This window comes from Tamandua tetradactyla, chromosome X (assembly GCF_023851605.1).
Source record: "Tamandua tetradactyla isolate mTamTet1 chromosome X, mTamTet1.pri, whole genome shotgun sequence".
In the NCBI taxonomy this organism is placed as follows: Eukaryota; Metazoa; Chordata; class Mammalia; order Pilosa; family Myrmecophagidae; genus Tamandua; species Tamandua tetradactyla.
The window spans coordinates 72131365-72191564 of record NC_135353.1 but is presented as its reverse complement, the minus strand read 5'-3'; the positions used below and the strand labels follow the sequence as shown (position 1 = coordinate 72191564).

The following is a 60200-nucleotide window of genomic DNA, read 5'->3' as shown; positions in this document are numbered from 1 at the left end:
GAAAGATAGATGATAAAGATTGAGATGGTATTATCTAGGAATGCCTAGAGTGTATAATGATAGTGACTAAATGAACAAATTTAAAAAATGTTTTTGCATGAGGAAGAACAAAGGAATGTCATTATTGCAGGGTGCTGAAAATAGATGGTAAGTAATATTTTAAAATTTCAACTTATGTGTGAGACTAAAGCAAAAAATGTTGATTTGGTACTAAATTTATATTTTGACTAGTGCATTTCCTAATATAACCCATGTAGATAGCTTAATTGAACACCATGAGTACTGGAACCTTGAGTAGGACATAAGATTTCGTTGGTTTGTCCAGAGTGAAGCCCCAATAAATCCCAGAGTGATTTGATCAGTGAATAAAATAGTATTTGCAAAGTCCCCTTTGGGGAATTGTGTGAGCATGGTAAAATTCAACTTCCCCAAGTTGAATTCTTGATATTCTCACAAGCAGTGTGGACAACCAAAGCTATAGGCTGAGCCCCCAGTCTTGGGGTTTATTCATATGAAACTTAACCCCACAAAAGATAGGTCAAGCCTACTTAAAATTTAGGCCTAAGAGTCACCCCCAAGAGAACCTCTTTTGTTACTCAGATGTGGCCTCTCTCTTCAGCCAACACAACAAGCAAACTCATCACCCTCCTTGTCTACGTGGACATGACTCCCAGGGGTGTGGACCTTCCTGGCAATGTGGGACAGAAATCCTAGAATGAGCTGAGACTCAGCATCAAGGGATTGAGAAAAACCCTAGAATGAGCTGAGACTCAGCATTAAGGGATTGAGAAAACCTTGTCAACCAAAAGGGGGAAGAGTGAAATGAGACAAAGTGTCAATGGCTGAGAGATTACAAACAGAATCGAGAGGTTATCCTGGAGGTTATTCTTACACATTAAGTAGATATCACCTTGTTATTGAAGATGTAATGAAGAGGCTGGAGGAAACTGTCTGAAAATGTAGAGCTGTGTTCCAATAGCCATGTTTCTTGATGATGATTGTATAATGATATAGCTTTCACAATGTGACTGTGTGATTGTAAAAACCTTGTGTCTGATGCTCATTTTATCTGACTTGTCAACAGACGAGTAGAGCATATGGAATAAAAATAAATAATAGGAGAAAACAAAACAAAACAATAAATAAATAATAGGGGGAACAAATGTTAAAATGAGTTTCAAATGCTAGTGATCAATGAAAGGGAGGGGTAAGGGGTATGGTATGTATAATTTTTTTTTCTGTTTTCGTTTTATTTCTTTTTCTGTTGTCTTTTTATTTCTTTTTCTGAATTAATGCAAATGTTCTAAGAAATGATCATGATGATGAATATGCAACTATGTGATGATATTGTGAATTACTGATTATATATGTAGAACGGAATGGTCATATGTTAAGAATGTTTGTGTTTCTTTCTTGTCATATTTAAAAAAATTTTTTTTAATTAATTAAAAATTTTTTTTAAAAGCAGTGAATTAGATTATCTTGCATATCCAGACACGGGGACCCAATCCAAAAAGACCCAGGGCAGAACACATGCTGCTGAGGGTGCTGAACACAGAAAAACTCCAAGAGGAGCTTCCAAAACGGGAGATTAGGGAGTGTTTTCATTTGTTAATGCTGCCAGAATGCAATACACCAGAAATGGACTGGCTTTTTATAAAGGGGATTTATTTAGTTACAGATTTCAAGTGCTTCAGAGGAAAGACCACTGGTTTCCCTCTGCCTTTCTCTTTCACATGGGAAGGCACACAGTGACATCTGCTGGCCTTCTCTGCCAGCTTCTGCGTTTGAATGTCTTTCCCCAGGGTGATTCCTTCCAGCATCTCCAGATGTCTATCTAAGCCAGCTCTAAGAGCTAAATTGAGAGGTGGGTGGGGCTGCTGAGAGCTCTTCTTACCTCTCTCTTTTAAGCCTCCAACTAATTAAATTAAACATCATTCATTGTGGAAGGCACTCCTCTTGGCCGACTACAGATATAATCAGGCATAGATGAATTTCATATGGTGATGAATTAAGTCCACAGCACAGAACACCATCACCTATCCAAGTTGATGCCTAAACCTAACTACTACAGGGAGGAAGTGGCAGAACCTTCTTCTCTCCCAAAGCAGTGAGCAGCCAGACAAAAAAAAACTGTCTGAATCAACTATTTGGGGGATCTGGGTATTAGGGGACTTCAGTACAACATCCATAGTAATGCAGGACGAAGAGACTGAGAACCTGTTCCAGAGATTGTGAGTAATTCCCTCAATGGCTCCTGGCACCACTCTTGGGGGAAGGAGCAGTGGGTGGCCCAATCCTTGCCTGAGGGATGGTTGTGGACTGGGACAGCTTCAGGTGTCCTCCGCCCCAAGCAGAGAGGAGGACAAAACCCCAATACTGAACTGCATATTGACCGGTGAAGTGAGAACACGGGATCCCTGCAGTTTCAACCCCTCTTGGTCAGATGCTAATGGGCACCACTGTTTCAAATGCTTCCAAGGTGGTTTTGGAAAAAAAAAAAATTTTAAGCTGCCTTTGTAGGGCTGAGGAATACGTAGTCAAAAAGTGCCATCTGTTGGGCAGGCTGGAAAGTGCAGGGGTAAAAAGGGCTTCTTGGGGCCAATTGCTGACCCCAAGTTTCCAACCTGCGGTGCCGGGTTGGGGCGCTCTGGCTCCCTCCTCACCTCCGAGATGATGATTGGCCAGGAGATCCTCTACTTCTCCCGGAAGCTCGATAGGAAGTCAAGCGCCTGCGGCCCCGAGCCCGCTGACCAGGGAATTGGCTTGACGGCAGCTGCAGCTGAGGAGAGCTGGAAGCAGCCGCTGTTACCGCGAAGAAGGCCCGGACCCGGCAGGGCGAGCCCGGCACAGCGCCCGGCTCGCCGCTGAGCCCCTAGCTGTTGGTCGGATCTAGAGGAACAAGGCGTCGCATCCCAGTTGAGACTTCCAGCGCGCAATGTGCCGGTGGGATTTGGTGAGAATTGGAAGAAGCAATACAGCGGAGCGGAGAGTTCGGGAAACGTTATTTCATAAAGCTAATGTGATTTGTTGCAAAAGAAAGAAAACATCATACTGTTTATCCACCCCCACACCAGGACTTCACGTGGACCCAGATGTGTGACATAAGAGATGTGAAGGTTGTCATCCTTGGACAGTATCCATATCATGGAACCAATCAAGCTCATGGACTCTGCTTTGGCATTCAAAGACCTGTTCCACCTCCACCCAGTTTGGAAACCATTTATAAAGAGTTGTCTACAGACATAGATGGTTTCGCTCATAGATGAACCAGGATGGGCCAAACAAAGTATTCTCCTACTCAGTGCTGTCCTCACAGTTTTAGCACATCAAGCCAATTCTCATAAGAAAAAAGGTCGGGAGCAATTTACCAATGCAACCGTATCCTGTTTAAATGAGAACTGGATTTGTCTTCTTACTCTGGGGCTCTTGTGCTCAGAAGAAGGGCATTGCCATTGATAGGAAGTGGCACCACCTGCTGCAGACAGCGCATCCTTCCCCATTGTGGGTGTACAGAGGATTCTTTGGATGTACACATTTTTCTAAAACCAAGGAGCCTGCTGCAGAAGTCTGGCAAGAAGCCCATCAACTGAAAGGAGCTGTGATCCTAAACTAAGAAGGATGGTCTCCATCAATGTTTTTTTTTTTTTAACTTTTTAAATTGTGTAGTAGAACATATATACAAAGCAAAGAAATAGTTTTCAAAGCATTCTTCAACAAGTAGTTACAGGACAGATCCCACAGTTTGTCATGAGCTACCATACGATCCCTCATAGTTTTCCTTCTAACTCCTCCAGAACATAGGAGGCGAGAGGGCTTATATTTTTTTAATCATCACAATCGACTTTTTTCCCCCTTTTTTTGTGAAAAATAACATACATAAAGAAAGTTATAAATTTCAAAGCACAGCACCACAATTAATTGTACAACATATTTCAGAGTTTGACATGCGTTACAATTTCACAATTTTAGGTTTTTACTTCTAGCTGCTCTAAAATACTGGAGACTAAAAGAGATATCAACGTAATGATTCAGCATTCATATTCATTTGTTAAATCCTATCTTCTCTGTATAACACCACCATCACCTTTGATCTTTCCATCCCTCTCTTTAGGGGTGTTTGGGCTATAGCAATTCTAAATTTTTCATATTGGAAGTGTCTGTCACTGTTATGGGGTAAGGACATGGAACTACCTGATATTCTGGAGAGGCTGGGCTAGGTTTCAGAACTTATCTGGACCAGGGAACCATCTGGAGGTTGTAGGTTTCTGGAAAGTTACTCTAGTGCATGGGACCCTTGTGGAATCTTATATATTGCCCTAGGTGTTCTTTAGGATTGGCGGGAACGGTCCTGGTTGGGGGTGGGCAGATTATAATAAGTAGCAAGGTCTAATTGAAGTTTGCATAGGAGCAACCTCCAGAGTAGCCTCTTGAATCTATTTGAACTCTCTCTGCCACTGATACTTTATTAATTAAACTTCATTTCCCCCTTTTGGTCAGGATAGAATTGTCAATCCCACAGTGTCAGGTCTGGATTCATCCCTGGGAGTCATCTCCCACATCAGCAGGGAGACTTTCACCCCTGGATGTCATATCCCACGTAGGGGGTAGGGCAATGATTTCACTTGCAGAGTTGGGCTTAGAGAGACTAAGGCCACATGTGAGCAACAAAAGAGGTCCTCCAGAAGTAACTCTTAGGCATGCCTATACGTAGGCTAAGCTTCTGTGCTACCTACGTAAGCTTCACAAGAGGGCATGCTCGAGGGCATGACCTATTAATTTGGGTGTCCCTGAAGTTCGACACAGTATCAGGGGATTTCCTGATGGTAAGGTTTAATACTTTCATATTTTTCTCCCATCCCTGCTTTGCCAATACTTTTTGATTATCTGCTTAATATACTCTAGGATGTATCCAAGCATTACAATACTCTATACAGGATTAAAGGAACTCTTCTTTTTCTGTGCTCCCTATGTTTCAGTTGTTCAGCCTATACAGATAGGTTGAATTAGGTTATGTGCCACAGAAAATTTCACTTCTAGTCTAAATAATCCTTTCTTCCATTGATCTCAAAGAGTATGTGCGGTTCTAAAATATAGACACAGTCTTCCTTTCCCCTGTGTTCTGAGTTACTTTAATCCCAACCTGTTTGGATTCATTTTTATCTCTAAATATATATAAAACAGCCTCTCAAAATCCAGAAATAATAATCACCACACCGGACTTAATGTGTCTGCTCTAAAAGCTTATAATCTAGGCCCCTGTTTTCTTATAAGCATTTTCTAAAGGTGATCGTACCATTCTTGTTAATTTTATTTCTGGCTTATTTTGTCTCACCAAATGTCCCACATGTTCATTCACATTGTTGCGTGCCTCACGACTTTGTTCCTTTTTATAGCCACACAACCTTTGTTCATAAGTATACATCATTGTTTGCCAATCTACTTCTCCCTCAGTGCATTCTTCAGCCACCTGCACTCATTGGGCATCATTAGAGGTCCCAAAGTCCACAGTGTATCAACATTCTCAATTTTAGATAATTTCATTGTTCTGAAGACGAAGAAAACCAGTGTGCTGGTTTGAGATGCTTTATGTACCCTAGAAAAGCCATGTTTTAATCCCAATCCCATTTTGTTAAGGCAGCCTTTTCTTCTAATCCCTATTCAGCATTGTATGCTTGAAACTATAATCAGATCATTTCCCTGGAGATGTGATTTAATCAAGAGTGGTTGTTAAAATGGATTAGGTGGAGATATGTCTTCACCCATTTCGGTGGGTCTTGATTAGTTTCTGAAGTCCTATAAAAGAGGAAACATTATGGAGAATGAGGGAGATTTGGAGAGAACAGAGAATGCTGCAGCACCACGAAGCAGAGTCCACGAGCCAGCAACCTTTGGAGATGAAGAAGGAAAACACCTCCCGGGGAGCTTCATGAAACCAGAAACCAGGAGAGAAAGCTAGCAGATGATGCTGTGTTTGCAATGTGCCCTTTCAGATGAGAGAGAAGCCCTGACTAGGTTCACTATATGCCTTCTCACTTGAGAGAGAAACCTTGAACTTCATTGGCCTTCTTGAACCAAGGTATCTTTCTCTGGATGCCTTTGATAGGACATTTCTATAGACTTGCTTTTATTGGGACATTGTCTTGTCCTTAGAACTGTAACTTATTAAGTTCCCCACTTTTTAAAATTTTTATTTATTTATTTATTTAATTTTTTTAATACAAAAAAAACAAACGCAAACATTCCTATTTTGATCATTCCGTTCTACATATATAATCAGTAATTCATAATTTCGTCACGTAGTGGCATATTCATCATCATGACCATTTCCTGGAACATTTACATCTATTCAGAAAAAGAAATAAAAAGACAACAGAAAAGAAATTATACATACCATACCCCTTACCCCTCCATTTCATTGATCACTAGCATTTGAAACTCATTTTAACATTTGTTCTCCCTATTATTTACTTTTATTCCATATGTTCTACTCATCTGTTGACAAGGTAGATAAAAGGAGCATCAGACACAAGGTTTTCACAATCACACAGTCACATTGTGAATGCTATATCATTATACAATCATCTTCAAGAAACATGGCTACAGGAACACAGCTCTACATTTTCAGGAAGTTCTCTTCAGCCTCACCATTACATCTTGAATAACTAGGTGATATCTACTTAATGCATAAGAATAACCTCCAGGATAACCTTTCGACTCTGTTTGGAATCTCTCAGTCATTGACACTTTATTTTGTCTCATTTCCCTTTTCCCCCTTTTGGTCGAGAAGGTTTTCTCAATCCCTTGATGCTAAGTCTCAGCTCATTCTAGGGTTTTTCTCAATCCTTGATGCTGAGTCTCAGCTTACTCTAGGATTTCTGTCCCACATTGCCAGGAAGGTCCACACCCCTGGGAGTCATGTCCCACGTAGACAGTGGGAGGGTGATGAGTTTGCTTGTTGTGTTGGCTGGAGAGAGAGGCCACATCTGAGCAACAAAAGAGGCTCTCCTGGGGGTGACTCTTAGGCCTAATTGTAAGTAGGCTTGACCTATCCTCTGTGGGGTTAAGTTTCATATGAACAAACCCCAAGACTAGAAGCTCAGCCTATAGCTTTGGTTGTCCACACTGCTTGTGAGAATATCAAGAATTCAACTTGGGGAAGTTGAATTTCTCCCTGTTCTCACCATTCCCCGAACGGGGCTTTGCAAATACTTTTCCATTCAATGACTGAATCACTCTGGGATTCATCGAGGCATCACTCTGGACAAACCAACAAAATCTCATGTCCTACTCAAGGTTCCATGTACTTATGGTGTTCAATTAAGCTGTCTACATAAGTTATATTAGGAAATACACCAGTCAAAATATAAATTTAGTACCAAGTAAACATTTTTTGCTTTAGTCTCACACATAAGTTGAAATTTTAAAATATTACTTACCATCTATTTTCAGCACCCTGCAATAATGGCATTCCTTTGTTCTTCCTCATGCAAAAACATTTTTAAAATTTGTACATTTAGTCACTATTATTATACACTCTAGGTATTCCTAGATTATACCATCTCAATCTTTATCGTCTATCTTTCTTTCTGATTTCATTTATGTCCCCAGCCCTCCTCCCTCTATCATTCTCACATGCAGCTTCATTCAGTGTTTTAACATAATTGTATTACAGTTAGGGAGTATTGTGCTGTCCATTTCTGAGTTTTTGTATTCAGTCCTGTTGCACCGTCTGTATCCCTTCAGCTCCAATTACCCAATATCTTACCCTATTTCTATCTCCTGATGGTCTCTGTTACCAATGACATATTCCAAGTTTATTCACTAATGTCAGTTCATATCAGTGAGACCATACAGTATTTGTCCTTTTGTTTTTGGCTAGTCTCACTCAGCATAATGTTCTCAAGGTCCATCCATGTTGTTACATGCTTCATAAGTTTATTCTGTCTTAGAGCTGCATAATATTCCATCGTATGTATATACCACAGTTTGTTTAGCCACTCGTCTGTTGATGAACATTTTGGCTGTTTCCATCTCTTTGCAATTGTAAATAATGCTGCTATAAACATTGGTGTGCAAATGTCCCAGCAATACCATTGCTAGGTATCTACTCAAAGGACATAAGGGCAAGGACACAAATGGACATTTGGAATGGCTTTTTAAATGGATAAGGGGAAGATTCTGGAAGAGTTATGAGGAGCTTGATTGAGAAGGCCTAGAATGCTTTGAAAAGACTATTGGTAGAAATGTGGACTCTAAAGATACCTCTGATAAGGCCATAGACAGAAATGAGATGTGTGTTTTTGCAAACTGGAAGGAAGGTGATCCTTGTTTTAAAGTGGCAAAGACTCTGGCAAAATTGACAGCTTTGATGGAAGGCAGATTTTAAAAGCCATGAATTTGGATATTTAGCAGAAGAGATTTCCAAAACTAAATGTGGAAATTGTGGCCTGGTTTCTCCTTGCAGCTTATAGTGAAATGTGACAGGAAAGAGATAAGTTGAAAACTGAACTGTTGGGTACAAAGAAACCAGAAATTGTTAGTCTGGGAAATTCTGGGCTTCCAGAAAGGGAGACCCCAGAGAAGAGTGCCCCATGTGAGGATTTTACCAAACATGGAACCAGTCAGTCATTCCAGAAAAAGCCAGGATTGGAGATGAAGTATCCAGGAATGATTTGTGGAAATTCCTTCTGTCTGATGGGCATGATCCCAGCATACTGCATAGGAAACCAATTAATAGTGTTGTGGGATATGTATAAATGGAAACATTACCACTATGGACTGAGAGAGAGAAAAGGGACAAATTGAAGGAAAAATAACTTCAGAGGTAGAACCATGGAAGCTAGGGTCTTAAGTCAAGAAACCTTGGGCCAGGATAGTGGACCCACCCAAGCAGTTGGAGAGGGTGAGTTTGCTTTGAAGACAGAGGGTGGGCCTTCCATCTTGCTGTTCAGGAAGAGTTGTGCCCCAGGCCTTGGAGAGGGTGAAGCATAGTTCTTGGGGATTGGGGAGAGCCTGGCTGCCACCACCTTGTTCTGGAGGGTTAACTGTGTGCCCTGGAGATGGCAGAGAACCCAGGTGTGGTCCCGATGCTTGGAGAGGATGGAGCCGAGAAAAAGGTTGTCTCCCCAGTATCCCACAAGGTTGCATTTGGGGAGAGCCGAGCTACTGCATAGGCCCTTGAAAAGGGTGGGACTGCTTTCTAAAGCCAGGAATATAAATGACTCTCAAGACTGAAATCTAATGGCATTTGCCCTGTAAGTTTCCAGAGCTTCCAGGGGTCCTGTGACCCCTGTGTTCCTTCCAATTTCTCCCTATGGAAATGGAAGTTTGTATCCTATTACTTTCCCTCCTTTGTATATTGGCAGCAGATAGCTTGTTCAGAGTCTTGCAGGTCCAGAGCCAGAGGAGAATTTTGCCTTAGGACAGACCATGCCTGTAGTTGACTTTGATGAGATTTTGTACTGTTTCTGACTTTGTATTGCATTTGTAATGTTACTGAAATGGTTTAAGACTTTCTGATATTGTTATGGAATGAATGTATTTTGCATTTGGAAAGAACATGTCTTTTGGGGGTTCAAAGGGTGGAATGGACCAGTTTGAAGCTATTATGTACCCCAGAAAAGCCATGTCCTTTAATCCTCATTCAATATTGCTGGGTCAGACCTTTCTGATTGTTTCCATGGAGTTGTGACCCATCCAATTGTGGGTGGTAACTTTTGATTAGCTAATTTCCATGGAGAAGTGTCTCCACTCATTCAAGGTGTGGTTGCTTACTAGAGCCCTTTAAGAGCGAACCATATTGGAAAAAGCTTTATAACCAAGAGAGCCACTAGAACTGACAGCCAAAAGAACAAGAATGGGCAGAGCCCCGGGAAAGCCATTGAAGCCTGGAGAGAAAGCTAGCTGACGTCATCATGTGCTTTTCCAGTTGAGAAAGAAACTCTAAACATCATCAGCCTTCTTGAACCAAGCTATTTTTCCCTGGATGCCTTAATTTGGACACCTTTATAGCCTTGTCTTAGTTCTAAGCACAGGTTGGAACTATAAACTAGTAACTTATCAAATTTCCCTTTTTAAAAGCCAACAACAACAGCAAAAATCCAGAAACAAAAGAACAAATATTGTATGGTATCTTTTAGAAAATACCTATAAGAAAATTGGGGCTAGATTATAAGCTCTTATAGCAGTCACATTTAGTCCAGAGTTGTAAATGTTATTTCCAGATATTGAGATGCTGTGATATATATATATAAACTGGTATCTCCCTGGAACTTTGGCTATTTGGCTACCTATGTGACACGTAAGACTCAGAGTGGTAATTCTGCAGTTCTGAAAGTCAGCATTTCTACATTCAACAATTATTTAAGAAACCGAAAAAGAGAGACTTCAATTAGAGATAAGAATGATACTGATATGGTTGGGACTAAGGTAAATCAAAATACAGACATTGTCTGTATTTTAGAACTTCACCTACTGTATGAGACCAAAGGAAGAAAGGTTTATTTTGCCCAAAACCTAAATCTTCTGTAACACATAACCTAACAACCTGTCTGGATCACTCATTTAGACAACCCAAAACATGGAGCCCAGAATGGGAATGAGGGCTTGTAATTCTGTAAAGCTTAATATAATACCCGGATACTTCCCAGAGAATGTTGGGCAAATAATTAAAAAATATTGGTAAATTCCCTTGAAGGACTGGAGAAAATACATGAACTATTAAGCTTTACCACTGGGGAAACCCCTGATACTGTCTCAAACATAAGGGACTCCCAAATCAGTAGGCCAAGCCCTTGATCTTGAGGCTTGCTCTTATGAAGCTTATTTCTGTAACAGAGAGGCTAAGCCTACCTAGTTATGCCTAAGAGTTACTTCCAGAAAACCCTTTTATTTCTCAGATGTGGCCTCTCTCTCTCTAAGCTCAGCTCTGGAAGGAAAATCATCATCCTCCCCACTACGTGGGACATAACATCCAGGGGTGAAAGTCTCCCTGGCAATGAAGGACATGTCTCCCAGGGATGAGTCTGGCCCTGGTACCATGGGATCAATAACTCCTTCCTGTGGACCTAGAGAACATTATGCTGAGTGAGTCTAGCCAAAAACTAAAGGACAAATACTGTATGGTCCCACTGATGTGAACCGACATTAGAGAATAAACTTGGAATATGTTATTGGTAACAGAGACCATCAGGAGTTAGAAACAGGGTAAGACAATGGGTAATTGGAGCTGAAGGGTTACAGACTGTGCAACAGAACTAGATACAAAAACTCAAAAATGGACAGCACAATACTATCTAATTGTAATGTAATTATGTTAAAACACTGAATGAAGCTGCATCTGAGCTATAGTTTTTTTGTTTGTTTGTTTTTTGTTTTTTCCTTTTTATATATATATATTTTTTATTTATTTTTATTATTTTTATTTTTTCTCTATATTATCATTCTATATCTTTTTCTGTTGTTTTGCTAGTTCTTTTCCTAAATCGATGCAAATGTACTAAGAAATGACGATCACACATCTATGTGATGATATTAAGAATTACTGATTGCATATGTAGAATGGAATGATTTCTAAATGTTGTGTTAGTTAATTTTTTTTAATTAATAAAAAAAAGTAAAAAAATAAAAAAATTTAAAAAATAAAAAAAATTAAAAAAAAAACTCCTTCCTGACCAAAAGGAGGAAAAGAAATGTAATAAAATAAGGTATCATGGCTAAGAGAGTTCAAATAGAGTGACTCTTCTGGAGGCTACTCTTATGGAGGCTATTCTTATGGAAGCTTCAACTAGATATTGCTAATTACTAGGTTTGCCAAACCCCAACCAAAACCATTCCTGTTAACCCTGAAGAATACCTGAAGCTCTATCTGAGATTCTACGAAAGTTTCACATGCTAAGATTACTTTCCAGAAACCTACAACCTCCAGATGTGTTCCTAGGCTAGCTAAGTCCTGAAACCCAACGGGCTAGCATCTTCATGAACATCAACTAGTTTCATCCCCCTGTTCCATATTGACACCCCTTTCCAACATGAAAAAGTTAGAATCGGCATGGCCCAAGTACCCCTAAAGATTGGGAAATGGATCAAAGGAGAAGGAGGAGTTATAAGAGAAGATAGGATTTAACAAATGAGCATGACTGCTGAATCAGTATGTTGATATTTCTTTTGGTCTCCAGTGTCTTGGAGCAGCTAGAAGGAAAAATCCAAAATTATGGATCTGTAACACATACCAAATTCTAAAAGCTGTTCTATAACTACTTGTTAAAATGTACTTGGAAACTTGTTGGTTTTTGTGTATGTTATATTTCACAATAAATGTTTAAAAATAAAAGGCTGGGCGGGCCACAGTGGCTCAGCAGGCAGAGTTCTCGCCTGCCAATCTGGAGACCCGGGTTCAATTCCTGGTGCCTATCCGTGCAAAAATAAATAAATAAAATAAAAATATAGAAGGCTATATGGGGCTTATTGACTTTTTTTTTTTGCACTCATCAGCAGGAACTTCATGAATAGTCCGGTTTGTTTTCACAGTATGCTTGATAAAACCCTAGATGCCCTAAGACAGTACCTTAGTCACCACTGGGAGGCTCGGATCGGTGGATAACTGCTGTCAGGGCTCCAAATACCACCCTCGCATGCCCCCACCAGAGCAGCTTTGCTTTCCTATTATATATATATTTGGCTTCTAAGATTTTATTTCAGGAAAAGAGTTTGTTGATCCAAATTTTTTTGTTTTACACTTCAGCCTTCAGTTTTCTACCTTGCATGTTCAAAATGAGGACTTTGCATGTTTAGGGGTTACAGTACCATCTTTCTATGTTCTGAACATGAATCCAAGAGTCTGCTTTCTCTGGGGCTTCAAAATGCCATTGTTTTTATTAGTATCACCACTACTACTATTTTACCATGTGCGTGTTCTCCAAACAGCAGCGAGATGCTCCTAATATGTAAGTGAAATCACATAATTTGTCTGCTAAAACACTTTCAAATGGTTCCTCATCTTGCTTGGTAAAAGTCAAAAGCTCTTTAAAAAAAAGAGACAAGTTCTTCCAATGGCCTACAAGGCCCTCCATTGACCAGTGCACATGCATTCCAGCCCTGATACATCTCATGAACATTTCTCTAACTTCATTTCTCACTTTACTTTTGACTGTTCTGCATGGCATGCACTCTTCCACCTGGGGGCCTTTGGACTTGCTGTTACCTCTGCCTGAAATGTTCTTCCCTGAGATACCCACATAGCTTGCTCAGTTGGTTCTTTGAGGTCTCTGCTGAAATGCTATCTTCCCAAGAAGCCTTCTCTAATCATTTTAAATAAAATAGTTCCCACCTCCTCATTCCCTAACACCTTTTCTCTACTTTTTCTCCATGGCTCTTACTATACTGACTTATTTACATGCTTATTGCCTGTCTTACCTCACTAGAACATAAACTTGCCAAGGGAAGGGGCTTTCTTTCGTGCACTTTTGAATCTCTGGCACCAATAGCAGTGCCTGGCACAGAATAAGCACTCAAATGTTTGTTGAAAGTTCGTCTTTTTATCATCATGATGTTTAAAAAATGTCCTCCTAGTGCCCATATGGAGAAAACCTGAAGAGGTACGTAAGGCTTTTGGAAATGTATACTTCCCCAACTTTCATGGATTTGCACTAGAGGTTTCCAAATACTAGTTTCCATGTCAGGTCTATATCTCAGCTTACTAGGTTTTGAAGAGGAGGGTAATCTAGTCAGCCAACCTCCTCTAGTGCACTCAGGGACTTGACTATTAACACTGAATTCCTTCCCATCCCCTTTTCTCACAAAAAGGTCAGGGATCCCTGGAATACCCTGCAGGTACCCAGATTGACGCAATTTCAGCCTTGGAACCAGCCCACACCTAATTTCTATGGGGTTCAGGTAACACTCAAAATAGAAAGCCTTCTCAATCAGAGTTGAAATCTTGTAGAAGCTTTTATTTCATTGATGCAAAGAATGCAGTAAATGGAATCTATACTAATAAACATTAGGCATGCACCTCTACCCGAAACCTCTGTTAGTTTTTGACTGGCCTAAATCTTCACAACTAATTTAGGCACATCTTTGAATTTTTTTTGTACCCTGAAATACAAAGTAAATAAACTTTTTCCTTGTGGCAGTCTAGTAATGAAAATTACATTTACTGGCTAGATATCTTATTACTAAAGGCCTCTAGACTCACAGGCTGCCTGTAATACCTCCAGAAACCATACCTTACACAGGTTTTTAAGTAAAATCATAGTATAGGGAAGGGAGATACTCTAGAGAGCTGAAGTGTACAGTTTGAACACTCCATGGATTTTTTTTTCCAGCACTGATAGTCAAACACTAGATATGGAGGCCTATAGTTAACAGTACCAAATTACTCTCCCTCAACTGCTGCCCTTTTGACACACACCCAGATTTATAACAAAATCCCCCCAAATCTGAAATGAATCCACACAAATGGCAGATGTTACCTATGTTGTTCCACTGTCAAATTATAGGAAGCAGCTAATGGGTCTTTGAGAAAAGCATAGTCCCACATATAATAATACGCATCTAACTGAGTTTTCAATTCATCTGTCAATTATTTTCACAAGATTAGCATTAAAAACCACAACCAAATACATATGACCGTCAAAGCCCACACAAAAATAATTGGTCTCTGTTCATACTCAAATGACAAGATGTCCCAAGAATGATAAAAGGTAGGAGCCAATCCCCCTATAGCCTTTTCTTCAACCATCCCTTCAACAGCTCTTCATTTCTTGAACTACCTTCCTTTTCCAAAGAGGTAATGCCAAGATCAGTCAGAAAGGCTTTCTGAGAAGACTGGCTTAGATTTCTGGGTCTGTTCCAGTCGATTCAAGATGAACTGGCTTGTATCAATGAAGCGCTCAACGCAGTTCACAAAACAGGCCTCAGCCCGACTGTCCAACTTTGGCCCAGGTTTATCCATGCATTTCTCCTGTTGAAGACAGGATAAGAGAATCAAAAAGGGAGCTTGGAACAAAATGGTGGGTGAGGTGGTACTTCTTGTTGCTTAGGGGAAAAACTTCACCCCAAAATAGTATCATGTTAATAGTTAACATTTGGCAGTTTACCACATGTCAAGAAATTTTCCACAGCCTTACATTAAATTTTCAAGAGACTATGGAAGACATGATATTACTAACCTTCATTTTACAAAGATGGGAACTGTGGCACAGAGGTACTTTGTCAAAAGCCATAACCAGAAAACCAAACCAGAATACCTGGAGTTGAGGTATTACAAAACAAGAAAAATGGCAAAACACAAGTGAATTCACTGAATTTGGTTATAACTCCACAATATTGCTTTCACTAAATACCTTCCAATTATCTACATAATAAAAGGTAAAAGGATAAACCATTGCATCAAGACACCCTACAACCTACCAGAGAGAACAAAATCTATGACCTGAGATTCTGTAATCTTATCTACTTAGGCCATTAAGCCATTTCTGATTTGTCAAAATGAATGGAAAACTGTATGAATTTTCCTAAAGGGCCCATAGCTACAGTCTTAAAGTAGTCCTTAACTACACTGCCTCCTGGCCAAAATGTAAAGAATCACAGATTTTAACAGGATCAAAGTATGCTATTCCAAGGAAGACCAGCATTAAGTAAGATTTGTTAAGGTTCATGGTTCAGCTAAACAGCATAAGTTTATGGGAAAGGGACTACGGAAAGGAATGACTATGTATAGTTCAAGCGGTTAAAATGAATTTCCTTCACTATTCTCTGCTTTGTACACAAGCTTCAGACCCTCCAATTCTAAGGGAATTTATCCTTGGCCTCTGAGTTCTGTTTCGTATGCCAAGGGAGGGCTGTATGCTGTCCTTGGCAACCAGGACACTTTGATCCTAAGCTGCAAATGCCTTCCACCCTTTTGCCAAAGTCCCCTCACAGAGCATACTCAATTCCTAACCTTCAGACCGGAAACAGCTTGGTATTACACAACAATCCAACTAGGAGGCAATTAAGTGTACATTAAGTGTGTATATTGGGAGAGATTAATTAAGTATGTTTGGAGAGACGAAACAACTTTCATGGTGGGCTAGGACATTCATTTCTCACGGGGAAGGGGTAGAGCAACTGGGTAATCAAGGTAAACCCCGCGGAGTCCAGAAATAGCAGATTCACTGACTCCCTGGGACTTGGCTTCCAAAAATAAAATCCCAATACTGGGGATTCTGATCGGTCTTGGCGACCAGCATTAGGCAGCTTCTCCCTCAGGTGCGTGAAAGTGCTGGGCGGGACAGCGGCATAAGTTCTAGCTGATCGTTTTGTAATACCTCCCCACTAACAAAGCCGAGGTCCGGCCTGACAGTCCCTCGAAAAATGGAGTCACCCTTCTCCTTTACGGCTCAACCTGAAGAATCTGAAAAAAGCAAGGAGTGCTGCCGGGTTCCCTCTGCTACCCGTCCCGGATCCCTAACGTTGTAGCGGGTCCCGTGGGGCAAGGACAGACGGAAAGTAGCTACAGTGCCCGGGTCCCAGCCACAGGATCCTCACCCAACAAAGTTCAGTCATCTGGTGCACCAGCTGCTGAAAGCGCTGCTTCTGCGTCTCCACTTCGATGAAATGCTGCAACTGCGGGTCCACGGAACCCAAACCCGCCGCGGAGGAAGACGAGGAGGAATCCATTCCAGCGCGACCACGCGGGCCGAGACAGACTCCGCATCAACTCCCCGACCTTCGCGTGTCTCCGCGACGGAACCGGAACCACAACCCGCCGGATCAGGGACCGCCCTATAAGCACACTGAGTCGGCGCAAGGCCCGGCTCCAGCGTCTGTGCCGCGGGCTTGCCGCGAACCGCGTCTGTGCGCTCCCTTGCAGGGGCTTGGAATTCCGGGTCAGGCATTCGAGCTCCTGGCCGCCTCTTCTCTGCGGTGCGCACCTGCGCCTCACAATGTGTATCCCAGCGCCATGGCGCTGCCAGGAAGTTACTTTCAAAAATAAAATAAAATCATAACATCAAAGAAATTTACTTCAGACCACGTGGCCCGTTCCTGGCGGGTACAACAGCTCCGCCCCTGCCCGCTTCTAAATTGGCCCGCGCTTTCCCAGTTACTAAGTTGGTGCAAGGGCCCGGACTGCTGGTCCCTTTAGTCCCCTAAGCCATCCTGGGCCCCTGGCGCTAGTTCTTTGATGAAGTGTCTCCCTCCTGACACAAGGAAATGAGGCTCTGGCAAAATTTGTCTCCGATTTTTCAGATTCAGTCAAATAATATTTCATCCCTACTGTGTGCCAGGCACTGTGCTTTGGCTTGTGAATTTGTCTCTTGATTCAGAGGCAGAATTTTACGAGGGCTGCAGGGATTAAATGCCAAGTATACTGTTGAGTTCACAGTGCAGGGCTATGTCAAGAGAATGCCACATGATAGTTTTCTGAAATACTGAGACACAGTGCTTCAGGGGTCTGCACGATTAATAGAGACCACAGAGACCTTCATGCTTTCTAGTAACTTTATTTTTACCAAAAACACCCCATCCCATTTTTTTTAACGACAACTTTATTCTTGCCAAATTCCGGCCCCCCCACCCCCACCCCAGCTCTATTGCCTGCCCAAAGTGATGCTGGACCCCTTGTGAGGTTATTTACAGCCTTGCCTCCAAAAAAAATGTTCCCATCCAAATTCAGTCGTCTCAATTCTCTTGGGACATTTCCTGCCAGGAGGGCAATAACAGGCAGTATAATTATTTGGCCTTTGCTCAGAAGGCACTATCCCAGGGAACCAAAGAAGAGAGGCATTCCTAGATGTAGAGGGGCCTTTGTTTAGTCAGTGGGAACCCAAAGCCCCCAGGGCGTGAATGCCTGACATTTCCTCCAAGAAAGTGAAATTAGGATTTGCGGAGGACCGGAGTAGAACCAATAAGTAGAAGCTTATTGGTGAGCTCAGGACTCTTCATCCATGGCATCTAGAATGTTGCTCAGAAGAATTTTAAACGTGGGACGTTCATCTGCTTTCTAAGACCAAAGAAAAAAATAGTGTTACAGTGGACTAGAATAGAAAATTCAAGCAAAGTGCGATGATTAAGCAGCAAATGTTATTAAATACATACCCTAAGTCCAGCAGCATACCCTGTCGATTACCAAAACATAGTAAAAGAAATAGAGGCTTGCTGTAATGTCCTTGTGCACTTTCCATCTTTAATAACTCAGGTTATAAGTGTATTAAGAACAATTTGACATGAAAGTGGTTAAAACGGGAAATTTTGAGTTGTGTATATATTACTACAAATAAAACATGTTTTTAAAAAAGAACAATTTTCAGATTATAATTGACAAACATATTAATTAAAATTGAGAGCAATTTCATTACATAATCGTAAACCAATGCATTCTTATTTTGGATCCTCAAGAGAAAAATGGCCACCAAATATGTTTGTAAGTGGTCAACAGAATGGAAATCCTATAAACTGTGAGATTTTTTGATTTGGCTTAAAACACTGTTTCTATCACCCAGTATCTAAAGTCAACAAAGGGATTAACATTTCAAAACCACCGGGTCACTGGGCAGGGATCCTGGGCATCTGGGACTTTTTGTTACTGAATAGGCTTTCAGATTTTCTGACAGCCATAGTCCCTGGGGTATTCGAGGGTTCAGGGCACGTTTATTCCAAAATGGTCTCAGTATGTCAGAACCAAAAAGTGAACAATTCCTTGGTCTTTTGATTCAGTGGTTCTCAAACTCTGCTAAGTATCAGAATGTTCTAGGAAGTTTAAAAACAGATTTCTGAGTCCCACCCAGACATACCCAGGGATCCTTGGGGATGAAATATAGTGATCTGTACTTTGAAGAGTTCCCCAGGGACTCCTTTATACATCCAGGTTTATGAACCACTACTTTAAACAGACTGGGGAGAAAATACCCTTCTGAAATAGTGTTAACTCGCAGAGCAAGGGTGCCCTAGCTGTGAGAGAGCATACCCAGTCACCTTAGGCAATGGCTCCTTCCTCTCCAATTTCTTTGTGACCTCTGTCATTTGTTCGAGGGAAAGGAGCCATTCTCTGATTTAGAATACCACTTTTCACTGCACCAAGAGGGCTTCAGACCCGTATATGTCCATGTGGGGCACATGTGTTTAGTGGGGCAAAACTAAGAATTGGGCATTGATTTTCTATGAAAGATTTAGGTTGCCAGATTAAGGAGGCCAAAAATCTACTGAAAAGTGGAGACAGCACCTCTGGAAGAACCCAAGGTGAAAGTAGTGAGCATTTTAGTAATAGTAGGACAGGCTTCTTATTTCCAAAATACCACTTCTACCCACATATTCCACAAGGTGTTAACTATTTTTTTTTAAGTACTACCTATTTTAGTTCTACTTAAGGCCTAGGATTAAAACAAACAAACAAAAAAATACCACCGCACTTTACACCTCAGGCAGAAGATGTTGGCAGCTAATAAAGTAGAAGAAAGAAGGGTCAGTGGCTTGGAAATGAATGAATACAAACTTAAATGAATCATTGCTTTCTTAATGTCCGTACACTTGTCTGGGTGCCATGGCAGCCTGCTTATGCTAGGCGGCATGGCTCCACAACACCCACTCTCCCTAAAACTGAGTTGGCATTGGGGTCTTCTAATGATATTATATTGAAATTTGGGGTGGGTCTGGAAAAGCCTGGGGCTATCAGAGGATGAGAGGTGCAGGCTGGAGTAAGGGAATATGTACAGCTATCAGTTTGCCCAGCTGGCCTGTAGCCATGAAGAGAGGAGGTTGGGTGCCAAGAAGGCAAAATGGGAAATTAGGTTCAAGGAAATGATCGAAGAAGTTGCAACAAAACACTTACCTCATGCCAGCAGCTGTACATGATGGTATATACCCTCTCTGAAGCCAGATGAGGCCTATAGAGACGTAGGCCTTGGGCAATGTGCTCAGCGGTCTCGCTGTTAGTAAACCTCTCATATGGCATCTTCCCCAGAGAGTAAATTTCCCACATCAAAACCCCTAAAAGAGGGAAAAAAATGTACTTAGTTGGTTTTCAGTCTTTTGGGGGTAATAGGGTCCCTGATCCTCCTAGAAGAACCTCAAAGATCAGAATTAGCTGTTATCCTCTCTGGACTTTTGGTATTTTGTAAAAACATCTGCTATAGTTCTGATGGCACTGGATGGTGATCAGGGTTACACTAGGCTATTAGCTCCTCTAGGAGGGGAGGGAGAGCATTTTATTTGCCTTTGTAGTTATAGGGTCTCACAGAATCTCTGGTGCATGATCAGCATTCATAAATGTCGAATATTGAATGAATTGTTTGTTTCCTCCAATATATTGTAAATTCTAAGGCAGGGACTGTTTCTTGCCCAGCAAGCCTTGTGGTGCCTGACACTTCACGGCACTCCATAAGGATTCGATAAATGAGAGCAGGAACAAATAACAGTCTCTCTGTGAAGGTTGCAAAGTGTGAATTTTCCCATTGCAATTCTCTTCCTTTGAGTTGTGTAATCTGTATAATCTTATCCACTCACCAAAAGCCCAAATGTCAGATTTGCTGCTGAACTTGCTATACATGAGGACTTCTGGTGGAGACCATCGAACTGGAAATTTAGAGCCTACTGAGCTTGTATATTCATCATCCAGGACATACCTGCAAGGAATTCAAGACTTGTTACAGTTTGGGTTTTGTGAGCTTGATGTTTCCTTAATTTTTCTTGGCAAAGTTGCAAAAGCTGCACAAATACATGCTTACAGGATTTCTCTAAAGGCTCTGCTGCCCAACCAATGTCTTTCAAAAAATTTAAAATATTTTCATGTTTTCATATCTGATTTGGCTTTCCTGGTTGACAATATGTTTACAAGGATGGAGCTAAATAAGATCTAATAGATGCTCCCTTCCTCTTTTTCCCATCCCCCTTTCCTTTCTCTTCTCTTCTACTTCCATTCCTTCTATTCTGCAGTTGCCAATGGAAATTAGACTAAGTAGGACAGAAAAATGGATGGGCAAGGTCAACAGGTTTCACAGATCAATATAAGGTATTGATAAGATAGACAAAAAAAGATATTGGGCAATAATAAAGGGAAAAAAGGAGAGGGCTATAAAACACATGAAAAGATGAGAGAAGTGAATTAAATAATTCAGAGGAAGAAGAGTGATCAAGAAATGGTGGAAAAATGAGAATGAGAGAGAAAAAGAAAGGGTTGGGATAAAAACTATAATGAGTGGTCTTGTTTGTACTATGCTATTTTTACTTTTAAAGACAAAGATAAATAGGTGCACTTACCTGGACAGACCGAAGTCAGATACTTTAACAACTCCTTGATCATTTACCAAACAATTTCGAGCAGCCTATAATGCAATAATAGATCCCAGTAAGACTCTGTCCCGGCATACAGGTTAAGGGCACAAAGCTTCTGCTCACCAGCAGAAGGAAGCCAAGGAACCTCATCTCTTTCAACTACAGACATTGTGCCACCTAATAGGAGTCAGCTGATGCCACCAAGAAATTTCGGTGCATTTTTGCCACATGTAAAGCAACCTGCTCTATAATCATAAGTAAAGCATGGAGGACATGCAGAATGATTTCATTCAATGGCAATTGAGTGACACTCACTCCTTCATTGAAATGCTGAGCAAATTAGGGGGGAAAAGGAAGAGAAACTTTTTTTCCTGCTTTCCTGCTAAGGGGACGAGGGTCAATTTGAGCCTTGACCTGGTTGAAACAAATAGGAGTACAAATTCAGATGCCTCTAGGGGCCAGGAAGGCAAAGCAAAAGAGTTAAGTGGGATGGGTAAAGATTGCAGAAAACTGGGTAGCACATGCCTGGTCTAAAGGAAGCTCCTCAGCTTCAACTGACTGTTTGCATAGCCTGTGTGAAGATGTTCCAGATTTTCAAGAGAAGCTGGACATTCTAGTTTTTTTAACATGAGCTGTCTCTTTTTAAGTGTTTCCCAATATGTAACCGTTTTAAACACACGTACAAGTGGACCAAATGCACCCGTCAGTGGTTTGTGACTCTGATTAGCCAAATGATGGCTGGCTCTTTGCCAGGAGCAGGGTTGTCATTCTGCTCTAAGTCCAGAATGGCACTGAAAGACTCCAACATTCCCTCATGGATGATAGGAGATGGGGATGGGGCAGAAGGGAAAGTGTCTGCTCTAGCTCCCCGACCATGGCAGAACTCATGGATTGGAGGTTGGAGATACTTAACCAGCTCAGCAATGGGGCAGAGGCAAAACTGACTTTCAGTATTGTTTAGATAAAATTTAAATAATGGCACCTGTAACCCTTCCCATCAGTATATATCTTTGACTGTTACTTCTATCCCCTCAGCCCTTAGCCCCAGGCCAATTGTCCTAAGGTCTCACCAAGTCTCGGTGAAGGAACTGCTTTGACTCTAGGTATTCCATGGCTTCACAGACATCCTTGCACATCTCCAGCAGCTGCTGAGTCTGAAAGCGGTGGCGCATCTCCCTCAGGTAATTCAAGAGGCAGCCATTGGCCATGTACTCAGTGATGATGAAGATGGGGCGCTGTTTGGTGCATACGCCATACAACTGCACCAGCTTCTCATGGGAAAGATTCCTACAGGACAGAGAGGCTATGAACCAGTCCTCCAATTCTGGCTCTCCATACCAGTCATAAAGGGGCTGGGGAGGACAGGAGTTGCCCTAGGAGTAAAGCATCACATTAGGAACCATAATAGGAAAACTTTCCTCCTTCCTGAAATGTAGGGGTAAGCAGGCATTTGGAGTCCATCAATAGAGCAGGAAATCAGTACAGGGCTGAATGAACACTAAGGCTAAGTTAGAATCATTCTTTCTTTTTACAGTCTCATTTTTTACTCTACCCCAAATGCTACTGAGATGGTACGTACCCATGATCAACACAATTCTCAACCAATATCCAAGACAGAGAAATAATTACCTTAGAAGTTAAGACTCACACTAATTAAAGGCTGGCCTCAGGCCCTGGTCCCCAAACTTTCTCAGTGTAAGTCACCTTAAACCACAGTGTGTTGTCCTGGTAATTCCTAGGCTCCAGCAACTTGATTGAAAACTAAGTTTGGGTTCTCACTCACATCATGACTTTGGCTTCTTCAATGAACTCATCCTCAGACATGGAGCCTTCTCTGATCATCTTGATGGCCACATCATACTGGCCTCTCCATTTCCCATACTTCACTACTCCAAATTGTCCAGTCCCCAGCTCCTTCAAGAATGTCAGGTCCTTTGGATCAATCTCCCATGATCCTATAACAACAAAGCCTTGATGTGACTCTTTTTTGATATGTCTGTATCATTCCTACAATAGATAAGAATTCCTCCTAGGGTTAGAAATAGGGCATTTGTAAAAAAAAAAAAAGGAAGTGCTCATGAAAATTAATACATCTTTGCTCATGAGTAAATCTCACAGACAGGTTAGAAAGATTACTGGTTGGAGGAATCTTGGAATTTTAGGTATACGTCAGCCATAAGGCAAAAACACGAACTACAACCTTTCCAAATCCCTTTATGAGCCTACGTTTTTGCAGTCCCAGTAGGAGCCACTAGAAGGAGATAAATCATTAAATATCTTTGCTTGTCTCTGTCTCGACTTTCCTTGAGGCAATTGGTGTAGTACAGTACTGCAAGGACACTACTGAAGCGTAGTCAGTTGGGTCTGCCAAAGGTTATCCTTTCAACTGGCCAGCCCACCAAATCCTTGAGGAATAAGCAATTACCGTAGCCCAGGCCTGCCGTGGAAGGTGCGTTCTTGTTTTGTTGAGACACTGGATATTTGAGCCTGGATATGAGTCCTGAAATGTGCAGAGAGGATCATGATGTTGGTGCACTGTGGGGGCTGAGGCTCACACATCCTCACTTAAAGCCTCTCAGTCCTAAGTGCATATTTCTAGTACATTTTGAATCCCAGAAAAATCTCCATGAACCCACATTTTCCTGAAATTTTCTCCTTTCACAAGAGTTTTCCGGGTTGATAAAAAGAAAATGTCACTTGAAATGCCCCCACTCCCACCTCAACTAAGTATACCCTGCCTCCCAATGCAGGCTCAGCTCAGATCCTACCTTCTCAGTTAAGCTTTTGTCATGCATTCATGCCCTCACTAATCTCCCAATTTTTTAGAATTTCTATACTACTTAGAAACTGTCTTCAGATGCTTTTTGCTAACTTGTCTGTTCTTTGAGGGCAAGACCCTTGACTCAATTATCCTGTGTTCTTCTCTAGTATGGAGGAAATTGCTGAGCACACAGTAGGAACTCAATGAATACTTGCTGATTAGTTAATCACCAGCATTTAAATCAACTGATCAATCACCATCCAGTGTAAGGTCTACCTTTAACCTCTTTACCTGACCTCTTTTCCAGCTAATGCACCCTGACCCTCGAGACTTATTCTTCCACTTACCACCTCATCCTCAATTGCTTTTCTAAGTGTGTGTAACACTGTTCGCCTCAGTGACCCTGGTACTCACCTGCAGAGTTATGTTGATGGTAGTTAATGAGCTCAGGGATGGTGCTGAAAAGGTGCTTCTCAGCCAGGTAATACTGGCTCTGAGGTGTGGAACACACAACATAATGGCGTATCACCCTTGAGGGTCCTGAAGAAGTGGATGTTTAGTCAGCAACTTGGGATCCAGGGTTAGTAGGACCCAAGAAGTGAAGTGGTATGAGTTGTGAGTTGAAGGAACAGAAGAAGTGGGGAAGGACAATGCTAGCAGTTGGGAGGACACCCCTTTCCTTGGTCCCCAAGGCCTTGGAGAAGTAGCACTCACCCTGTAGATTTAGCAAACACAGACACGGTATATTTTCCAGCTTTGCTGGAATCTCTGACAATGAAACCTCCTTCTTTTCCCTGAAACAATGGGGGGAAGAAAGGTGATTGTAGGTGGAGGTGGTCCTCACACCTGCATTTCACCTGTCAAAACCTGAGAAAAACTAGAACTACACCTGCCCATACAGCAAATTTCCATGCTTGAGCTTTTGGTACTGAAAAAGTGTCATTGGGACCCCATAGGATGGCAGTGTTGGCACTGCCTTGCCTGGAGATGGCAGGCAGCAGCAGGTCCTCAATTCAAGATCTTTGCTTATTGACTGTGCAAGGAGAATGCTGTTTATCCACACATTTGCTTGTGGTGGGTCCAATACTTACCTCTTGCTTTAGCAGTTGCTCAGCTTGACTCCGAGTCATGTGCTTGGAATACCACCTGTAAAGTGAGAGTATTTGAGGGGCTCATAGGCCTTGTGGTAAGCAGCTGTGAGTTTCGAGCACCCTCCAGCACTGTCCATGCCAGTGATTCAATCAATTCACTCAAACCCTATTTATTGAGGGTCTGTCATATATATGCAGAGCACACTGCGTCCCTTTCACAAACCCAAGTTAGCACTGAAGATTCATGGAAATAGAGTGGAGGGTGAAGGCAGACAGCCCGGGGTTGCAGGGAAGTGATTAGGGACTGGGGCACTCAAGAACTGCCCACTTTCATGATTGGGGGGAAAATGCTAGACATTTGACATTTTTACTCTTTCAACTGTTTCCTATCAAATTGTTAACTCTTTCTTGTGTTGCGAATCTTCTGGATTGGGTGATGGGAGGCAATGACTTCACCAGCTCCCTTAGGCAGAGAGCGTTTGTGGTGAGGGTAAGAAACTGGCACTAATTAAGGGTGGTGGCATCACTTGAACCAGTTGGCCCTGGTTTTAATTTATATTTTGAAATTAAAATGTTGAAAGTATAAAAATGTATTTATAATATTTTGGTCCTCCTGGAAGATTGTGTGCTGGGAGCACAGCATACTCACTCATACATTTCTATGGAGTCTTCTGCTTCAGTGACATAGTTACTAGGGATGTAGCCTTCCTGCCTGTAGACAAGACAATGTGGTAGATCATCTAGTATCCACCCCCATCCTTGGGTAGAGACAGATTCATATACCCATATCTCTGGGCTCAAAACTAAGCTATACATATCGTGCATTTCCCACAAAGAGAATCATGTCTCTAGCACAAAGTTAGGCTATAAAGTATGTCACTTCTGCACATGTGGCATTGATGATATGTACACAAAAACATATGTGCCAGGCCCTACAGGCTCAGTGTTGTGGCAGAGGCCATGTGTAGAGCAACACACTGGCAAGAACTTGGCGGAAAACCACATTCATTTTGCTGGGAAAAATTATTTCTGATCAGGACACTGGGTAGGGGAATTACACTGCAGGATTTTGCACATGTGAAAGGTAGATTGGCACAAGGCTCAGGAATGGCTTGCATGTGCTCACCCATTTTTATCCCGTGCCCTCCACCATGGTAAGTTGCTCTCCTCCAGGATAAAATATTCTTCACCCTTCCGCAGCTGTAGGTCATTTGCATTCATTGGCATATAATCATAAAGGGCTACAACCTTTTTCAGCTCACTTGAGGAAACAGGGACTGTTGTTGGCTCAGGGGGCAGTGGCTTTTTCAAGATCTATGTAGACAGGTGAAAAAGTAGAGGGTTTGGTTAGATATAAAACTTTCCTTGTGATGTTAAATGCACAGCTATATGATGATATTATGAATCACTGTACACTTTGGATGATTACATGGTATGTGAATATATATCAATAAAAAATAGAAAAATAATAATAAGCATTCTCATCTTCCCTTACCCGTATCCCCACTCCCAGCCCCAGTTCTCTGACTTACCAGAGAAACCATTCTAACCGAAGTTAGACATAATAAAAGGTCTGGGTTTTTTGTTGTTGATGTTTTTAGCACTCATTCAACAACCATTTTGAAAACACCTACACAGATGTTTTCAACTTACCTAGTGCACATTAAAATCTCCTAGTGACTTTTTAAAAGCCTGACTCCCTGGCAGTATCCCAGACTACTTACATAAAAATTCCTGGGAATGTGACCCACATATTAGTATTTTTAAGCTTCCAGGGAAAATACCATAAACACCCAAGGTCAGGAAACATGCTTGACACTGACCTTGTAAGTGGATGTGAATCTTGATTTCCTTATTTGTAAAATGAGCATAATACTTGCCCTACTTATTTACAATATATGAGAAAGGGTTTTGTAGACCTCAAAAAGTAACCAAAAAAAATCAAGTTTTAAAGTAAGATGTTAGTGAGAGAATATAGGTGTTTACTGTTAATTTCTTTCAGCTTGCTCTATGTTTGAAAATTTTCATTATAAGGAAAGCTCCGTTATTGTTTCAGTTGATTGGATTAAATTGTTACCAAGAGCTGCCTAATAAGCTTTCTATCTCTCCATTGAACATGAAGTCTTAATTAGCAGGACAAATCCTCTGTCTCAGCAAGATTATTAATTGAATTGCCAAGTTCCAGAGGAATTCTAAAACTCTGGTGCATTTCCATGGTGTGGCTGTAAATGTCTAAGTGGTAGCAGCACCCAATTTCCCTGTATACCTGGTCCTCCTCAGGAGTTGGGGGAAGAGGCTTTTTGGTCTTTCGGTGAGAGCTCCCAGGTTTTAAGCCTGAAAAACAAGAAGCCAGTGGTGACATGGAAGGTGCTTTAGGGAAGGACGCGGGAACAGGTATGATAGGGACTTTGCGCTCATACTCTCATAACTTTAGGCAAGTTAGAAAAAAGTCTGGGTGGACTTGGCCCCATGCCAGGGTACACAGCTTGGAGAGCAGAGCACCAGCTGGATTTCAGTTTCCAATAGTCCCCCTCCCCCAGGCCCCTTTGTTCAGTGGTCAAAACATACAACCTTGTGCAGCGTCCCTGGTTTGACAGACCCTTGAGAGAGTGATGGAAACAGAGTTGAAGAAGGAAGAAATTATACTGCTTAGATCTCTTACTTCCATTTCTGTTCTCCAAAATTTGGCAGCCCATAGCATTTTTGGCTGTCTGAGAGCAGCAGAGATACTGGCCATCGATCCAAAAACAAGGGTGGTATTTCTGTACCAGATCACTGTTGTACCGGATTACTGTAGCAGGAGAGAAGAGAGAGAGATCACATCTGATTTGATGGAGAATACCATTTGCCAGTTTTCCTCTTTGAGCTTAGTGGTGAGCTTCCAACAGCATTCCTTCCTCATCCACCCTGAAGGAAAGCTGATGACAACGGTTGGCTCACATGACTGCCCTGCCTGTGTGCCCTGGCCCTGGAAAGTTCTTGTGCAGTTCTCTTCAGTGGTCTGGTCATGGTGAATATCTCCTGACCAAAATGATAAGAATATCTGATGTCTCCAGAACCCAAGAACAAAAATATGTAATCTTTTTTTCCCCAGTAGCCATTACAATGTTCCTGTAAGGCTGATGTTGATTATGGTGTTGATTTTCCAGATAAGGGAAAAAATGTGCCCAGGCCAAATTCTCATTTTTTTTGTTTGTTTGTTTTAATTTTTTGTGGAAAAAATATAAAACATAATATTTGCCATTTTAACTGTAGATTTCTATGATATTGATTACATTCACAATGTTGTGCTCCTATTACCACCATTCATTACCAAAACTTTTTCATCACTTCAAGCAGAAACTTCGTAGCCATTAAGTAATAACTTCTTGTTCCCCCTAACCCGCACCCCCTGGTAACCAGTAATCTACTTTCTGTCTCTTAGGTATTGCTTATTCTTGGTATTTCATATAAGTCAAATCATACTATATTACTCTTTTGTGTCTGGCTTATTTCACTCAATATGTCTTCAAGATTCATCTGAGCTGCCGCATGTATCAGAACTTCATTCCTTTCTATGGCTGATTAAGATTTCATTATATGGCACTCCGGCTTTTAATATACCAGTATCTCAGGTCCCTGAGTGATTTTTTTAGGGATATTTGCCTTAGTTAGAATTTCTAGATTGGGTTTTCTGTGTTAAATAGAATAGTCAACAGAACCAAGTTCAGGGGCAAAACTATTGGTGCAAATGAAGGTGATTCTGCCTGTAGAATAAGCAGGGTTATAATCTTTCTAGAGCCAGTGAGGTGGGCCAAGGTCATCGCAAGAGATACACATAGCAACTCCATTTTCCTCACAGGGTTGTGAGGCTTAAAAGGTCTCCAAAATACTTTGCAAAGAATAGAGAGGTTTACAGACAGAAGAAATTAGTCTTACTGTTTTTAATACTGTGACATTTTAAGAATCGCAACATCAAAACAAAAGAAAAGCAATTCAAGGGGTCACATGTTGTGAGATAACTGAGAGAAGCAAGTATGAAACAATTGACAATAGTAAGCACTGAGATGAAGATCCAGGATGGTCCAAGAACATGCATACACATTTCAGCATTACTACCAGGAAGAATCCCTGCACACCTAAAAACAAAACAAAATAGAAACAAAAACTTTCCTCTATAGAGAACAACTTGAGTGCTTAAGCGTTTACTGGTCATACACCACTCACCTTGAGCGGGAAGCCTAGAAGCTTCTAGTGGCTGGATGCATTTAACAGGCAAATAAACAGAAGTGCTATATATTTTAAAGTGCAACCTTGATGTTTTTCTAAGCATGGATTTGAAGACTTTTAACCCCTCTCCCCTACCCACCCTCACTTTTCCAGCATTCCTCCTTTCCATTGTGCCAAGGGCAGGGTGGTGGGATTGTTCGGATGTGGTGCAGGAGGTAAAGATATGTAGAGAATTAAAAACAATAATGAAACTGACTAAAAGTTCACTCCATTTTGTTATCATGCATTGGCAATTCTGGACAATGTTAACGATAAAATAGTTTTCCCTGCACAGGTAGCCCAGAATAAGAAAGAGGTTCTTAATCCTGAATAGATTAGTGTAATACCTAAATACATCTTAGAGTTTATTAAGCAGATAATAAAAAAGTATTGGCAAAGTCCCTTGAGGGATGGGAGAAAGAATATGGAACTATTAGACCTTACCATCAGGGAATCCCCTGATACTATGTCAAACTTGAAGGACATCCAAATCAATAGGCCATGCCCTTGGGATCATGAGGCTTACTCTTGTGAAGTTTATGTAGATAGTGGAAAAGCTTAGACTATAGGTATACCTAAGAGTTACTTCTGGAGGACCTCTTTTGTTGCTCAGATGTGGCCTCAGTCTCTTTAAGCCCAACTCTGCAAGTGAAATCATTGCCCTCCCCCCTACATGGGACATGACATCCAGGGCTGAAAGTCTCCCTGGTGACATGGGACCTGACTCCCTGTAATGAGCCTGGCCCTGGAACATGGGATTAACAATTCCATCCTGACCAAAAAGGGGAAAAGAAGTGTAAGTAATAAAGTATCAGTGGCAGAGAGAGTTCAGTCAAGAGACTACCCTGGAGGTCATTCTTATGAAAGCTTCAGTTAGACCTTGCTACCTATTATAAGTTGCCAAACCCTAATCAGGACCATTCCAGCCAATCCTAAAGAACATCTAAGGCAATATATAAGATTCCACAAGGGTTCCATGCACTAGAGTAACTTTCCAGAAACCTACAGCCTCTAGATGGATCCCTGGTCCAGATAAGTCCTAAAGCCTTGAGGGCCCAGCCTCTCCAGAACATCAGATAGTTCCATCTTCCTACCCATATTAGTGACAGACCTTTCCAATATGGAAAGTTAGAATGGCCATAGCCCAACTATGGAAAGATTTGGGATGGAAAGAGAGGGATGGAAAGATCAAAGGTAATGGTGAAGGTATACAGTAAAGATGGGATTTAACAACTAATATGAATGCTGAATGATTAAATTGATATCTCTTTTAGTCTCCAGTATCTTAGAGCAGCTAGAAGTAAAAACCTAAAATTGTGAAATTGCAACCCATGCCAAACTCTGAAATATATTCTACAACTAATTTTGGTGCTGTGCTGTGAAATTTATTGCTTTTTTTTGTATATATGTTATAGTTCACCAAAAAAAAAGAAGGAAAATAAGTCGATTGTGATGATAAAAAAATATTTATGCCTTCTAGCCTCCTATATTCTGGAATAGCTAAAAGGAAAAATCTGAGAGGATCATATGGTAGCCCAGGACAAATTCTGGGATCTGTCCTGTAACTACTTGTGGAAGCGTGCTTTGAAAAATACTGCTTTTTTATTTGCTTACTTTGTATATTATGTTATACTATACAATAAAAAGAGTTAAAAAAAACACTTTTCCCTGTCAGGGCTGATTATTCCCACCATCCCCACCCCAACTTCCTCCCCTCACGCCGCTAACCTTCACCCAGGGATTTGAAGACCGTCCAGCCCTCTGTGCCTTTTGCAGGGCTGGGCATCATTAGGCTTGCTAAGAATACTTAAATTGACAACTAGCTAGTATGATAAACTAAGCTATACTAATATACTAATGACAGAAAATAAGGTTTCCTCCCCTCTCCACCCCTAGCACATTCAAGAACCCTCCCTACGTTCCCAAATAATGCCTGCCTCTTAAGAGTTCCTCTGAAGATGATACCCTTTCTTTTGTTGGCTAATCCAGAGCTGGTATCTCCTTAGGAGAGGACTGCAAAATCAAAGCATCCTAGTGGGGAACTAGAGAAGACTGTTTACTTCACCAATGCTCAGAGCCAGCACTGTCTGAGAAGCACAAATGGTTTGTGCACATTCTCTAAGTACTTGATGGGCTGGTCTCTTATATCTGTACTTATCAGGTAATGTCTATAATTCTGTTTCAGGCATGAATCAATCTTTTCTTCCCATATGGGTTGGCAGAGTTTCACCAATGCCACTTTAATTCATTTTTTGGTGGGGTTGGGTTACGTGCTTGTTTTTGAAGTGACTATTAGGATAGGCTCTTTTGAGCTTGACCAAACATATACTGAAGATTGAGTGTAAACAAATATCTGTGATGCTGTAACATGGAAGTGCCCATTGCTATATTCAAAGAAATAGAAGGATACAGTGCATGGCTAAGTTCTCAGGGATATCACCCTGTATGCATGTTCTTAGATTAGCCTGGATTTTTGTCCCAGTACTTACTACTGTCAATTGTTTCATGTTTACTTCTCTCAGTTATCTGACCACACATGAAAGAGCCATTTAAAATAGACAGCAGCCAGATATGAGGTACCTGAGGCCCTGCTTTTTAAGTTGAAGTTTAGCTTATACATAAAACAGGGCACAGGCCTAAGGCATACAGCTAGCCACATTCATCTACAATGGCTTAACCACCATTCAGATACACCCCCAAAGGCGCCCTCATGCCCCCTTCACAGCAAATAACTCAGGAGAGGTAACTAGTATTTTGATGAGGTCCCTTTTTCATGTTGGTGATTTTCAATTGGTGCATTTCACCCAGAGGGGATAACCTGTCATTAGAGTTGGATTTCATGACTCTTTGGGCATCTGGCTAATTAGCATTGCCACATCTAGGGCTGACCTCTGATTGCTAGTTATTTGCACTTAAATTTTCCAGCAACAATGTTATTTGTTGGTAGGTGCTCATATTGTCAGCCTAGGAAAGTTTAACAAGATATACACCCAGGTCTGGAACAACCAGAAAAAAAAATGCTTCAGTAAAACGTAAGTAAAGAGAAGGCAAAACAACACCTTACCACCCTATTGCCCACACTAATGACTCAACTAAAGTGGTTGTGTTTTGTTTGTTTGGTTTGGTTAGACTTTTAACCTGGTGTCATCTTACTTACTTAAAAATCTTTAATAGGAGTGCATAATAAACTTAGTTAGGTTAACATCTGAATAAATAAACCAAGTTTATGGATAGTCTCATCCTTGGTCATTGTTCATACCTTAAATATAGTGGGCACTCAATAAATATTTGTTGGGTTATAGTATGACTGGCTTTGAAATTAGTATTTGAAGTGTAAAGGAGCTAACTTGAACATGCCACACTTTTTAGTTCTTTGCTTTCCCCCCTTGCTTTCCACCTATTTCCAAACTAAATCCTAGCTGTCCATCAAAATTGAGCTCAAGTTGTTGGTGGTGGTTTATTCCCACAGAAAAGTATACCAAAATAACTGTTGATTGATCCCTATCTATGTGTAAGGCACTGTATGTGGCACTGTGGTGAGAACGAAAGAAATACAAATATATATGCCTTATGAAGCTCCCTTTTCAGTCTCTTGTGAATATTTCTCTGACTTGGAAATGGCATATTAGTTAAGAGCATGGAATCTGGAGCCTGTGTTCAAAGTCTAACCCTGCCACTTACTGAGTGCCCTTAGGTAAGGTACTTGACCTCTCTGTATCTCAGTTTTCTCATCTGTAAAGTAGGATAAAGAAATAATTGCCTCATATGGTTAATATGAAAAATAAAGGAGGTCATATATGTAAAGAATAGAGAAGAGCGTGGATCATAATAAGCACTATTGAAGTGTTTGCTTGATCTGTACTTCCCAGGGCTAAAACAAGCCCCTTATCTCAAACCATGCCAAGAACTGTGTGGTGCAGGATGTCACGTATTTCTAATACTCAACATGGCTTTACTACCCTAGAACACTTTGTAACTAACTTCAGATGGAATTTCAGGGCTTGGAAAACAAGAAGTATAAAGTTATGTAATGACCTTGGGCATTGGAGTCATAAGATCTATGGATGTGGCTCTGTACCTTTGAGCAAGTTACTTAACCTCTCTAAGCCTCAATATCCTCATCTATAAATACTGTAATAATAATACATACTTGATAAGGTTATTGTGAGCATTAAATGAGCTGATGTAGTTGAAGCACTTGACATAGAGCTTGGCACATAGTAAGTGCTCATTAAGTATTAGTTATTATTATTGCTGGTTTTAGCCAAGATTGCTGCGAGAATTAAATGAGATAACACATACAAGTTATCTAGCTTAGTGACTGACTCACAGTAAGAATTTGGTAAATGACCCTTCTCTTCCTTTTCATTCTCCTCTTTCAGGTTGAAATACTTGGTGATTATTAATTTGACCAATCAGACTTGCATTCAATGGAATGAACAGAACTGGTATAGCCAGCCACTGAGTATCAGAATCTAAATGTTTATTAAGACAAAGGGCTATCATGCAATAACCCAACCATGCCATTATCAGTCTGCCATCCTTCCTGTTTCTCTAGGCAGCCTTTCCTGATGTCAAGTCAACCAGTTAATCTCTCAGTCACTTGACATGCAGCTATATATATATACCCAAATATGTTTGTGTGCATCCTGTGCTGCAAGTACTTACAGACAAGTTTATCTGAACACACATTCTATGGGTTATGTGAAATGGTGAAACAATGCTCAAGTTTATGTCCTAAAAATCAAGGATAAGATCAACTTTTGGGGAAGATGGCAGAGTAGGGGGCGGCAGTGCTTCTTCAAAAACAGCTAGTGAATGGGCAGAAACTGTCTGAAACAACTGTTCTGGGGCTACGGTAGCCAGGGGAGCATTGTACAGCATCCAAGGAAGAGCAGGATGAAGAGGCTGAGACACTGTGGTGAAAAAAAAACAAACTGTGAGTAAATCACTCAATGGCGAATGCCAGTGCCCATCCCCCACTCTCAAGGCTTGCCACCTGGGGTTCAGGTTCCTAGATGACTCCTGCTGATAGATAGGGACATGGAAGCTCTCTTCCTTAAAAACACAGCTAGGGTGGGGGCAAGGCTGAGTACTGATCATAGCTTTTGATTGGTAAATTTACATCACTGGGTTCTGGCTCTTTCAGCCAGCCCATGCCATTGTTTCAACCCCACCCCCGATAGGGGCAAAGGCAGTGGATATTCAAAAAAGCATGGTAGACGTAGGGCTGTGGGGAAAAGTTTGTAGAAGATCATCATCTTCTGAGCAAGCCAGAAAAGCATAGTTTTGTGGAGCCATCAAAAAGGATTTTGGTGTCTTTCATGACCCTCTCCCCAGAGCTCTTTGGAATTGTTCCGCATTCTCTTCATGGATCCCTGTCCCTGTTTTGGCTGGGAAATACTGACTTGGAAAGTTTTCTGTGGGGTGACCCTCCTCCAAGACTTTACTTTGTAGGCAAAAGAATGCATAGAGGCAATGATAGGAGAGTAAAAAGAATATAAAACAGACAAAAGAAAAACAGAACAGAGCAACATTTCCAGAGAAGAAACAGAGGAAAGGAAACTTCCCCCTGGGATGAAACACTTGAAAAAATAGTGGAATTTAAAAAATTGTACCACATTCCCAGAGGAAGAATCAGATAAAGAAGAGCTAATAAAATCTAATCAGTCAAATAGAGGCAATTCTAAAGGTCTAGAATAAGTTGAACAAGGAGTCAAAGAAGTGCCTTAACACAAAACCAATTAATAAAAAACACTAGGCAAGAGAGAGAAGCTGACCTTCAGAGTAAACTCATCAAAATAGTCAGATACCTAAATATCAGCAAAAAGTTACAGGCCATACTAAGAAACAGGAAGATATGACCCAGCCAAAGGAACAAATTAAAACTTAGGAGGAGGCACACAATTTGGAAAATGAATTGAAGATGTTCAAACAGATATCCTAAATCAATTTAAGGAGATGAAGAAAATATGGCTAGAGAGATAAAGGATATTAAGAAGACACTGTGCGAGCATAAAGAATAATTTGAAAGTATAAAAAGAAACATGACAAACTCTGGGATCTGTCCTGTATCTATTTGTTGAAGAGTCTTTGAAAACCATTGTTTTTCTCTTTACTTGCTTTGTATATATGCTATATTGTACAATTTAAAAAGTTAATACATATATATACATATATATACCATAGAAAAAGAAACATAATAGAACTTATGCAAATAAAAGTCACAATAAAAGAGATTAAAAATACACTAGAGGAATAGAACAGTATATTTGAACAAGCAGAGGAAAGAATCAGTCAACTAAAAGAGAGGAAAATTGAAATCTCACAGACAGAAGAAGAGATAGAGAAAAGAATGGAAAGTTTAATCAGGGTCTCAGGGAATTGAATAACAGCATGAAATGCACAAACATACATGTCATGGGTATCTCAGAAGAAGGGGAAAGGGGCAGAAACAATATTTGAGGAAATAATGGATGAAATTTCCCAGTGCTTATAAAAGACATAAATATACATGTCCAAAAAGTGCAATGTACTCTAAATAAAATAAATCCTAATATAGCTACTCTGAGACACATACTAATCAGAATGTCAAATGCTAAAGATAAAGAGAGAATCTTGAGAGCAGCAAGAGAAAAGTGATTCATCACACCCAAGGAAACAGTAAAAAGATTAAGTGCTGATTTCTCATCAGAAACCATGGAGGCAAGAAGGCAATGATATGATACAGTTAATGTACTAAAAGAGAAAAACTGCAAGCCAAAGTTTAACTTTATCCAGTTAAGCTGTCTTTCAAAAATGAAGGAGAGTTTAAAATATCCAAAAATAAACAGAAACTGAGAGAGTTCATCAACAAAAGACCAGTCCTACAAGAAATACTAAAGGGAGTTCTGTAGGCTGAAAGGAAAATACAGAAGAAAGAGGCTTAGAGGAGGATGGAGAAATGAAAGTTATCAGTAAGGGCAACAAAAAGGGTGAAAAGATAGACAAAAATAAGATATGATATGTAAAAAAATAAAGGATAAAATGCTTGAAGTAAATATAGCCCTTATAGTTATAACATGAATGTTAATGGATTAAACTCCTCAAATAAAAGGCATGGATTGACAGAATGGATAAAAAATGAATGATCCACCTATATGCTGTCTACAAGAGACTCACCTTAGACCCAAGGACACAAATAGGTTGAAAGTGAAATGTTGTAAAAAGATATTCCACATGAACAGTAACCAAAAAAATACTGGGGTAGCTATATTAATATCAGACAAAATAGTCTTTAAATGTAAAACTGTTATGACAGACAAAGAAGGAAATTATATAGTAATAAAAGGAGCAATCCACCAAGAAGAAATACCAGTCATAAATATTAATGCACCTAGCCAGGGTACCCCAAAATACATGAGGTAAACACAGGCAAAACCAGTCACAGAAACAAATGTCTCTACAGTAATAGTGGGAGACTTCAATACACCACTCTCATCAATAGACAGAATTAGACAGAGGATCAATAAAGAAACAGAATACTTGATTAATATGATAAATGAACTAAACTCAATAGACATACACAGAACATTGATCCCAGAACAACAGGATATACATTCTTCTTAAGTGCTCATGGATCATTCTTCAGGATAGACCACGCTGGGGCACAAAAAATGTTCAGTAAATTTCAAAAGATTTAAATTATACAGAGCACTTTGTCTGACCGTAAAGGAATGAAACAGGAAATCAATAAAACAGGTGGGGAACTGGAAAATTCACAAACACATGGAGGTTAAAGAACAAAATCTTAAACAATCAGTGGGTCAAAGAGGAAATTGTAAGAGCAATCAGTAAATATCTTGAGAAAATGAAAACAAGTACACAACAAACCAAAATCTGTGGGAGGCAAAAGAACCTCTTTTGTTGCTCAGATGTGGCCTTTCTGTCTCAGCCAACAGGACAAGTAAGCTCACTGCCCTCGCGCTCTCTACGTGGGACATGACTCCCAGGAGTGTGGACATTCCTGGCAACATTGGCAGAAATCCTAGAATGAGCTGGGACTCAGCACCAAGGGATTGAGAAAATTTCCTTGACCAAAAGGGGGAAGAGAGAAATGAGGCAAAATAAAAGTCAATGGCTGAGAGATTCCAGAGTTGAGAGGTTATCCTGGAGGTTATTCTTATGCATTAAATAGATATCACCTTTTAGTTAAGGTATATTGGAGAGGCTGGAGGGATGTGCCTGAAAATGTAGCTGTGTTCCAATACCATGTTTCTTTTTAAATTTGTTTATTTATTAATTTAAAAAAATTAAGAACAAAACATTAATATATCATTCTGTTCTACATATATAATCAGTAATTCTCAATATCATCACATAGTTGCATATTTATCATTTCTTAGAACATTTGCATCAATTCAGAAAAAGAAATAAAAACACAACAGAAAATGAAATTAAATGATAACAGAGAAAAAAAAACTATACGTACCATACCCCTTATCCCTCACTTTCATTCATCACTAGCATTTCAAACTAAATTTATTTTAACATTTGTTCCCCCTATTATTTATTTTTATTCCATATGTTCTACTCCTCTGTTGACAGGGTAGATAAAAGGAGCATCAGACACAAAGTTTTCACAATCACACTGTAGCCATGTTTCTTGAAGATGATTGTATAATGATACAGTTTTCGCAATGTGACTGCATGATTGTGAAAACCTTGTGTCTGATGCTCCTTTTATCTACCTTATGGCAGATGAATAAAACATAGGAAAATAAATAAATAAATAGACTTCCGGGCCAAGATGGCTGCTTAGCAATGTGCGCATTTTAGTTCATCCTCCAGAACAACTACTAAATAACCAGAAACAGTACAGAACAGCTCCTGGGACACATCAATGACCAGACAGACAGCGTACCCAGTCTGGACCAGCTGGACCTGCTACAAGTTCTCCCTGAACCATGAGTTCCCCAAGCTGCAGCAGCCGGTGCCCCTCCCCTACAGGCTGCTTCCCAGAGGGAAGGGAAAAGACTTTACCAGTAGCAGGGCTGAGCCAATCAAAAGCCAATTGTGAAATTAATTAACAAATTCTGACCACTAAAAATAGGCCCCCCAGCTCAGGTGAACCTGGTAAAAGCAGAGGGCACTCATTTTTGCCCTGGAACCAAAGGGGCAGGTTGACAGAAAAAGAAAAAAAAAGAAACAGAGTTTTTGTGGCTGTGTTTCTACAAAGGCTTGACTGCCTTTGGATACAGCGGCAGGACTTCTCAGGCTGCAACTGCCCTAGCATAGCAGAAACAAGATCATTTGAGAGCTTGTCTGGAGCCTGTGCCTTCCCCAGGGGAGGGGTTAAGGCCAACTCAGGTGGAATCCCTCCCTCAAGGAATTCAGACCCCAGGGCTTGGTAATTTGAAGCCTCCAACCTCCCCTCTGTCTCCACCACGCCCCCAGCAGGAGAGTCTGCCAAAGTTAAATGTACCAAATCATCTTATGCTGGTGGGACCCGCAGGCAACAAGCGCCACATACTGGACAGGATAAAAAAACAGAGTACAGAGACTTCACAGAAAGTCTTTCAACCTGCTGGGTCTCACCCTCAGGAAAACCGATGCAGGTGACTCTTTCCTCCTGATAGGAGGCCAGTTTAGTCTGGGAAAATCTGGCTGGGGTCTATAATGCCTAAGTAGAACCCTCCTTAGGGTGGGGGGGGGCAGAAAGGCACCATACAAGTAGGGCAAGAAACAAGAAAATAAGAACTGACCAATTCTCCTCTGTTAAATAAAACCTAAGCTAGAGGACAAGATAAAGCTGAACTGAATGTTAAAGAAAAAAGAGAACAAATTCATCCAGCAAAGAAAACCCTAGGTAAGGTATCTACTCTGAGACATAAGGGCAAAGACACAATACCATTGCTGGGAATCTACTCAAAGGACTTAAGGGCAAAGACACAAATGGACATTTGCACACCAATGTTTATAGCAGCATTATTTAAAATTGCAAGGAGATGGAAACAGCCAAAATGTCCATCAACAGACGAGTGGCTAGACAAACTGTGTATATACATACGACGGAATATTATGCAGCTTTAAGACAGAATAAATTTATGAAGTATGTAACAACATGAGTGGACCTTGAGAACATTATGCTGAGTGAGACTAGCAAAAACTAAAGGACAATACTGTATGGTCTCATTGGTATGAACTGACATTAGTGAATAAACTTGGAATATTTTGTTCATAACAGAGACCATCAGGAGATAGAAATAGGGTAAGATATTGGGTAATTGGAGCTGAAGGGATACAGACTGTGCAACAGACTGGATACAAAAATTCAGAAATGGACAGCACAATACTACCTAACTGTAATATAATTATAAAAACACTGAATGAAGCTGCATGTGAGAATGAAAGAGGGAGTAGGGCTGGGACATATTGAAATCAGAAAGATAGATGTTAAAGATTGAGATGGTATAATCTAGGAATGCTAGAGTGTATAATAACAGTGAAATGTACAAGGTACAATTTTAAAAATGTTTTTGCATGAGTAAGAACAAAGGAATGTCATTATTGCAGGGTACTGAAAATAGATGGTAATTAATATTTTAAAATGTCACCTTCTGTGTGAGACTAAAGCAAAAATGTTTGTTACAAAATTAATATTTCGACTAGTGCATTTCCTAATATAACTTATGTAGATAGTTTGATTGACCACCATAAGTACTTGGAATCTTAGGTAGGACATGAGATTTTGTTGGTTTGTCCAGAGTGATGCCCCGATGAATCCCAGAGTGATTCGATCAGTGAGTGGAAAAGTATCTGCAAAGCCCCCTTCGGGAATGGTGAGACAGGAGAAATTCAACTTCCCTAGTTGAATTCTTGATATTTTCACAAACAGTGTGGACAACCAAAGCTATAGGCTAGCTTCCAGTCTTGGGTTTGTTCAAATGAAACTTAACCCTGCAAAGGATAGTCAAGTCTGCTTAAAATTTAGGCCTAAGAGTCACCCCCAGGAGAGCCTCTTTTGTTGCTCAGATGTGGCCTCTCTCTCCAGCCAACACAACGAGCAGTCTCACCACCCTGCCCCTCTCTACGTGGGACATGACTCCCAGGAATGTGGACCTTCCTGGCAATGTGGGACAGAGATCTTGGAATGAGCAGAGACTCAGCATCAAGGGATTGAGAAAAACCCTAGAATGAGCTGAGACTTAGCATCAAGGGATTGAGAAAACCTTCTCGACCAAAAGGGGGAACAGTGAAATGAGACAAAGTGTCAATGGCTGAGAGATTCCAAACAGAGTCAAGAGGTTATCCTGGAGGTTATTCTTATGCATCAAGTAGATATCATCTTATTATTCAAGATGTAATGGAGAGGCTGGAGGCAACTGCCTGAAAATGTAGAGCTGTGTTCCAGTAGCCATGTTTCTTGATGATGATTGTATAATGATATAGCTTCCACGATGTGACTGTGTGATTGTGAAAAGCTTGTGTCTGATGCTCCTTTTATCTACCTTGTCAACAGATGAGTAGAATATACGGAATAAAAATAAATAATAGGGGGAACAAATGTTAAAATAAATTTAGTTTGAAATGCTAGCGATCAATGAAAGTGAGGGATAAGGGGTATGGTATGTAAAATTTTTTTTCCTGTTTTTGTTTTTTTTTCTGTTGTCTTTTTATGTCTTTTTTTGAATTGATGCAAATGTGTTGGAAATGATCATGATGATGAATATGCAACTATGTGATGATATAGTGAATTGCTGAGTGTATGTGTTGGGAATGTTTGTGCTTCTTGTAATTTTTTTTTAATTAATAAAAAATTTTAAAAACAGAAAAAAAAATAAAACCCAAGGTAAAAGAAGTGAAAGCAATCTCCAGAATAAACTAATTAAGTAATTAAATGCCTAGATGCCAGCAAAAAATAACAAATCATACTAGGAAAATAGAAGATATGGCCCAGTCAAAGGAACAAACCAACAATTCAAATGAGATACAGGAGCTGAAACAATTATTTCAGAATATAAAAACAGACATGGAAAACCTCATCAGAAACCAAGTCAATGAATCAAGGGAGGATATAAAGAAAGCAAGGAATGAACAAAAAGAAGAAATCAAAAGTCTGGAAAAGCAAATCACAAAACTAATAGGAATGAAAGGCACAGTAGAAGAGATGAAAAAAACAATGTAAACCTACAATGGTAGATTTCAAGAGGCAGAACATAGAATTAGTGAACTGGAGGATGGAACATCTGAAATCTGACAAGAAACAGAAACTATACGGAAAAAAATGGAAAAATATGAGGAGGTACTCAGGGAATTGAATGACAATATGAAGTGCATGAATATATGTGTTGTGGGTGTCCCAGAAGGAGAAGAGAAGGGAAAAGGAGGAGAATAACTAATGGAGGAAATTATCACTGAAAATTTCCAAACTCTTATGAAAGACCTAAAATTACAGATCCAAGAAGTGCAGCATACCCCAAAGAAAATAGATCCAAGTAGATGTACTCCAAGATATTTACTAATCAGAAAGTCACAGGTCATAGAGAAAGAGTGAATCTTAAAAGCAACAAGAGAAAAGCAATCCATCACATACAAGGGAAGCCCAATAAGACTTCATAGATTTCTCAGCAGAAACCATGGAGGCGAGAAGATGGTGGGATGATATACTTAAATTATGAAAAGAGAAAAACTGCCAACCAAGAATTCTATATCCAGAAAAATTGTACTTCAAAAATGAGGGAGAAATGAAAACATTTTCAGACAAAAAAATCACTGAGAGAATTTGTGACGAAGAGACTAGCTCTGCAAGAAATACTAAAGGGAGCACTAGAGACAGATATGAAAAGACAGAAGAGAGAGGTGTGGAGAAGAGTGTAGAAAGGAAGACTATGAGTAAAGGTAAAAAGAAGGAAAATTAGATATGACATATAAAATCCAAAAGGCAGAATGGTAGAAGACAGTACTACCCATACAGTAATAACACTAAATGTTAATGGATTAAACTCCCCAATCAAAAGACATAGACTGGCAGAATGGGTTAAACAACAAGACCCATCTATATACTGTCTCTACTCAAAGGACATCAGGGCAAGGACACAAATGAACATTTGCACACCAGTGTTTATAACAGCATTATTTACAATTACCAAGAGATGGAAACAGCCAAAATGTCCATCAACAGATGGGTGGCTAAACAAACTGTGGCATATATATACGAAGGAATATTATGCAGCTGTAAGACAGAATAAAGTTATGAAGTATGTAACAACATGGATGGACCTTGAGGACATTATGCTGAGTGAAATTAGCCAAAATCAAAAGGACAAACACTGTATGGTCTCACTGATATGAACTGACATTAGTGAATGAACTGAGAATGTCATTGGTAACAGAGACCATCAGGAGATAGAAATAGGATAAGATATTGGGTAATTGGAGCTGAAGGGATACAGATTGTGCAACATTACTGAATATAAAAACTCAGAAATGGACAGCACAATATTACCTAACTGTAATACAATTATGTTAAAACACGGAATGAAGCGGAATGTAAGAATGATAGAGGGAGGAGGGCTGGGGGCATAAATGAAATCACAAAGACAGATAGATGATAAAGACTGAGATGGTATAACCTAGGAATGCCTAGAGTGCATAATGATAGTGACTAAATGTACAAATTTAAAAAATGTTTTTGCATGAGGAAGAACAAAGGAATGTCATTACTGCAGGGTGTTGAAAATAGGTGGTAATTAATATTTTAAAATTTCAACTTATGTGTGAGACTAAAGCAAAAAATGTTTGGTACAAAATTTATATTTTGACTAGTGCATTTCCTAATATAACTTATGTAGATAGTTGGTTGAACAACATAAGTACACGGAACCTTGGGTAGGACATGAGATTTTGTTGGTTTGTCCAGAGTGATGCCCCGATGAATCCCAGAGTGATTTGATCAGTGAGTGGAAAAGTATTTGCAAAGTCCCCTTTTCGGAATGGTGAGGACAGGGGAAAATTCAACCTCCCAAAGTTGAATCCTTGATATTCTCACAAGCAGTGTGAACAACCAAAGCTATAGGCTGAGCTTCCAGTCTTGGGGTTTGTTCATATGAAACTTAACCCCACAGAGGATAGGTCAAGCCTACTTACAATTAGGCCTAAGAGTCACCCCCAAGAGAACTTGTTGCTTTTGTTGCTCAGATGTGGACTCTCTCTCCAGCCAACACAACAAGCAAACTCACCACCCTCCCCCTGTCTATGTGGGACATGACTCCCAGAGGTGTGGACCTTCCTGGCAACGTGGGACAGAAATCCTAGAATGAGCTGAGACTCAGCATCAAGAGATTGAGAAAACCTTCTTGACCAAAAGGGGGAAGAGGGAAATGAGACAAAGTGTCAATGACTGAGAGATTCCAAAAAGAGTCGAGAGGTTATCCTTACGAATTAAGTAATTATCACCTTGTTTTCCAAGATGTAATGGAGAGGCTGGAGAGAACTGCCTGAGAATGCAGAGCTGTGTTCCAGTAGCCATGTTTCTTGATGATGATTGTATAATGATATAGCTTTCACAATGTGACTATGTGATTGTGAAAACTTTGTGTCTGATGCTCTTTTTATCTACCTTGTCAACAGACAAGTAGAACATATGGAATAAAAGTAAATAATCGGGGTAATAAATGTTGAAATAAATTTAGTTTGAAATGCTAGTGTTCAATGAAAAGGAGGGGTAAGGGGTATGGTATGTATAATTTTTTTTCTGTTTTAGTTTTATTTTTCTGTTGCCTTTTTATTTCTTTTTCTGAATTGATGAAACTGTTCTAAGAAATGATCATGATGATGAATATGCAACTATGTGATGATATTGTGAATTACTGATTATATATGTAGAACGGAATGATCATATATTAAAAATGTTTGTTTCTTTCTTGTAATTTTTAAAAAAAATTTTAAATTAATAAAAATAAATAAATAAATAATAGGGGAACAAATGTTAAAATAAATTTAGTAAATTGAAATGCTAGCAATCAATGAAAGGGAGGGGTAAGGGTTATGGAATGAATTTTTTTCTATTTTCTTTTTATTTCTTTTTCTGAATTGATGCAAATGTTCTAAGAAATGATCATGATGATGAATATACAACCATATGGTGAAAAAAATCAATGTTCCCATTGTATGTTGATTGGTTTTATTAACAAAAATTAAAAAAAAAACCTGTGTGAGGCATATTATTGACAGCCCCTTCCAACATGAAAAAATAAACAGTGGAATAGAAGGATCAAAGGTGGAGGTGGAGTTATACAAAGAAGTTAGGATTTAACAAGCAAATATGATTGCTGAACCAATAAACTGATATTTCTTTTAGTCTCCAACATCTTAGAGCAGCTAGAAGTAAAAATCTGAAATTTTGGAATTGTAACCCATACCAAACTCTGAAATCTGTTCTAAAAGTAATTATTGTGCTATACTTTGAAATTTATTGCTTTTGTGTAAATATGTTACTTTTCACAAAAAAGAAAAAAAAGTTGATTGTGATGATAAAAAATATTTATTTCTTCTAGCCTCCTATGTTCTGGTACAGCCAGAAGGAAAAATTTGAGATGATGGTATGGTAGCACATGACAAACTCTGGGATCTGTCCTATAACTACTTGTTGAAGAGTACTTAGAAAACTATTGCTTTTTTCTTTCTTTGCTTTGTATATATGCTATATTATAGAATTAAAAAAGCAAAAAAAAAAAAAACCTGTAGGAGGAAGTGAAAGCAGTGCTGAGAGGAAATTTATATCCCTAAAGGCTTACATTAAAAAAGAAGAAAGGGCTAAAATCAAAGACCTAATAGTACACCTGAAATAACTAGAAAAAGATCACAAACTAATTCCAAAGCAAACAGAAGGAAAGAAATAATAAAGAATAAAGCAGAAACAAATGAAATTGAGAACAAAAAACAATAGAAGGAATTTACAAAATCAAAAGCTGGTTCTTTGAAAGGATCAATAAAATTGACAAACCCTTAGCTAAACTGACAAAAAAGGAGACGATGCAAACAAATAATATTATAAATGAAAGGAGAGACATTACTACCAGCACCACAGAAATAAAAAGGATCATAAGAAGATAATGTGAACAACTGTATGCCAACAAGTTAGACAACTTAGATGAAATGTATAAATTCCAAGAAAAACATGTAAAACCTACATTGACTCTAGAAGAAATTGAAGGCAACAACAGACCAATTATAAGTAAAGAGATTGAATCAATCACCAAAAACCTTCCAACAAAGAAAACCCAGGACCAGAAGGCTTCACAGGGAAGTTCTACCAAACATTGCAAGAAGAATTAATACCAATCCTGCTCAAACTCTTCAAAAAAATTGAAGAGGACAGAACTCTAACTCATTCTGTGAAGTCAACATCACCCTAATACCAAAGCCAGAAAAAGATACTACAAGAAAAAAATTACAAACACTTTAATGAATAAAAATTCAAGAATCCTAAACAAAATACTTGCAAATCTAATCCAGCAGCACATTAAAAGAACCAAGTAGGATTTATTTCAGGTATACAAGACTGGTTCAACATAAGAGAATCAATTAATGTGATATAGCACATTAACAAATCAAAGGGGTAAAACCACATGACAGTCTCGACTGATGCAAGATAGGCATTTGATAAAACCCAGCATCTTTTCTTCATAAAAACACTTCAAAAGAAAGGAATAGAAGGCAACTTCCCCAACATTATAAAAGACATATATGAAAAATCCGCAGCTTACATCGTACTCAGTGGTGGAAGACTGAAAGCTTTCCCTTTAAAATAGAGAACAAGACAAGGATACCCACCACCATTACTATTCAACATTGTGCTAGAAGTTCTAGTTTGAACAATTAGGCAAGAAAAAAAATAAAAGGCATACAAATTGGAAAGGAAAAAGTAAAACACTCATTATTTGCGGATGACATTTCTATATATAGAAAGTCCCAAAAAGTCTACAAGAAAGCTAGAGCAAATAGAAGAGTTTAATAATGTGGTGGGATATAAGATCAACATACAAAAATCAGGTAGTGTTTCCATACACTAGTAATGAGCAATCTGAGGAAGTAATCAAGAAAAAAATTCCATTTACAATGACCACTAAGAATCAAATACCTAAGAATAAATTTAACCAAGATGTAAAGAACTTGTACACACAAACAAAAACTAAAACAATATTGCTGAAATAAATAAAAAACCTAAATAAAAAATGGAAGAACATTCCATGTCCATGGATTGGAAGACTAAATGTTCTCAAGATGTCAATTCTACCAAAATAGATCTACAAATTCAATGCCATACCAACCAAAACTCCAGTACCTACTTTACAGAAATGGAAAAGCCATTTATCAAATAAATTTATTGAGAAAGGTAAGGAGACCTGAAATGGCAAAATACCTTGAAAAAGAAAAATAAATTTAGAGAACTTACACTTCCTGACTTTGAACATATTACAAAGCTACATTAGTCCAAACAGCTTGGTACTGGAATAAAGATAGCTATATTAACCAACAGAATTGAATTGAGAGTCCAGAAGTAAATCCTCATATCTATGAACAATTAACTTGTGATAGGGCTACCAACTCCACCCAACTGGGACAGAACAGCCTCTTCAAATGGTGCTTGGAGAACTGGATATCTATAGCCAAAAGACTGAAAGACGACCCCTGTCTCACACCTTATGAAAAATTAACTCAAAATGGATCAAAGACCTAAATGTAAGAGACATGACCATGAAACTCCTAGGAGGAAACATAAGGAAGCATCTTCAAGATCTTGTGGTATGCAATGGTTTCTTAGACTTTACACCAAAAGCACAAGCAATGAGAGAACAAATAGATAAATGGAACCTCCTCAAAATTATAAACTTTAGCACTTGATTGAACTTTGTCAAGATAGTGAAAAGGCAACCTACTTAATATGAGAAAATATTTGGAAATCGCATATCTGATAAAGGTTTAATATCTAGAATATATAAAGAAATCCTACAACTTAATGAAAAGACAAATAACCTGATTTAAAATATTGGCAAAAGGCTTGAATAGACATTTTTCCAAAGAGAATATACAAATGGCTAAAAAGCACATGAAAAGGCCCTCCATATCATTAGCTATTAGGGAAATGTAAGTCAAAACTACAGAGGGATATCATTTCATGGCTACTAGAATGGTCACTATTAAAAAAAAAACAGAAAACTACAAGTGTTGGAGAGGATATGGAGAAATAGCAACACTTATTCGTTGCTGGTGGGAATGTAAAATGGTAAAGCCGCTGTGTTTGGTGGTTCCTGAGGAAGCATAGTGGCAATCCCACTGCTAGGTATATACCCAAAGCAACTGAAAGCAGGGACTCGAAAAGACATTTGCACCCCGATGTTCATAGTGGCATTAGTTACAATTGCTAAAAGTTGGAAGCAACCCAAGTGTCCATCGACCAATGAATGGATAAACAAAATGTGGCATATACATATGATGGATTATTATTTAGCTCTAAGAAGGAATGAAGTCCTGATGCATATGACAACTTGGATGGAAATGATGAATATTATGTTGGGTGAAATAAACCAGACACAAAAGGACAAATATTGTATGATCTCACTGATAAGAAGTAATTATAATAAGCCAACCCATGGAGTCAGAAACTGGAATATGGGTTATCAGGTAATAGAATGGGGGAGAGAAAAAAAGCTAACACTTAAATTGTGAAGAATTTCTATTTAAATTGATTGAAAATATTTGGAAATGAACAGTGGTGTTAGCACATTATTGTGAGTGTAAATAGTAGCACTGAATTATGTTGGTGGAGGTGGTTGGTTCACTATATTATGCAGTCCCATATTTTATCTTCTAAATAAGGAAATTTAGAAGATAAAATATGGGACTGTATAATATAGTGAACCCTGTTGTGGATGATGGACTGTGGCTAATAGTGCAAATATAAAAACGTTCTTTTTTGATCTAGAACAAATGTACGACACTACTGCAAGGTGTTAATAATAAGGGGGTATATGGGAAAAAATACACCTAATATAAACTATGGACTATAGTTAACAGTGATATTTTAATATTCTTTCAGCAATTGTAACAAAGGTACCATACTATTGCAAAGTGTCAGTAATGGGGACATATGGGGATGTTGTATTTTTTATATGACTTTTCTGTAAACCTACAGCTTCTCTAATTGAAATAATAATAATAACAATAATTTTTAAAAAAATATTATGCTAAGTGAAAGAACCAGACTAAAAACTACTACACATTGTGTGATTACATTTATATACAATGTAAACATAAACACATTTATAGAGACAAAAATAGATTAGTAGTTATGTAGGACTGGGGATATTAGAGCGATTGAGAAGTGACTGCTAAGAAGTATGGGGTTTTTCTTTTTGGAGTAATGAAATTGCTTTAAAATTGATTGTGGTGATGAATGCACAGCTCTGTGATTCTACTAAAAGCCATTGAGTGTACACGTTGGATGCATAGTATGGTATGTGGATATATCACGATAAAGCTGCTTTAAAAAACAAAATAACAAAAAAGGCTGGAATACAAAATAGTTCCTTGGAAAATATTTATCCACAATGAAGGGTTGTACAGTGCTTTCTAGTATAACTTTACAGTTTTCCATGTGCTTTCACATGCATTAATTCATTTAATCCTTAGGAAAATCCTGGTGGTAGAGAGGGCAGGTATCATTATTCTTCCCTTGTTTCAGAAGAAGAAAAAGCCTCAATGAAGCTTGTTAGCTTTCTTGCCAGCAGTTACCCAGTTTGTAAGTGATACAAGAGGGCATGAAACCAGGTTCTCTGACTCTTATTTCAAGCACTCTGATACATCATCTATCTAGTACTTTGGAACTAGAAATTTCATACTTAGGATTCCAAACATTGGATAACTATTGAACTCCTTACCACCCTTTTAACTGGTGTAAAAATTTTGAACCTTTGTTTATTTGGGGAAATGGAGATGCCCACAATTACAAAATTGCACTAGAAAGATAGTGGTGGAACTGGTTTGAAACTTAGTCCAGTGCCTGATGTTTTATTCATATGATGAACTGTAGGTCCGATTATATTACTATTATTGAGGACAGATGTAATTTTCCTTCCTTCTTTCTTTCCTTCCTTCCTTTCTTCCTCCCTCCCTCCCTCTTCCCCTCCTTCGCTCCTTCCCTCACTCCTCTTTCTTCTTTTCTCTTCCCTTCCTCATTCCTTACTTCCTTTTTCCTCCCCCTCTTCCTGACTCTTTCCCTATCTCTTCTTTCCTCCTTTCTTTTTCTCATTCTTTCTTCATTATACCTTCCTTCTTTCCTTTTCTCTTCCCCCAGTCATTCCGTATCTCCTTCTTCCTCCTTCCCTGCCTCCCACCTTTCTCTCTCTCTCTCTCTCTCATTTGTAAAGCAGCTTATTTCCAAATATTCTCACCGTTTTTGAGCTGGTGAATCCAACGCTTCCTCAGTTCTTCAGTTGGGGAGAACACATAGAGAGGCCCTTCATCATAAACTACCTGAGACAATGGGCACATACACTTTAGCAGTTAGAATTCAGGGAAAAGATAAATGCCCTTGAAAAAACTAATCTTAAACCATACTTTGTACATTCACTTCAGAAAATAAAAAAAGGCAGGGCCTTCAGTCAGCAGCAGTTCTGGGGTCATGTGAATTGCTTGAAGAATTCCTAAATCACTCATATCCAGAGATTAAGACTTAAAAGTTCATGGCCTTTTGAATACTCCTAGATCCTCTTGATGTGTGTTAAAGTTTATATGTAGACCTAGTTCATAATGTTTCTCTCAGCCCTTGGTGAAGACAGGGGTTTTGTTTCTTCAGCAAAGGATATTGTATGGTCTTCTTATTAAACTTTGAGTTTGTAAAGAAGAGAATTGAAGTCATGATCTATATAATTTAAGTTTTGATTATTATAAGTGGATAACTCCCTTGAATAATAGGAAGCTAATTTTTCTCTTCGGTGTAGTGATCTCCTCTTACCAATATTAGCTAAAATAAACCAAACTTAGAACCAAAAACCTACGTCAAAAAAAATCAAGTGTATATTAAGCACTATCATCAAGTCAATCAGTCAGTACTTTTGGAATACCTGCCAAACACAAGGCATCATGACAGGTGTTGTGGAGATGTATGCAATTTATGAGATGTGTTTCCAATCCCCACAGAGTTAACAGTCATCACATTATATTTGACTTTGTATTCCAAAGTCAAATATAATTGATTTCAACACCATCTTGTTGAAAGATAACCATAGTAAAAACTATGTGTAAACCCCCTCCTTCATAGGTTTTTAAAACTTTCATACAGATACGAACATGAACAGATCCTTCTACATTTTTTTTTGTTAGTCTTGCTGTGCTCATAAATCCATGACAGAAAGCCCCCTCCCCTGAGACTTTACACTTCCTTTTCTGGCTTTCACATGGCAGAGGCTGCTATATTCATGACATGTGGTCTAGAGTTCTTAGGGCATAGGTAAACCAAACTGAATCAAATTTGAAGCTCTTGTTCTCCTGTAATGGCTTATACTGCATCTACCAAACAGATGCCTATGTCAGATAATCCAAGCTAGAATAAAATTTAGGTTTACATGTAACTTTAATAAACCTTCCCCCATACTGAACTTCCTAATACTACTCCTTCCCTCCCCTTTTCTGTTTTTTCAACTCACATGACCACCATTAGACAGATAGGCAGAACCAGAAGGAAGTGAAATGCTCACTCAACACAGCATCTTTCTCAATGCAGTTACCATAGACAAGACCCACTCTAATAGAATTGATGCCCTTACGGATTTTCTTAGAGCTGGAGAGACTAAAAGAGACTTTATTAGACTTGAAAAACAGAAAACATTCTCACTACATGCCAACCTCATTTCTCAGTCAAATTTCCTTGTCCATATCAACTTCCGTTCCTTGGAACTTGGTATCCTTCCTTCTACCCTGCACCTCATCCCTAACAATTGCATTACTGGCTCCCCTGGGGAGTTGTGGAGAGAAAATGACTCACCTGGAAGGGGTAAGGGAATCTTTCAATTATTGAAATCTGCTCCATTTCACTGGATTCTTCACCCCTTCTCTGTAATGAAAGAAGAAAGCATAGTTATTGGTAAATTAATTGTTCTTTTCTAGATTTCATTAGGTACTAGAAGTCTTTTGCAACTTTTCCAGAAAACTCTCCTGCATAGATAATGCCAATCCTACTGATCACTTCCTATAGCCCAGCAGGGATACATATCTATAGGAACCAATACATATTCACTCAAAGAAATGTCAGGCACTACAAATCATTAGAGAAGGGAGGGCATTCAATAAATGGTACTGGGATGAACAGTTAATCACTAATATTGTGTGCATTTGTGTGTGTGTGGGGGGAGTTAAGTAGCCATTTCATACCATATACTAAAGTAAAGTCTAGATAGCTCAAAGAGCTTAACATAAAAAATGAACCTATGAAAGACTGAGAAAAACATAAATGACTATATAATCTTGTTGGAGGTAAAGCCTTTCTAATATAATGCTAAAGGTTAAAACTATTAAGAAAAAGATCAACTAATGTGATGACATAGACCTTAAAACCCAATATAGCAAAAAAAAACCATAAACAAAATCAATCATACAGGAAAAACTGGAAAAATATTTTCAACATATATTGTAGTTAAAGAATTAATATTCTTAATATGTCAGGATCTCTTAAAATTATCAAGAATAAGGTAAACATCTTAATAGAAAAATGGGCAAAACATTAAGAGGTAATTCACAAATGAAAATATGTAAATAAGCAGTAGACATATAAATAATTGTTGAACCTTACTAGTAGTATAAAATTGCAGGATACCTGGCAACGTGGGACAGAGATCCTGGAATAAGCTGAGACTCAGCATTAAGGGACTGAGAAAAACCGTAGAATGAGCTGATAATTAACATCAAGGGATTGAGAGAACCTTCTCGACCAAAAGGGGGAAGAGTAAAATGAGACAAAGTGTCAATGGCTGAGAGACTCCAAGCAGAGTCAAGAGGTTATCCTGGAGGTTATTCTTATGCATTAAGTAGATATCACCTTGTTGTTCAAGATGTAGTGAAGAGGCTGGAGGGAATTGCCTGAAAATGTAGTGCTGTGTTCCAGTAGCCATTTTTCTTGATGATGATTGAACAATGATATAGCTTTCACAATGAGACTCTGTGAATGTGAAAACCTTATGTCTGATGCTCCCTTTAGCTACTATATCAACAGAAGAGTAGAACATATGGAATAAAAATAAATAATAGGGGGAACAAATGTTAAAATAAATTCAGCTTGAAATAGTGGTAAATGAAAGCGAGGGGTAAGGGGTATGGTATGTATAGTCTTTTTTTTTGCTTATCATTTTATTTCTTTTTCTGTTGTCTTTTTATTTCTTTTTCTAAATCGATGCAAATGTACTAAGAAATGATGAATATGCAACTATGTGATGATATTAAGAATTACTGATTGTATATGTAGAATGGAATGATATCTAAATGTTTTGTTTGTTAATTTTTTTTAATAAAAAAAGTTAAAAAAATTGCAGGATAGATCAGCAATGAAATATTATTTCTTCTGGCTGTCAAACTGACTAACGTTTAAAATAAATTATAATACCAAGTATTGGAAAGAATGTAGAAAAATAAGAGTTCTTATACACAGCTAGTAGAACTGCATGAAATTCAAATTCCACTTCCAGGAAATAAAATAGAATAAAGACATAAAAATAACCAAGTGTGCCAATTTCACAAAAAAAGAAAAAGAAAATTTCTCTTCTAGGATTCTATTATAAGAATAGCAACCAAAAATGTTTGCAAGGATACTTCTCTCAACATAGTTTATAATATCAAATCATTGGAAACAACCTAAATGTGTAGTAACAGGAGATTAGATAATCAAATTATTATATATCTATAATAGGGAATACAATGCAGTCATTAAAATCATGTTATTAAAGATAATTAATGTCACGGGAAAACAGTTACCATATATTGTTAAATTGAGAAAGTAAATTACAAAGGCAATTTTATGTTTAAATATTTATCATATATATGAAACTGAATGTATGTGTAAATTGAGTTTGTGTATACATGGTTGTTAGAGAGAAACATTTTGTAAGTCTGTATAGATATAACTGTTTTAGCTGGGTGATAATATTATAAATGACTGTATTTACTTTTTTATCATTTTAAAATAGTTTTCAGATTTTCTTAATAAACATACACTACTGTTATAATCTGGAAAGAAGTGATATGTTAAAAACAAATTGGAGGGAGAGTAAGAGGTATAGTATGTATGAGTTTTTTCTTTTTTCTTGTAATTTCTTTTTTTGGAGTGATGCAAATGTTCTAAAAAATGATCGTGGTGATGAATACACAACTATGTGATGAGACTGTGTGCCACTGATTTTTCACCATATATGGAATGTACGTATGTGAAGATTTATCAATAAAAATATGAAAAAATAAAAAACTCAACTTAGCAGTCACTGGGTGTTATGCACCAGAAAGATTCTGGGAAACAAGGGGAGAATAAACAGTAAGATATCAGTGCATCTCCTATTACTCAGAGCCTTAGGATTCTTGCATTCAGACTATCTCAAACCTCTGATTCTGAGCCCAGTAACTGTTATCTCTGGCCAGGTTGAAAACTAGATATAACAGCATTTTGAAACAGGAAGTTAGAAGTTTTCTAGGTTAAATGATCTAGATCTAAATATCTGGGGGAAAGATGCTGAGAGTATAATCAATATGTGGTAGAGTGAAGAACTTTGTAAGGGCATTTTACTGTGTTTCACAGCACCACTAGATTACTTACAGAAAATCTAAATGTTCCAAATTTCTTAAAATCTCACGCTCTCTCTTTCTCTATGTCAAACAATCATCTCTTCTTACCAGAATCTGTCTTTCAGGGGGCGGATTTTTTTCAGGAACCACTGTTTCAACGCAGGTGATCTTCTCTACATCTATTGAACCCTTTTTACTGCCTCTTCTCTGAGAAAGAGAATGTGGAAGAAAATGGAGAAAGAGATTAAGGGTGATTGGGCAACCAGATGATTAGATTTTGTTATCTAATCATTCTACATAGTGAGGTGACACCCACACTCTATATCAGGACCTGTCATCTTGAAAGTATTAATCTAACCCATTTTGACAACCAGATGGAGGACAAACACTATAGAAGAGTGGATGTGTGTGCCTTATCATAAGAAATAAGGAAGCAATTTCCAACTCTTGGATTCCATTCTCAACAATCATTTAATGAATGCTCACCAATTACAAGATTCCATGTTAAGATCCATCCCCCACCGCCTTTAATCATGACTTCTCTTGAGTTTTGCTAAGTTTAATTGTACTTAGGTCCATTTTACCTTGCTCTTACTACCTCCTCCCTAAGGAATTTCTAAGACCAACCCCTTGAAATTCAGGTTTCACAGCAGAAAAACTTACCCCACGTTCAAAGTCATACTCATAGTAGGAAAGTTTGTGCACGGTCAAGAGAAAGAGACGCTTCTTGAAATTTAAAGGTGATGTTTTCTTTTTCTGCTGAGATCTCTTGAGAAAGATGCTCTCCAGGATCACTGCAGCCATAGCTTCTTTCTGGAGCTCACTTGTGTGCTGTTGATAATAACAGTTTCTGAGGATCCAGTACATCAATCCTCACCCCTACCTCAGTTTAACCCTGGTTTTGAATGAAACAGACCATGAAAACCCTACCTTGGTATCCTCCTTTCATAGTCAACAGCTCTGTCAGTTTTTGCGTTTAATGGATATTGAATTGGGGAGTTTGGTCCTACATTGTGTCTTCATGTAAGGCAATGAATTGCTCTGGATGTCAAGTGGCATGTACCTGTGTCCTTGGCAATGTCCAGAGACAACTTTACGCTAATCACTCTTATGGTACATGGAAGAAGATCTGTGAACAGCAAAAGTCTGTGTAACTGTTGACCCTAAAAATCCCAGAAGGGATAATGTAAGTGCCAGAACTTCACGGAGGGAGATATTGAAGCCTCAGTTCCCAGTTTCCTAGACAGTGAATTTAATTTTTCAAATTGTGTCCTATTAAGAGTCTGTAACCAAGAGGTCTAATAAGGATAAGGAGGCTGCACCTGTAGTTATGGACAAACACTACCTGCCACCCAACTGATTTTGCCCATCACCTACTGAGCTACAAAGGATGGAAGCTTTGCTCTAAAGTTGAAAAAAAAATTCAGTGGGGATATGGTTGTTTCTGTTCTTGACCTTTGGCTTTTTTTTCTTTTTGCTTTGATTAGTTCTTTTAGACAACATCACGCAAAGGTATTGCAACTATCTTACTGCTGTCTCTGATCATTTATGAAGAATAAGTCCTTGTTTAGCCTTCTCCAAACTTACAATATTACAGAAAGTTTCAGTTTAAGTAACTGAAATACAGAAAGGCAAAGAAAGTCATCAAACTTTTTTGTTTGACATCAAAACTTTTTTTATTTACACAAAACAAAACTTTGTATCAATTGTTCACTTTAAGTTAATGCACAATCTTATATTACTAATTCCAAACTTTCATTAGAAAGACAAAGTGAAAGCTTAAATATTATCACAAAAAATAGAGCACCAATAAGTACTGAAAAATCACCAGTCCCTCTTCCCATCCAAATTTTGCTAGAGGTGGATAATTTTTCCTATGGAGGGGTGAGGCTTATTATTATTATTTGAACCAAACTCCTTGTGCTTTTGGTGGCACTATGGAAACAAAATAAAATTGGCAATTTTTCTCTACTGTCAAGCAAAGTGGTTATTTTCAAAGTTCAAAGCAATATGTGCCATTATTTTACTCTTTTTTTTTTCATTATTCTGCTTTTTTCTAAGGTGTAGAAGGTTCTACGATCATACTGAGGAGACAAAATGATTAAAGAAACACCAGGAATGTTCAGAATGTTTGCTTTGCCACTTACCCTCCTTTATCTTATGGTTGTGGATTAGTTCAATATTTTGCAAATCATATTTTCAGAAAAATTGCACAAGGGAGCAAAACTTTCCCCATTCCCTGACCAACACCTCTCTTCCCTGATTCCCTGGCCTTTGATTGAAATGACATATTGATATTGTTTCCAACCAATCAGAGTCCTTTCTAACATTCAGATTCAGCTGAAACTCCAAAGAACTTCCTTTTAACATTAGAACTATTCATTTACATAGAAGTAATGGCAAAACCAATAATTACACTCTATTCTCAGGAGCTGCCAACTCATTGAGATCCCTGTTGTAAAATCACATTTGCTTCCATGACAAATTTCAAAAAAGTACCCTTTCAAAATAAAAAACTCAAATTACAGAAGATAAAATAAAGCCCTAAAGGAATTGAGTAGCCTGATCAGTAAACAGAATCAGAAACCACATCCAGTTGTGTTTTCTTTTAGTAAAGCACACGTAGCTTGTTACCTTTAGTTTTGTTGCAAACTCCCTGCTCAGATCCAGCATCTGCTTTGGTCTTGGTCTCTGCTCTTATTTCTACAAGACACATCCTGCTGGAAACTGCCTCTGCTCTTTCTCTTTTTAGAACAAATCCAGTTTGTACAAAAGGAAGCCTTCATCTTTTCCAAGTGTCTGTGTTGGGGTAGGGTCTGAGGAAGTAAACCTCTCATTAGCCATCGCCTTACTGAGCAATGGATGAAATGGCTTCCACCTCTACATCATGCTGTTCAATAGGATTTCAAGGACCTGGTATCCCACCCACACACACCCCTCCCTATCCCCCCCTTCTTTTTTTTTACTTTTTCCTTATTCTTTATGAACCAGTCTAGACACATGTAGCCTGGAAATATGGTAGTTCTTTCTTAGTCACCACTGGTCGTTTCACCAAGAATGTGAAAGGAGAGGCATCCATCTTTATGTCTTCCCCACGGTTAACATGTAATGGACAGCTCTGAGTTAGAGATAGTTGTGGCTTCTTAAGATACTTATTGTGGAACTCCCCAATTTTTTCTAACAATTTCAGCAGCCTACAGATCCAACTCGACCACAAGAGATGCATAGACAGGACTGGCCCTGTGCCTCACTTAGGGAGTAAGGGTGGAAAACAGAAGTGATGTGAACATTATACACACAGATGCACACGCAAACATACAGACCATGTTCATATGGAGAAAGAAAGAGGGGAAGGGAAAATTATAGACAGACACAGAGCTCTTTAATTAAAATACAGAGTTCCAGTGTTATAATATTCTCTTTGTTGAACTACAATACAAGGATTTTCACATGATCACCTTTTGCAGCTTCTAGCTCCCTATAGAGCAACAGAATTCAGAAAGAAGATGCTTATTAGAAAGGGTTCAGCCATCAAATCAACTGCACTATGCCAAAGAATTAATATAAATAGCACTTGCAGAATCAGTCAACTAAACTGGCTCCTACATTTGCTCGTGTTAAGATAAAACACTATTAAAGACAACACCAAAGCAAAATCTACAAAACTATACAGCCTGCCTATGATTGGAATGAGACCACTGTGGCCTTCAGTAAAGTAGCAAGCCATTGGTAGGAGTCAAATTGGTTTCTTAAAAGAAAAAAGTACAATTACATGTGTGGTGGGTCATTGTTCAGTACAGTATATATACAAGGGTAACAGTATGCAGGATGTTTTCATACAGTGTATTTATGGCTTGTCATATAAATTAAAGGCCTTGTATTTAATATTTTTCAATCCTTTTAAATAAAATTGTTCTTTGCAAAAGTTCCCTTGGGAGAATGGGAGAAAGGAGGAAATATTTAACCTCACCATTTGGAGAATTTCTGATATTCTTGTAAACAGTGGGAACAACCAAATCAACAGGCTGAGCCCTTGATCTTGGGGTTCACCCCTATGAAACATTGCTACAAAGGATAGGCTAGGCCTACTTAAAATTAGGCCTAAGAGTCATCCCCAAAGAACCTCTTTTGTGGCTCTCATGTAGCCTCTCTCTCTAAGCCAACTCAGCAGGTGAACTCACTGCCCTCCCTCCTCCATGGGACATGACTTCCAGGGGTGTAAATATCCCTGGCAATGTGGGACAGAAAGCCTGGGATAAGCCGGGACCCAGCATCAAGAGACTAAGAAAGTCTTCTTCACCAAAAGGGGGAAGAGAGAAATGAGACAAAACAATGTTTTGTTGGCTGAGAGATTTCAAGCAGAGTCAAGAGGTTATCCTGGAGGTTATTCATATGCATTATAGAGATACCCCTTTTAGTTTTTGGTGTATTGGAGTGGCTAGAGGGAAGTAGCTGAAACTGCTGAGCTGTGTTCCAGCAGCTTAGATTCTTGAAGACAATTGTATAAAGATATAACATTTACAATGTGACTGTGTGATTGTGAGAAACTTACGTCCGGTGTTTCTTATATCCCCAGAATGGACAGTTGAGTAAAAAGTATGGATATAAAATAAATAAATAATAGGGGGGACAAATGTTAAAATAAATTGGGTAGATGGAAACATTAGTGGTCAATGAGAGGGAGGGGTAAGGTGTATGGTATGTATGAGTTTCTTCTTTTTTCTTTCTTTTTCTGGAGTGATGCAAATGTTCTAAAAAATAATCATGGTGATGAATACACAACTATGTGATGTTATTGTGAGCCATTGATTGCATACCATGTATAGAATGTATGTGTGTGACGATTTCTCAAATAAAAAATTTTTAAAAATGTGTTCTTTGAAAGAATGGTTGGTGCTTATTTTTTCAAAAATTATTGTTAATAATGTGATGACAATATGCAATATTTATCTGATGAACTATAACTATCTTAATTTGGTTCTGTAAGTTTTCTGTTGCACTTGTAAAATGCTACAAGGAATATTTAAAATTCTATTCACTTTAACTTATAATAGTTAATGAAATAAAAACAAGAATCATAGCTTTTGTTATGTGGTAATCTATAAAAATGTTTAACCTTGAAATTCAGTGTGAAGAACTGAAAGTAATGTACATGTTGTAAATATTTGTATGTTGTGAGAAGTTTTTGTCATAAAAAATTTAAAAACTTCCCAAGAAAAAAAAAAAGAAGTAACCAGCCAGTAGTAGTTCAATTGATAACTATCTAACCAGAGTATCCAAGAGGCAGTATTTCCTCTTCTTTAAAATACTGCTTACTTGAGTAGCAAGACTCTGGCTATTCCCTTTCTCTCCTCAGCGGAATGGAAAGGAACTACTGTACTGTTTCTCTCAGTGCAGTCTACCTGTAAGGCATTTTGCATGCATTATCTCATTTATTCCTCACAACAAACATGAAGAAACTGAGACTCAGAGAAGTTAAGTGACTTGCTCAGCACCATCCATATGTGATTCCATAGCCCTTGCTCTTTCTGTGGACTCCCAGTGGAGTCTTTGGTGAAGTATGATGTGTGATGCCATATACCTCAGCACTTGCCATTTCCAATGGCTATCATCAAAGACTAATTAGCACAGACCCCTTTGCATCTTTTAGGAACATTCCGCAAGGGAGGAAATAGTGGTTTAAAAAAAAGGGGGCGGGTGTGTGTTGGGGGATAGCAAGAGAAGTCAGGGTTCTGGAGAATTTTCCTTTCAAAATTCCTTCAGGCTGATAAGGATGATCAGTCCTGTGAACTGCCAACTGTACTTTTTCCCATATGAGTACTTTTCGCTCAGTTGCAAAAGCTTTTTGTTTTTTTGTTTTACATTTTTTCTTTTTTAAATCTTCTGTAGCAAGACCCTGTATAACTAATGCATTTCTAGGGTCACTTGATATTTCTGTATCAGGATGCTTTATTGTTGATGGAATTAAAGCCTAGGGTTTGAGTGGAACAACCACTCTTCTCTGCATAGGGTTGTTGTTGCTTACTGTGAATATAATG

At 38.9% G+C, this 60200-nt stretch overlaps 2 protein-coding genes and 1 pseudogene across 2 annotated transcripts; 1 reads left to right on the top strand and 2 right to left on the bottom strand.

The window, feature by feature from the left end:
* The first annotated feature begins 2676 nt into the window (after positions 1–2676).
* LOC143670143 (uracil-DNA glycosylase pseudogene) lies at positions 2677–3605 on the top strand (annotated as a pseudogene).
* Positions 3606–13931: 10326 nt separating this feature from the next.
* Positions 13932–16764, bottom strand: TIMM8A (translocase of inner mitochondrial membrane 8A). The gene is made up of 2 exons (XM_077146328.1): positions 16534–16764; positions 13932–14965 (listed from the first exon to the last, which is right to left on the bottom strand). The coding sequence occupies exons 1-2, from the start codon at positions 16663–16665 to the stop codon at positions 14804–14806; spliced, it is 294 nt and encodes a 97-aa protein (XP_077002443.1). The 5' UTR covers positions 16666–16764; the 3' UTR covers positions 13932–14803.
* An 811-nt stretch (positions 16765–17575) lies between these two features.
* On the bottom strand, positions 17576–54990 carry BTK (Bruton tyrosine kinase). The gene is made up of 19 exons (XM_077146512.1): positions 54826–54990; positions 54271–54369; positions 51383–51451; positions 49791–49872; positions 27770–27898; positions 27374–27441; positions 26234–26421; positions 25757–25819; positions 25108–25162; positions 24731–24810; positions 24689–24690; positions 24431–24556; positions 23681–23755; positions 23039–23210; positions 22326–22542; positions 21241–21305; positions 20488–20606; positions 19814–19971; positions 17576–17989 (listed from the first exon to the last, which is right to left on the bottom strand). The coding sequence occupies exons 1-19, from the start codon at positions 54964–54966 to the stop codon at positions 17918–17920; spliced, it is 1980 nt and encodes a 659-aa protein (XP_077002627.1). The 5' UTR covers positions 54967–54990; the 3' UTR covers positions 17576–17917.
* Between the last annotated feature and the right edge of the window lie 5210 nt (positions 54991–60200).

Excerpts from the sequence above, each read along its gene's own strand:
- TIMM8A (XM_077146328.1), bottom strand. The coding sequence starts at position 16,665 with ATGGATTCCTCCTCGTCTTCCTCCGCGGCGGGTTTGGGTTCCGTGGAC. Across the intron at positions 14,966-16,533 it reads AGATGACTGAACTTTGTTGG|GAGAAATGCATGGATAAACC; the intron begins GTGAGGATCCTG and ends TGTCTTCAACAG.
- BTK (XM_077146512.1), bottom strand. The coding sequence starts at position 54,966 with ATGGCTGCAGTGATCCTGGAGAGCATCTTTCTCAAGAGATCTCAGCAG. Across the intron at positions 27,442-27,769 it reads TTTGGAGAACAGAAATGGAA|GCTTAAAACCTGGGAGCTCT; the intron begins GTAAGAGATCTA and ends CTTGTTTTTCAG. Across the intron at positions 25,820-26,233 it reads AGGGCACGGGATAAAAATGG|GCAGGAAGGCTACATCCCTA; the intron begins GTGAGCACATGC and ends TCTTGTCTACAG.